The sequence below is a fragment of the Saimiri boliviensis genome, chromosome 10, assembly GCF_048565385.1.
Source record: "Saimiri boliviensis isolate mSaiBol1 chromosome 10, mSaiBol1.pri, whole genome shotgun sequence".
Lineage (NCBI taxonomy): Eukaryota > Metazoa > Chordata > Mammalia > Primates > Cebidae > Saimiri > Saimiri boliviensis.
The window spans coordinates 3,902,407-3,973,513 of NC_133458.1; the positions used below are offsets into that span (position 1 = coordinate 3,902,407).

A 71,107-nucleotide genomic window follows, 5' to 3' on the forward strand; every position below is an offset into this window, starting at 1 on the left:
TCTCCGCCGGCCAGTGCGGGACCTCTTCCCTGCAGCTTTGTCCTCTCTTGGCGTCTGTGATGCCGAGTTTTCCTGTACCTCTCCCTGCCTGTTACCTTCCGTCTCCTCGGAACACACCTTTGCCTGCTGCCTCCGTCTGCCAGCGTCTTCTCCAATGCCTGGCTTCCTTCCTTCCCGTGTTCTCACTCTGTCAGGGGCCCCAGGCGGGTGTGGGTTGTGCCTGCGGCTTCCTGGGAGGATCTAGACCAGGCGTCCCCAAACTGCGGCCCCCCTGAGGCCATTTATCCGGCCCCCCGCTGCACTTCAGGAAGGGGCACCTCTTTCATTGGTGGTCAGTGAGAGGAGCACAGTATGTGGCGGCCCTCCAACGGTCTGAGGGACAGTGAACTGGCGCCCTGTGTAAAAAGTTTGGGGACGCCTGATCCAGGATGTCCTATCCTCCTCCCGTCCTCAACTCCTCTGCCACTGAGCTCCTGTTCCCATTATGAAGCCAGGATTTCCATCAGAGCATCCCTTTTCTTCCTGCCTTCTGGGCGGGCCGTCCAGAAATTTCACGTGCAGATCAACGGGAGACAGAAAGCCCCCAGTACACGTGTGCTGAATAAATGAATAAATGCAGCCGCAGCCAAGAGGGACGTGTGCGTCGTGCACACGTTAGATCTGTTCTTGCAGCGACTGCATTTGCCGTCCTCTGAAGCCTTGCACCTCCGCCTGGAGCCTGCGCCCGCCATCGCCATTCGTTACCAGATCTGTTGGGTAGCCAGGCGTCTTGGTTCCTAGCAGCAGACATCACTCTGCTCTCAGCTTCAGCAGAGAACAGAGGCACCGGAAGGGCGTGGGGCCGGGAGGACGTGGGAACCGAGGGTGCCAGGGTTGGATTCCAGACGGATATGGAAGGTCCAGATGCAGGCACAGCGTTTGTTCCCAGGGCCGTGCCACGCGCACTGCGCAGCCCGGCTCCCTCCTGCCCGCTCCCCGGCGGGTACGAGCCGAAGCCAGCCCTGCCTGCTGCTGAGGTCGTCGCTCCTCACTCTGGTCTGCGTCTCTTCCTTTTCTATTTCCCATTGCACCTTGTCTGTTTCTTAAGACAGGCCTTACGCTTTTTAGGCGCCCCCCACCCGCCAAGCTGGGCAGACGCTCCTGCTGCGTCGCTCTCCAAGGTCTTCACTGACCGACGGCACTGTGGACCTGTCCCTAGGTGAGGCCATGTGGCTAACCACCCACCAGTGTTCCCCTTTCCTTCCTCCACGCAGCAGAAATGGAGCCGGGGCTGGGGGCCTCCCTTGTAGCTGGTTGTGACATGTGGCTGTTATCCTGAGGGCAGTGTCACTAGAAGTCTCTCTGATTCTCAGGGCTTCTGCAGCAAAGCTGCACGGCCTGCAGGCTTAAACAACAGAAACGCCTGCTCTCCCCGCTCTGGAGGCTGGAAGCCTGAGACCACGGTGTCTACAGGGCTGGTTCCACTCCTCCCTTCCAGGCAGCGCTTTCCCTGTGTCCTCACGGGGTCGCCCCACTCTGTATCTATGTCCTAATCTCCTCTCCTCATGAGGACATGAGTCGCAGGGTCAGAGATTAATCAGTTGTACTGGCTTAGGGTCCACTCCTATGGCCTCATTTAACTTAATCGCCTCTTCAAAGGCCTCATCTGCAAATACAGTCCCATTCTGAGGTCCTGGGTGAGGATTCAATGTGCGAATCTTGGGCGGGGGCAAAGCCTGAACAAAGCACTCTGCGCGGTTTCTGTATTGCTGGCCTGAGAGGTCTCCTGCCTGGGTTCCAGCTGCAGCCCTTCCTCCTGCCTGGAAGGGCATCCACTGGGGTAGCCTCAGAAGCCGTGGGGTCAAGATGGCAGAGGCTCTGTCCACTGAGCTCTGTCCCCTACCCCCCAGCAAGGATGCTCACCTCTGCCCGTCACTTGAGTGGGAAGTATCTTCTTTGTTCCTTGAGCTGTGCTTTCGTAAAGGGGTCTCTTGTTGAGGGGCTCCTCCTAGCCTAATGAAAACACCAGGTGCAAATCGAATAGGGACATGTTCACAGGAGGAGTGCAGCTCAGGGTAGCTGAATTCATTACCTGCTATTCTCTGAGTACGCTGGGCAAGGTAGATGACATTGTAATGGCAATGATGCCCCCAAGCCATCTGGGTCTCCAATGAATCCTGGAAATAAATTGAACTGGCGGGAGAACGTCAGATGGAAGGAAGCTCTCGACAGGAGCGATCACGGGTCTGTCGAAGCTTCCTGGAAATGTGCTGAGCGTGAAGTTTTGTTTTCTCTTTTTCCCATTCTCTTTTTAAATATGATGTTAAAATATTTCGATACATAAAAATATATGTAACGTGTAAGTTCCAAACCACATTTATCTAACAAACCCCTGGGAAGCAACTTCTCAACTAAGGACTGAAATGTAGCCAGTAGCTTGCATGTACCTAGGAGTCCATCCCTGTACCCCGCCAAAGGTGATCAGGATGACCGTGGTGGCACGATTGTGTCCGTTGTGTGTCTGGACTAGTGAGTGTTTGCTGCTCCTGAAAGACCATCAATATAACAAAGTTAACTTACAGTAAGAGGAACCTAAGGTGAGTGGTGTGGCTGTTGGAAACACCGAGAGAAGACTTTGATGAGAGCTGTGCAATGGCAGGGATGCACAGGGGCTTTGGAATAAGAAGTTTGTGTGTTTTTATTGATACGCTTTTGGCTTCTAGAAAAGTTTATTCATTGTGCCTACCTTGCTTCCCCAGCACGTTTCTGTTCCTGCTCTGATCAGAGCTGCTGATACTTTCTTTCCTTTTTTGGTGCCTCTTTCAAGATGAGAGGCTCTCGCCTCCACCTTACGACTCAGTTAATGATGACAATTAGAAATTGTAGAGATGTGAAGGAAATGGGTAAGTCTATTGTCATCTTTGAAATTTCATGTTAACTCTTGGGAAAGTGGAATTCTCCTGAGACTTAGCTTCTCTCCCCTGATGGTTTGTTGATTCATATTTGCAAATGCTTCATGGTTTGTAACACCATTTCGAATCCATCACCTTAATGAACAGACGTTTTGCAAATAAAGCAATAATCTCGAGAAATTACATGACAGGCCCTAATGTAGTGAGAGTCAGGGATTGGACCCAAAATCAAACGCACTCACCTCCATGGTTTTTCCCCACAGATGGTGGCCCCCAGGTGGAGTGCTTGGCCGGCAGGAAGCATTCTGATGTTCTGGAGGCTGGAGTTACCAGGGTCTTGTCGCTGCTGAAGAAATTGCTATAAATCAACAGGAGTTACTCTCTCAGTCTAGAGGCTGGAAGTCGAAATCGTATCCAGAGTAGAACTGGGGGTGTCAGCAGCGCCCTGCTCCCTTGGGGGCTCCAGGAGAGAATCCATTCCCTGTGTCTTCAGCTTCTGGTAGCTGCCGGCATTGCTGGGCTTGTGGCCACATTGCTCCAGTGTTCAAGGCCTGGATCTTCACATCTCTCTCTGCCCCATCTTCACATAGTCTTCTTCTCTGTGTGGATCTGTATCAAATTGCCCTCTGCCTCCCTCTTAGAAAGACCCAAGTAATTGCATTTCAGGCCCACCCAGATAACCCTACACCTGAGGATCCCTACTTTAATCATAGTCTGCAAAGCCCCTATTTACCACATAAGGTAACACTCACAGGGTCCAGAGATTAGGATATGGGTGTTTTTTCGGGGAGAGGGAGAGCCACCACACATAGTGAATCAATTTTTAAAAAAGCAAATTATACATCTGTCATCACAACAGTAGTCCTTAACAGCTATTTTGAAAGCTGGGACTATTTTAAAAGTTACTTTTCATTTGGAAGTGACATTCGAATACTTTAGATTAGAAAGCAACCAAGGGCAAGAAGACTGGAAAAAAGTAACTCTGGATTCAGCTTTGAAAGCCTTGGGAGTCCAGGTTCGATGGTGCCATCCTGCGGCTGCTCACCTGGCCAAGGGCCACAAACCTTCCAGGTGCCAGATGTGCCCAGGACACCCTGCTCCCCTAGTGGGCTCGCCTCCCATCTAGACACATGCCCAGGGGTAGCCTGAGCTGGGGTCTGCTTGGCCTGAGCTCATCCGCAGTGCCCACCCTGTCTCTCAGAAGGGAACTGGGGAGGCTTAGCGCAGGGTACCCAGTGATCCTCTGTGCGACGCTGTGACCCATCCTGTCCTCCCAGGGCAGAGGACGTTGGCCTGTGGGCTTTGCACCCAAGGCTTTGGAGGGGGAGGGAATCAGAGGCGTGCTTAGGGATCCCATAGCGGGAGGGGCTGCAGGATGGGGGTAGGTGTGATTGGGATCAGAGCTCTGAGAGCGGCTGGGAGGCGTGCTTAGGGATCCCATAGCTGAAGGGGCTAGGTGTGATTGGCATCAGAGCTCTGAGAGTGGCTGGGAGGTGTGCTTAGGGTGGGTCTGGTAGGCAGGGCTACAAGGTTTTGGGGGCAGGGCCCAGAGGGGCTGTGCACATGGCCAGGCTGTGCACAAGGAGCCAGGGTGCCAGGGTGTGGTTAGGGTGCAGGTTGGGAGGATGTGATTTGGTTATGGGACTGGGAGGGGGATTCAGGTCTAGGTCTGGTTGGAGGTCAGAGGTGGGGTGGAGGTTTGAGTCATGGGTGGAGCTGGTGCAGCTGGTGTGGTATGGGAGGGATCAGGGCTGGGGGAGAGAGGGGGCGCTGGGGAATCTCCCAGTTAACTTCCCTCGGTAGTACAGATTGTCTTTGTTGTCATTACCAGTCTTCAGGAGCCCCCGTCACTTGCTCCCACCATGGTGAGATGACTGCCCTGACACATGAGTCCCGAGGCCGCCCCTGACCTGAGGTGACCTGGGCCAACTTTCAGCTTTCTGTCTCAGTGAAGTGGGGAGGAAGGACTCTCAGACTGTCACTCTATGCAGTAAAGTGATGTATTTATATGTAGAAATGATATATTCTGTGGATGCATAAACCTGTGTGATGAAGACTCCAGAAACAGCAAGGACTCATGGCCCTAAGGACATGCTTTTAGAAACATTGAATGCACATGCTTTCTACCTTCCCTGCGGTGTTGCAGGCCTGGCATTCTGGTGGCCAATATGCCTGCTTTCCTGGGGGTCCCTGCTGTCTTGGGGGTGCCTGCTGTCTTGGGGACACCTGTTGTCTTGGGGACACCTGCTATCTTGGGGGCATCTGCTCTCTTGGAGGCACCTGCTGTCTTGGGTGCCCTGTTGTCTTGGGGGCACCTGCTGTGTTGGGGGAATCTTCTGTCTTGGGGGCGCCTGCTGTCTTGGGGGCATCTGCTCTTTTGGGGGCACCTGCTGTCTTGGGGCCCCTGTTTTCTTGGGGGTACCTGCTGTCCTGGGGCACCTGCTCTCTTGGGGGCACCTGCTGTTTTGGGTGCCTTGCTGTCTTGGGTACCCTGCTGTCTTTGGGGAATCTGCTGTCTTGGGGGCGCCTGCTGTCTTAGGTGTACCTGCTGTCTTAGGTGCAGTGGCTGTCTTGGGTGCATCTGCTTTCTTGGGACCCCAGCCATGAGAGAAAGTATAGCATCTCTCTGAAAGGACCCAGAGCCCTGCACATGGGGCCTCTGCTGCTTAGGTGAGCAGGGCAGGGGCCCCACATGGCTGCCCCCTAGGAGGGCACAGCTGCTGGGGGGTCTCCTCTCACCTCCTGCCATGTCTTCAGATGTTTAATGGCTGTCCACTCCAAGCACAACAGAAAAAGGAGGCTTCTCTTGGGGGAGTGTTTTGGGGGGCTGGGCAGAGTTTAAATGCCTGAGGGTCCAGTCTTCCTGGCCCTCTCCTCATGTTTGTTTCTGCAGCCACCACCGACTGTGGAGCAAGAGTGGGTGGGCACAGACCAGAGCAGGACGCCCATTCATCAGGGAATTCCCTGGACTGGCTGCCTGTCTGCTTCCAGGGGTTGACAGATTTATCCAAGTAACTGCTAAGATCTATGCTGGGGTCTGAATGTGTCCCTCAGATTTCACGTACCGAAACTTAATTGCCACTGTGGTGATATTTATTAGGAGGTGGGCCTGTAGGAAATTAGGTCAGGAGAGCTCTGCCCTGGTGAGTGGGATTTGTGTCTGGTAAAGGAAGCTTCACAAACGGTTCACCCCTTCGCCCTTCTGCTTTCACCACGAGAGGACACAGCGTCCCAGCTGCCATCTTGAAAGCAGAGACTGGGCCCTCTCCAGGCATTCAACCTGTGAGAAAGAGATTTCTGTTATTACAACATACCCAGGTGGTGGTATTTTGTTACAGCAGCAGCAGCAGCAGGCTAAGATAAGAGAAATAGCTCAAAGAGACCTCCTTGAAAAACTGTCCTCAATAGAGCACAGTCTTGAATTTGTTTCCTAATTGCCTTGGGTCTAATGGTCCACGGGCCTGAGCCTGGCCAAGCTCCACGGCTCCACAGGGTACTTGGAGCCAGCACCAGTGCCTGGTGGAGTGAGGCTCCGTTGTGATCTGGGATTGCGTCTGCAAAGCTCCAGCCACCACTTGGCTCCCCATCTCAGATCCTGGCAACGTGACCTTCGGGGTTTTCAAAGCAAGGACAGAACTTGCGATGATGTGCCTCTGTTCTTTTTTGTTTGTTTGTTTTAGAGACAGGGTCTCACTCCATAACCCAGGCTAGAGTGCAGTGGCAAGAACACGGCTCACTGCAACGGCCACCTCCTGGGATCACGTGATCCTCCCATCTCAGCCTCCTAAGTAGCTGCTCCTAGGGTACAGTGCCCTAGTTGAGCGCCACCACACCTGGCTAACTTGTATTTTGGGGAGAGATGGGTTTTCACCATGTTAGCCAGGCTGATCTTGAACTCCTGAGCTCAAACAATCTGCCTGCCTCTACCTCCCAAACACTGGGATTACAGGCGTGAGCCACCATGCTCAGCTGATGAAGGACCTTTGACCAAAAAGCACCTCTGGGTAGAATTCTGAGTGAGTCAGGGGTTATGAGTTGATTTTAATTCATCGATAGTAGTCAGGTAGCTGGAAAATTACTTGGGCTCTGTGGCCAGAGGGCTCAACTCTAGCCCAGGTGATGGATGGATGTCTGTTCCAGCTTTTCATGTGTCGTTTTTCCATTAATAGAAGCAGTGGGAAGTCAACCAGACAATCAGTCTAGATTCCTTTACTTGAGATGTTCTAGATTCTGGAAGTCCATTTTTAAATTTAAGCTTACAGAAAATGGCCAGGCGTGGTGGCTCACGAGCCTGTAATCCCAGCACTTTGGGAGGCTGAGACAGACAGATCATGAGGTCAGATCGAGACCATACTGGCTAATATAGTGAAAACTCGTCTCTACTAAAAATACAAAAAATTAGCCAAGTATGGTGGCATGCGCCTGTAGTCCTAGCTACTCTGGAGGCTGAGGCAGGAGAATCACTTGAACTCAGGAGACAGAAGTTGCAGTGAGCCGAGATCATGCCACTGCACTCCAGCCTGGGTGACAGAGCATGACTCCATCTGAAAATATGTATGTGTGTGTGTGTGTGTGTGTGTGTGTGTGTGTGTGTGTATGTGTGTGTGTATGTGTATATATATATATATATATATATATATATATGAGAGAGAGAGAGAGAGAGAGAGAGAGAGAGAGAAAATACAGCCCCTGGACGCCTTTCCACCAAACTGGAATATGAGTCCATCCTCTGTAGCTTTTAATCCAGGCACTTCTTTGATCTCTGCTCAGTTTGTTCCATAGGGTTGCCAAATTGTTATCGATGTTAAAAAATCTGTAGAGGCAAGTAACTAATCTTTAATCCGACCTGTGTTCAAGCCTCAGACTGCCTGAACTTTGACCCCAACTCTGCCACTTGCTGACTGCATGACCTTGGGCAAATTACTCAACCTCTCTGTGCCCTGTTTTCTCGTCTTAAAACGGGAGTAATTCTGCTGCGTAGGTTATGATGAGGATTAAACGAGATCACATAAATAAAGGGCTAGAAAAGTGCCTGACACCCATCGAGCCCCAGTGAAGGATTATTGTCACCATGTTCCATGTTGTACAGGATGCCTTGGCAGTTCCAGCCTCCACAGGAGCCACCTTAGAAATGACTGCGTGACCCATGGTCATCACCACTACCTGCGGCACGCTTAGCCTTTAGCTTCCAGAACAAACACCGGTATTGCTTGGGGCACCCAGCAGTGGCGGAGATGCCCTGGCCATCCACTTAGAGCCCTTTCCATCTGCTGACATCTTCTCAGCGTCTTCTGACACTGCTGGTCACACAACAGAGTACGTAGTTGAGGTTACCATGTGTGCCATAGCATACGAGTCTTCAGAATCACTGGAAGAGGGGTAGAAGCACCGGGAGGGGAGATCAGCTGGTGTTTTGTTCTGCTTAATTCCAAGGTCTTGGTTCAGATCCAATTTTTCTTTGTTTCCACCGTTTACCTTCAGCTAAGAACCTAATCCAACAGAAACATCCTCATTTCTGGTTCCTCGTGGATTTGCTCATCCATTCAGCAAAAACGTGTTGATTATCTCTGCTAAGTAAAGCAATAATGCATTGTGTTTATGCAGCTGAAAGATCTATCCTGGTGATTTTGTTTTTAAGCTTAGAACAGTCCGCTCTAAAGGGGAATTGAAGTGTTTATCTCCAGAGACAGACGGCTTCGTGCAACTCTGGGGCAGTTGATTCTGTGTTATCTTCATCATATTTGGCCTTTGTAAATAAAGGAAACCCAGGTGCCGTCGAGGAAGAGAGAGGAGACAGAACAGGCTGTGATGTTAGGTATTTGTTATTTATCGCTCCAACCCAGACACTTGAGAGTGAAGAGGGGGCAGCTAGTCATGACGCCAAGACAGAAGGCACAAGCTGGGCTGGTCCCAGGCACACCAGGGTATATGGTCGCCCTGTACATAAAAGACAAAGGGTTTATATCCCTAATATACAAATAGGCCCTGGAAGTTAGAAATAGCAACAATTAGGAATAAACAACTGTGTAGAAAAATAGATCAGCAACCAGCACCCCCATCAGTCAGCAGCTGTCAACTTTGGGAGGCCAAGGCAGAAGGATCGCTTGAGCCCAGGAGTTAGAAACCAGCCTCAGCAACGTGACAAAATCCTGTCTCTATTTAAAAAAAAAAAAAAATCAAAACATTAGCTGAGCATAGGGGTATGTGCCTGTGGTCCCAGCTACTTTGGAGGCTGACTTGGGAGGATTACCAGAGCCCAGCCAGAACAGTGCTTGAGGCTGTTATCACAGTTCAATCACAGTTCAGTGCCTGAGGCTATTCAATCCCAGTTCACTGAGGCTGCAGTGAACTGCGATTATACCACTACACCCCAGCCTGAACCATAGAGTGAGGTCCCATCTCAACTCACCAGTAGATCATAAGTGCCTAGAACAGTTCCTGGAACACAGTAGGCACTTGCTGAATACTCATGAATACAGATGAATGAATCTGTATGTTTGACTCATAATGATACATTGTTGAGTAAAAAGCATCATTTTCAACATCCTTTGATCATGGATTGGAGGACTTAATTAAGTCTTTAAGTTAGGATGTCAATACTACCTATGGATTCAACGTAGTCTCTGTTCAAAATTCCAGTGGTATTTTTGCAGAAATTGAAAAAGTCATCCTAAGATGTATATGGAATCTCAAGTGACCCCAAATAGCCACACACACAAAATTAAAAAGAACAAAGTTGGCCGGGCGCGGTGGCTCACGCCTGTAGTCCCAACACTTTGGGAGGCTGAGGCGGGTAGATCATGAGGTCAAGAGATCGAGACCATCCTGGTCAATATGGTGAAACCCCGTCTCTACTAAAAATACAAAAAAATCAGCTGGGCATGGTGGTGCGTGCCTGTAGTCCCAGCTACTCAGGAGGCTGAGGCAGGAGAATTGCCTGAACCCAGGAGGCGGAGGTTGCAGTGAGCCGAGTTCGCGCCATTGCACTCCAGCCTGGGTAACAAGAGCGAAACTCTGTCTCAAAACAAACAAACAAACAAACAAAGTTGGAGGAATTACACTTGCTGATTTCAAAGCATATTAAAAAGCTATAGTATTGTAATCCCGGCACTTTGGGAGGCTGAGGTGGGCAGATCACCTGAGGTCAGGAGTTTGAGAACAGCCTGGCTAACATGATGGAACCCCATCTCTACTAAAAATACAAAATTAGCTGAGCATGGTGGTGCACACCTGTAATCCCAGCTACTTGAGAGGCTGAGGCAGGAGAATCACTTGAACCTGGGAGGCAGAGGTTATAGTGAGCCAAGATCGTGCCACTGCATTCCCATCTCGGTGACAGAGTGAGACTCCATCTCGGGGGGGGGGGTGGGAAGCTGTAGTAATAAAAACAGCATAATACCCCAACATAAAGACAGATGTACAGACCAATGGAATAAAAGAGAAAGCCCAGAAAACTCTAATATATATGGTCAAAATGATGATCTTTGACCTTTGACAAGGATGTCAAGACCATTCAATGAGAAAATGACAGTTTCTTCAACAAATGGTGCTAGAAAAACTGGATATTCACAAGCAAAAGAATGAATTTGGACCCTAACCTTATACCACATACAAAAATGAAACCAAAAGGGCTAAAGATGTAATCATAAGACCCAAAACTGAAAAAGCCTTGGAAGACAACATAGGAGAAAATGTCATGACACTGGACTTGGCAGTGATTTCTTCAGTGCATCAAAAGCACAGGCAAGAAGAAAGCACAAACATACAAATAAAACTACATCAACTTAAGAAACTTTTATGTGTGAAAGGATACAATCAACAAAGTGAAAAAGCAACCTTTGGATGGGAGAAAATATTTGTGAATTATATACCTGATAAAGGGTTAATATCCAAGTATATAAAGAACTCCTTCAATTCAACGATAAAAAATTAAGTAACCTGATATAAAAATGGGCAAAGGACTTGAATAGACATTTCTATAAAGATGATATACAAATGATCAATGAGCATATAAAAAGAGGCTCAATGTCACTAATAATCAGAGAAATGTAAATCAAAACCATAATGAGCTATCACTTCACACTCATTAGGATGGTTACTGTCAAAAAACAAAAAAAAAAGACAAGTGTTGGTGAGGATGTGCAGAAGTGGGACCCTTGTACACTCTTGCAGGAATGAAAAGTGATGCCATCGATATGGAAAACCGTATGACAGCTCCTCCAAAAATTAAAAATAGAACTGCTATATGATTCAGCAATCCCACTCATGGGTATACGTCCAAAAGAATTGGAAGCAGGGTCTCAAAAAAGATATTTGCACACCTATATTCATAGCAGCATTATTCACAATAACCCAGTAGTAGAAGCAAATCAAGTATCTGTTGGTGGTTAACTGGTTAAATACAATGTGGCATATACATGCAATGAAATACTATACAGCCTTAAAAAGGAAGCAATCCTGACATGCTGCACCTGGATGAACCTTGAGGATGTGGTGTCATGTGAAATAAGCCAGTCACAGAAGGACAAATACAGTATGATTATATATGATATCTAGATGAGTCAGATTCATAGATAGAGAAACAGAATGGTAGTTACCAGGGATCAGTGGAAGGTGGCAAAGAGGAGTTGTTATTTAATGAGTCTACACTTTCAGATTTGTAAGACAAAAAAGTTCTGGAGATCTGTTTCACAACACTGTAAATATACTTAACAATACTGGTCTGTATACTTGAAAATTGTTAAAATAGTAAAGTTTATGACAGGTGCTTTTTACTACAACAAAACCAGCACAGTTTTCAATTTTTCTTATACCATTATAGTGCATCCACTATTCTGATTTTTTGTGTGTATTGATGAAGACCTGGAAGAATACACACTATGTTGTAAATAGTATTTACCCCTGACAAGTGGGAGGAGAGAATTTCAATTTTTACTTTATCCATTTTGATATTATTTGACATTTCCAGAAGAAAAGTACATTATTATTGCAGTTTTAATAACCATAAACATAAGGTTAACTATTTGAACAGTTTAAATAGGTAGAGAGATAGATTGTAGTTGGTTAGGTAACTAAAGATAAATGCATGCCTACAAGTGCTGAAGCTCAATTCATTTTTCCATCTTAAGAAGAATTGTTATTTTTCACTTCCAGCACCCAATCTGAGCCCTTAGGGTTCAAGGTTATAATTCCAGAAATAAGAATTAGGGTTCTGTAAATGTAAGCTATACAATTCTCCTGATGCACTCCTCTGTGGATTGACATAGACACAAAGCAAAGTAGGGCTGAGCGAATAATAAGAATAAAGAGATGATGATGATGATGATGATGATAGTGATAATTATAATGATGGAGATTATGATGACATGATGATGTGATGATTGATGATGGTGATAGTGATGATGATACTGAGGAGGATGCTGGTGATGATGATGATGATAGTGATGATGATAGTTGATGATGATAGTGATAACAATGATGATGACAGTGATAGTGATGGTAATGATGATAGTGGTAATGATGACAGTGGTGATGATGATGATGATGGTGATAATAGTGATATTGATGATGATGATAGTGATGGCATTGATTATGATGATAATGAAAGGGATGGTGATGATGGTGGTGGTAATAGTGATGATGGTGATGGTGGTGACTGTAATGATAGTGACGGTGATGATTGTGATGATAGTGACGGTGATGATTGTAATGATGATAGAGAGGGTGATGATGATGGTGGTGATAGTGATGGTGATGATAGTGATGATGATGGTGACAGTGATGGTGATGATGATGGTGATAGTGATGGTGATGAGAGGATGATGATGATGGTGATATTGATGGTGATGATGGTGATAGTGATGGTGATGATGGTGGTGATAGTGATGGTGATGATAGTGATGGTGATGACGGTGATAGTGATGGTGATGATAGTGATGATGATGGTGGTGATAGTGATGGTGATGATGGTGATAGTGATGGTGATGATGATGGTGATAGTGATGGTGATGATGGTGATAGTGATGATGATAATGATGATGATGGTAATGATGATAGTGATGGTGATGATGGTGATAGTGATGGTGATGATGATGGTGATAGTGATGGTAGTGATGATAGTGATGATGATGGTGATAGTGATGATGATGGTGATGATGGTGATGGTGATAGTGATGATGATGATGATGGCAATAGTGATGGTGATGATGATGGTGATGGTGATGATAATGATGGTGATAGTGATGGTGATGATGGTGATAGTGATGGTGATGATGATGGTGATAGTGATGGTGATGATGATAGTGATGGTGATGATGGTGATAGTGATGGTGATGATGATGGTGATAGTGATGGTAGTGATGATAGTGATGATGATGGTGATAGTGATGATGATGGTGGTGATGGTGATGGTGGTGATGGTGATGGTGATGATAGTGATGATGATGATGGCAATAGTGATGGTGATGATGATGGTGATAGTGATGATAATGGTGATAGTGATGGTGATGAAGATGGTGATAGTGATGGTGATGATGGTGATAGTGATGGTGACGATGATGGTGATAGTGATGGTGATGTTGATGGTGATAGTGATGGTGATGATGGTGATAGTGATGGTGATGATGATGGTGATAGTGATGATGATGATGGTGATTATGGTAATGATAGTGATGGTGATGGTGATAGTGATGGTGATGATGATGGTGATAGTGATAGTGATGGTGAGGATGATAGTGATGGTGATGATGGTGATAGAGATGGTGATGGTGATAGTGATGATGATGATGGTGCTGAAGATAATGATAGTGATGATGATGGTGATAGTGATGGTGATGATGATGGTGGTGATAGTGATGGTGATGATGATGGTGATAGTGATGGTGATGATGATGGTAATGATAGTGATGGTGATGATGACAGTGATGACAATGGTCGTAATATTTGTTAAGCTTATATTCTTGTCAGGCAATCACAGCCCTATGAGTAGGTACTATGATTATTCCCATCTCACAGAAAACAAAAATGGGATACTGAGAGGTCATGATTCCAAGCTCAGGTAGCTACGAAGAGATGAAGACCTAGACTTGAGCCTGGTCTCAGGAAGGATGTACCAGCTCTCTCTTTCCTTGTCTCCACTGTAGGACTGACCTGAGGCTTGCAGAGGCACTGAGGAGGCCTCCTCCACTGAGAGAGGGAAAGGGTCAGCTAGGCAAAATGCAGCAGAGTCTGGGACTAGGATACCTTCAAACAGAGGGAGCAGGCCTCATGGGCCTGTGCCAAGGGTCTATTCATAGCACCCCAGAGCTCTGGGGAGACACCCTCAGAATGCTGGGGGGTCATCTGTGGTACCAGCCCTCCAGGCCATGGGGCTTCAGTTATCAGGAAGGTCTGGGGAGTCCGGCAGGGCTCCACTGCAAAAGGGCCCCAGCCTACAGGGACAGGCATCAGGGCCAGTGCACTGCGGGGTCTAATGATGTGAACTGGACACACGGGGCTCACAGTGAGAGCACAACAGGGGCAGGACCCCCTTATGAAAAGATCACAATGGGTGCCCTTGTGCAGGGCATGGAAGGCAATAGGGGGTCTGAGGCACAGTGGCTGGGAGCAGGCAGGGCCAGGGCACCGGAGCTTCTGGGCTGTGAAGTGGAGCGGGGGAAAGGGTGCAGTGGACACGGCCAAAGACATTCTGGTCTGTGACGTGATCGCATTCCAAATAACAGAGGGGATTCCAGCCGCGGAGTCCACAGTGGGAGCGCCCTTTGGGCCCCCAGGAAGGAAAGCTGCTGGCCCACAGGGGAGGCCCGGCTGCCAGCCTTGCTTGAGTCTGAGTGTGGTGCCCCCGCTGCCCATGTGCGTCTGCTTTCAGTTCTTCCTATTTTGTTTGTTTTCTTCAGTCCGTTGCCTAGGGGCTGGCTACTGAAAGGAGACTGATCTGCGGGGAGGGGGGAGTGACGGCGAATTTGACGCTGGGTGTTGAAATTCTGCTGCTTTGTGCTGATTTTCATCTGAGCCAAGTATGTTTACACAGGACTAGCAAACTTTCCCCTGCTTGCTAAGGAGAGCCCTTCAGCACCCGTCTTCCATGGCCCTGGCCTCGGAGTCCTGGTGTCCTCACCCTACTGGAAATAAGGGGCTCCACATGAGGACATTTTCCAAATAACAGAAGCTTTTGCTTCAAATAGTGGACTCGTGTATTGAACCATTTTCAGTGGAAATACTTCTGAAGTGCTTTGCATCTTTCTCCTACCTAACATACAACACCCTGATGATGAGAGTCCCCTGAGGTCGTCAGGAGTCTCTGCCTCCCACGCTCTGCCCCCTGGGCCCTTGCTCAGGCCTCAGCAGGCTTCGCCTACACCCGCGGGAGCTGTGCATTCAGGCCGGGGCTGGGGCATTCCTCTCCGCCTCCCGCGTTGCCTGCACAGTTTGCCGAGGGAGGTTCTGGGTGCAGAGCTGCCTCTTGAGGCTCCTCCAGACAATTGTCTCAGAACCTGTCATTGCCGCCACACTCCTCGGGAAGCGGGGGCATTGCAGCTGCCCTTCCTACCTTCCTGTTTGAAGCTGGAGACCCAGGCGGGCTTGATGCCTCCTCAGCACGCATGGTCTTCAAGCTGGGACTAATGTCGTGGCGTATGCTTAGTCCCCTGGGGCTGCCCCAGCAAAGCACCACAGACCCCGTGGCTTAAACAGCAGACATTTGTTGTTACACAGCTCTGGGAACCTGAGGTCCGAGATGGAGGTGTGGGCTGCACTGGCTGCCTCCGAAGGCGCAGGGAACTGTGCGTCCCTCTCCCGGTCTGTGGCAATGGCAGGTGTTCTCCGGCCGGCAGATGCACCCCTCCGTCCTCTGTCTTCCTGTGGCTTTCTCTCTGTGTCTCTTTGTGCCATCTGCTTCCAGGCATGCCCATCCAAGTTTCCCCCTTCTAGAAGGACCCTAATGACTTCATCTTAAATTAGTTCATTCTGCAAAGACTCGATCTCCAAATAACAGCACATGCATTGATGTTGGAGGTTGGCACTCGGGCAGATCTTCATGTGGGGGAGGACATGATTTAGCCCATAACAGAGCGAAGAACAAAAGATCCCAGAGAAATATGGCCCAGGATGGACCAAGTCCCAGCCTGTGGCTCCAGCACAGGCACGCCAGCACTGACAGGCGACGCTTCTCCCAGCTCAACTTCCTTCCCACTGCCAGAGCGCCAAGGGCATGCTAGGTTGCGTCTGAATTTGGTAGGTGATTATAGGCTTTTTTAAGTTAAAGCTTGGTTTTATAATGCCCAGCACCTAAACGTTAGACAGCCAGCCTCCCTCTCTCTCTCCCCATCTTCCTTTTTTTTCTTTCTTTTCTTCATTTATAAATTTCTTTTGAATGTCTAGTATGGGGGGAAATGGGGGTTACTAAGATGAAACAGTGTCCCGAAGGCATATTACGTCTCCAGAAGTGTGAGCTGGATGTCTGGTGAACGGGTAGATTTCTGAAGCTCCCGTTTGGGTAGGAATCTGCTTTGCACATCGCCAGGGTCCCAATGCATAGCGTGATTTCTGGCACACAGTAGGTGTTTAAGAGCATTTTCCCCATGGTTTCGAAGAACAATCAAATAATTGCAAATACCTGTATGCAGAACTTAGGAAATGCAACCATTTCATTCAAGAGAGACCTAGGAAAGGGCTTTGCCATGTGCCCACCTTAATAAAAGGACTTATGATTTATTTCCAGTCCTGGCAAGATTAATAAGGTGCAGACTCTCCCTCCTGATGGATGCGTGAAACTCTGAAACGGTCTTCCACGTGATCTGTTGGTGTGCTGACCTTTCTTCAGGCGGCTCCTACAGTTGCCTGGGTGTTTGAGGAAGACATGAAGAGTGATGTGTGATGAGAGGAGGGCAGGAAGCCCAGAACTGGCCCAGCAAGTCGGGCTTGTGGAGAGGCTCGCCTACCACTCCTGGGCTGGCAGGGACAGGGAACAGGCGGTAGGAAGCGGCTCTTTAGGAGCAAGGCTGGTGAGGGTCCGTAACACTGCTGCCCTCCTGGCCCTCGATCTTTCTCTTGCAGTGATCTGCTCACACTCACCCTGCCCTAGCTGGGTCTTTGCAACTAATGTGTTTGACGTGGAATGAGGAGAAAAGGGGATGCCAAACATGCGTCTTGGCCTGGGTCCGTAGGCCCCTGGGTATGACAGAAAATCGGGCTGGGTTTGAAAGCACTTAATGGCAAATCAGAACAAATTTGAAGGGCAGGGACAGATATCACAGGTCAAAGCAAGCAGCCTTCCTCCTTGCAAAGATGGAATTCTTGGGGAATCAGCTTGTACCCAGGAAGGGCTGGCTGGCAGGTGAGACTGGGCGAAGGCTGTGAGGGCGCTCATGGGCTTTGCACGGCGGCTGCCTGCGGGCGCTACCTCCTGGGCCTGTGGGCGTCACACTGGCCACCTGCTGGTGGATGCTGGGCACCAGGGCCACAGGGCAGGAGGCTGTGGATGGGTCAGCAGTCTTCCAACGCCATTCCTGGGAAAAAGAATCCCGAATCCTGTAAGAGCTCACGTCAGTGTTAAAGCCTGCCACCGAAACTCATCCACTCCACTCGGAGGAATCCTCCCTGGATCTTGACTCAGATTTTACTTGTATGATTGACTCTAACAGCTTTATTTATCTCTTCCCCTGCAGATTGGAGATCACAAATCGGAAGGGGACTCGAGGGCTGTTGGCAACAGGATGGGACCGTGGACAGCCCGTGTGCCTGCCTCTGTCATGACAGGCACCCAGGAACATTTGCTGGATGGTTGATGACCAAGTGGGGGAAGTCATCTCGTCGCCACCTTGCAGCATGCATGCACGTGTTGTGAAGCAGGATCCAGGCCACGGCGAGGCACCAGGACAGGACAAGCGAGGAGGTGGCTCCGCCCTCCCAGGGATCTGGCCTGCGGGAGGAAAGCAGCCTGACAGCCCCGACTCAGGAGGACTCCAGTGGCCGCCAAGAACAAGTGCTCTGAGCCTGGAGGAACTCCGGGAGGTTTGATGCGAAGAGAACAGCCGGGGGTGACCCTTCAGTGAGGTCTGAGGATGAACAGGAAGACACTCATGATTTTAATGAAAAACCTGCCTGAGAGAAGACACAGAAAAAAACACGAAGAGCTAGGTTCCGAGGAGGAAATGACGTCGGTGGACCCAGTGCTTTTGACCTCATCTTCCGTCTTCCTTCTGTTCCTGAACTTGGGAATGTGGAGAACATTGAGGAGAAGGGGTGTCAAACACTCAGAAAAATGAAGTGCTGAAAACGCGGAAATAGAAGAAAATAACGCCTTTCATGTTATGTGACCCTTCTTTGGTCTTGAAAGTTACAAACCTAGACTGGCAGTAGTATACCTAGGGCACGATCTCAGCACATTTATTCTTCCCTGAGAAAACCAGGGAAAGAAGGGAAAGGAGCATATGGAGAGCTTACCTCGTACCAGGCACTGTTAGGTGTTTTTGTAAGTGCTCAGGGAAGCGATTGGTCAGGTGTGAATCTTACCAAGATTTATAAAGTCCACTGGGCCCCATGTTTGGGTACTAGGAATTGGTTTATTTCATGCACCTTTTTCTTACCTTTCTTTGCAAATTTTGACTACATTTACGGATCAGTATGAAATCCCTCCTGTGGCTAATTTATTGCTTACAAGCTCACCTCACTCTAAGAGTAAGCAAAGTGGTAGATTAGCGAGGACTAGACCAGCTTCTTATTGCATAGTAACGTGTTAAGGCCGAATTTTAATCTCTTTATTAACATTTATAACATTAATACTCTTCAAAGAGAATATTCCTACAAGGGCTTATATGCTAAAGTTACATTATTACAAAGAGATAATCTGAAACTCTCAGAAAGTGAACATTCTTAGTAAAAAGGTCTGTTTTAACAGGTAAAGTAGAAAAGGCAAGTTTAGATTTAGAATCGTTTCCTTCTCTCATTTCTTTTTACCACCAGAATAAAGGAAATGTCTATTTCAAGGGTGGGGAGAATGCCAGGTCACCAAATGATTAGATCTAATTCAATTAAACAAATCTGCCAGAAATGTTCCTTATGTCAAGGTCACAGGTGGCTTTTAAAACTAACTCAACAAAGCATCCTTGAATCTATCTTGAGTTCCTATTTACTCAGCCTTGCTCATTCAGTTGAAAAGAAGTGAACAAAGAAATCTTTTGTAAATGACACACCTTACCCTTAATGAAATGGTATAATTCTTATCACTTGCTCAATAGACCAGGAAAATTCCAGGAAAGGTTTAACTTCCAAAACTTACTGTAAAACATGAATTTCGACTAGTTCAGTAGGTATTCCTACACTAGAGCCCCATGAACTCGGTTAATCTCAGGCAAATATCAAATCTCTGTAATGAGGGAAATGTTTTCATCATAAGCTCTACCAGTTTTTCCATACACGCATCTTTTATGTTTTAAATGTAGTAAAAACCTATTGTTTTGGATCTGTATTATAAAATGTATTGGGACGTATCAGATAAGGCCTTTCTCTGCTGGTAGAAATGCGATTTCACAACTCCAAGTCATGTTGAGCCTGCACAGCTTTAATGTTCTGGGTGCTGAACACAGATCTTCAGTTCTCATCCCATGGTGATGGCCTGTGAGAGCAAATAACTCCAGCCACACCAGGTGGCAGCAGGGGAGCTGCAGCCGTGATGAGGCAGGCAAGCCTGTTCCTCCTCCTGCTTGAAGATGGGGTGCCTGTGGTGAGGAGGGTACGTTGGCAGGTTCCATTTAGCCTGCGCTGCATTTAACTTTGCGCCATAAGGAAAACGCATGCTGTCGATCCTTAAGCAACACAGGCTTTAAACCCGGGTCCACTTACACTCGGAGTTTTTCCAACCAAACATGGTTTATCTGCTGAATGTGAAACCCATCTATACGGAGGGCTGACTTTTTGGGTATGCAGGTTCTGTAGGGCCAAATGCCAGACTTGAGTATGCAGATTCTGGTATACATGGGGCATCCTGGAACCAATCCCCTGCAGGTACTGAGGGATGATTCAAATGACACTTCCCAAGAGGTTGTGTTAAAATTCAGTAAAATTTGAAGAACGGTAAAATATTTTTCCATTACAGATTCTAACGTCCTGCACAGAGAATACCATCCCACCTTTTTTTTTTTTTTTTTTAAAAAGCAAACAAACATAAATACAACACTTGGTTTTGAACCTTTAATAAAAGTAAAAAACGAATGCAAAAAGAACACAATGTTGAAAACTTAGTATGAATGTGCATCTCACTAGATGTTCAAATCTGGTATAGTGCAAATTCTGTTCATACTATTTTACATTTTTACAAGCTCAAATCACTTTGGTTCATAGATTTGCTATAAACTACTGGCAAAAAAAATCTTCAGATTTACATTTTTTGGGCTACATTATTTCTAACAGATACAGATTGACTTCCAGTTTAGGAAAGACTTACTGTTTGTACATGATCAAGTCTGTTGTAAAGATTCACTCACTGCTTTCATCTAATAACTTCTGGTTTATTCATAAACGCCAACATCTTCATTGTAAATTTTTTTCACGGAAATAATTGTTTTCACGTTCAGAAAATTTGTAAGGGATCATTCCAAAGTTCCGAATGGTCCTGGTTTTTAAACAATCCTCCTCTAAAACAAATTAGCTTCAGGAACTTAAAATTTACTCCAAGACGTTTCCCTTGAAACAAAGCAAGAAAAAAAAACCCCAGCAAAGATCATCACATACACAAAACCAAACACAAAGACCAGTGCTCACAGGAGGGCTCCTCTAAGCTTCCATTCTGCTGACTGGGGGCTACCATTTAAAAGGAGTCTTTTAATCAAGCCCCTTTCACAGAATTTAAAACAACCCAAACACATGTAAATCGCAAAATACAAAAAGGTAAATTTGTAAGTAAAAATTACTAAACCCACAAAACTGGAGTATTTCAAAGGTCGAGGGTTCGTGGAAGGTGTAACACGAAAGGAACTTCACAACTGAAAGAAATCAGTTTCCTCCATGCAGCACTGAAATGGAGAACCCTTCTCTCGACATCTCTACGTTAAAAAAAATAAATATTTAAGAGATACAAGGCTCAGATTGGTTTTCATATACATTGCACTTGAAGTTTAAGACCCAATACTTGCAAATTAGGTCTGGTATGGTCTATGCCATTCATGAATACATTGTGCTCACCAATATCATGGAATATTTAGGAACACCACATGTTCAATGCGGTGACATACGCACTCTCCTTTTTACAAGGCAATCACAGATTGCAAATTCCATAGGGCTGTGGAAAAAGACCAGTCACCTCTATTCTGTAGTAACAACTAAAAAATTTGGCTCACTAAGATTGAAATACATGGCGGACAGGTATTCACTCTTAGATGATCATAGATTTCGAAATAAACTTCATAAACTGAGGTGAAAATTCCAATATATCGCTGTGTGGAACCATGACTTTTCACTGCCTTTTGCTCAGCAAGATTGTCTACACAAACTTCCACGGTGGCATGGAAAGCGCAGCCGACTCACTGCCGATACACGCACGTGTGAGTGAAAACACGCCACTGCAGGATGAACGTGCGTGACTGTGAGGTGTGGCCACACCGCGACCCCACTCAGAGCACGCCTCTCCATTATCACTGCTGCTGCTTTTCTTCTTTTTAAAACACAACCCTATTTTTAAGAATCTTTTGGATAAATATGATTCCTATTACACCATACTTCATGTTTGTTGAGCACCATCAGCCTACCTCCTCTGGGCACTGACACAAAACTGAGAGTTGGTGAGTGAGTCTTCGTTCAAGGCTTTGAAACATGGCAACTTGTCTGAATCACATGAATGAAATCTAATACTCGGGAAACTGCCACCTGCCGAGCCACGCAGCCCAGGCAGAACGCTCCGGGGCCGACAGGCGCCAGTGCGGCCAGGCACGGCAGGACCCCAGGCTGCGTCGTCATCTCTCCACTTCCCTATTCCAGGCTAGGGGAACACTGTTTTCCAGGAGTCATTTGTACAGTCAGCCCCATTTAAGTAGATTAAGAAAAAAGATAATCTTTGTCATAATTCACAATCAGATTTTCTTCCAAAATCTTCCTCGCTCTCCGAATCGGTGGTTTTGAAGACTCAATCACTATGGGGCTTTTCAGGAACACCCTATGTGTAGAAAGAGAAAAAAAAGAGAAAGTTAGCACTAAATGTATAAATATTTTAATTATCAATTAAGTAGGTTGAACATGGGAAAGATTAAAAATTTCTTCGATGGAAGAAACAGGATTGAGACGTGGAAATGAGGAGAGACCTCGAGCCCAAGGCCGCTCTGGCAGCCCTCCCGGCTCCCGCGCCATCACCTGCAAAGTTACGAGAATTCTCTGCCTGAACTGAAATCACACTGCTTAGGCCCTACACAAAGCCTATGATAAGTGTAAGTTATTGGTGAAATCATGATTAAATTAATATCTATAGAAAGGAAACACCCAATTTTATCAAAGCATGGCGATGCTTATGGTATGACAGGTGTTCCTGAAAGTTCCAATTGCATTTAAGGGAGTGAGCCTTTATCTGAAGGGAGGTTTCTGCCACAGACCTTTATTAGTATCTGAGGCCTGTGTTATAACCCACCTTAGCAGCAGTTTGTTGAAACATGTTGGAAGTAGGTCACGCTTTGTAATACTGAATAACTGTAACTCTGCCCTCGGTTCACACAGAGCTTCGCAGTTTGGGAATCCTTTCTACATGTTCTTTCTCCTTTGACCCTCGCAGAGCTTCTGAGAGGTAGCCACTACAGTTACTACTATGATCAGGCACTGCAGGGCAGATTCTCAATAGACCACAGTGTCTCACTGATAAAGCAGCAGACCCAAAGAGATTATGTGACCTTCCTGAGGCCGCAGAGCTGCTGCTAGAGGGCAAGGAGAAACCTCTGTACACATTTTTTCCCCTCAGAATCGTGCCTTCCCCTGTTACTTAATTGTCCTCTGTTCACTTTAAAGGGAGCTGAGCTCATCACCTTCAGCAACAAAGGAGATTACTCATCCAGAAAACCCTGAGATCCTCTCATCTGAACAGACAGGTAAAGTCACGAGTCTGGGTCAAGTCACCCAGGGGCTTTGGTATGCCAGTGACTACCCTGGACACACAGTAAGACCTTGTAGCAAACACATATGCTTCCAGGAACTGGCGCGTGAAAGCACTGCCAATAGTTAAATATGAACACTGGAAGGGTTCTATACAAACTTCAACGAGAAGACAAAAGAGCAAACTCTTGCCAGCAACTTGGAAATAAAATCGGTCACGGTGTTTTACTACCTGTTCACAAATGTGCAGACAAACAAACGGGGACTAGACTTTTAGAATCCACGGTCTACGGAGGCCAGTGAGGCCTGGCCTTAGCTAAGAACACACAGACGCCAGAGGGGAATGGCACCCAGCCCAGGGGGACCTGAAGGGCGGCATGGGGACTTCCAGCAGCACTGCCTAACAGGGACATATTTTCAATGGCAACCCAGACGCCAACGCAGGCTGCTGTGAGCCTACATGCAGCTGAAGGCAGGTGCTAGCCATGTGTTGAAAGGGCAGTGTGGTATACTCATGAGAAGCAGGCTGCCAGGTTCACCTCCACCACCCACCTGGCCAAGTTGTTTAATCTTCCTAAGCTGCAATTTCCCCATTTAAAAACGGGCTAATGATAGTTTCTACTTCAAAGAGTTGTGTTATGAGGACTACCCTGGCCAATGGTGGAAATGTTTAGCACAGTGCCTCCTGTGCAGCAGTAACAGCCCATCAATGGAAGCCCTCAGTAACAGTAACAGTATCATTATCATGAGCAGCTGAGTCAGGCCAATCTAACACAGAACAGCAAATTAAATCCCAAGCTAACACTCAGGTGGGCGGGACTCTACTTCCAGGTGTCCCAGTGGGGCCGAGAGTGGAAGCCTACTCTTAAGACTTGAAGCTACAAACAGCAACAACTGCAAGTTCCGTAATTGATGGCTACAGACTCATTATTTTATTTTAAACATACAGGCTGGGCCGGGTGAGGTGGCTCACGCCTGTGATCCCAGCACTTTGGGAGGCCGAGATGGGCAGATCACCTGAAGTCAGGAGTTCAAGACCAGCCTGGCCAACATGGCAAAGCCCCATCTCTACTAAAAACACAAAATTAGCTGGGCATGGTGGTGGGTGCCTGTAATCGCAGCTACTCGGGAGGCTGAGGCAGGATAATCACTTGAACCCAGGAGGCAGAGGTTGCAGTGAGCCAAGATTGTTCTACTACATTTCGGCCTGGGTGACAGGGCAAGACTCTGTCTCAAAAACAAACAGAAACCACTGAGGTGGGTGGATCACGAGGTCAGATGACCGAGACCATCTGGCTAACACAGTGAAACCCCAGCTCTACTAAAAATATACATACACACACACAAATTAGCCAGGCGTGGCGGCATGTGCCTGTAGTCCCAGCTACTCGGGAGGCTGAGGCAGGAAAACTGCTTGAACCTGGGAGGTGAAGGTTGTAGTGAGCCAAGACCACACCACTGCACTCCAGCCTGGGACAGGACGAGATTTCGTCTCAAAAACAAACAAAAAACAAAACAACAACAACAACAAAAATATGGGCTGATAACAAACGTTTCTGCTGTATTTTCGGACACAAAGGACAATGGCATGTGGGGGAGAAGTACCACATAGAAAGAGCTAGGAAACCATAGAACTTTAAGCAAAGCCAACTTGTAACTTTTGAGCATGGTTATTCTTGCAAGTAACTGTTTCTTTTTAAGGGAGGGAACATAAGTTAGAACAAAGGCATTTTGGAGAACTGAGACAGCTAAGAATGAGAGGATGTCAAGTGCACTGAGCAAAACCATCAGCACCAAACACAGACCCTGCAGTTACACTGGATCTGGGCGAGGATCTGGGCGAGGCTGGCCGCAGTGCTGAACTGAGCCTCTGAATCTCACCTGCAGACTGCCATCAACTTCACTCTCGAAATCTCCCTTCACAAAGCCTGACCTAGTGTAGGTTTTGATCTTAAACCAGTAGCTCTTAGATACGGTCCCTAGAATATCCAGCCACTTCCATTTTGTGGGTAACAGTGGAATGTGGGGAAGGCTGCCCTGGGGGAAAATACTCACCATGAATGCGAATGTCAAGGGGCACAGCCTAAGGAAAGGACGCAGCGCCAGGGAGAGGGCCGCAGTGTGAAGACCCTGAGCCACGTCCTGGGAAGGGACGCAGCGCCAGGGAGAGGGCCGCAGTGTGAAGACCCTGAGTCACGTCCTGGGAAGGGACGCAGCGCCAGGGAGAGGGCCGCAGTGTGAAGACCCTGAGCCACGTCCTGGGAAGGGACGCAGCGCCAGGGAGAGGGCCGCAGTGTGAAGACCCTGAGTCACGTCCTGGGAAGGGACGCAGCGCCAGGGAGAGGGCCGCAGTGTGAAGACCCTGAGCCACGCCCTGGGTTTGATGGATGGAAATTAGTTTTCTAATGTTGAAGAGAAAAAAGAAGAATAGTTGGGATCCAGAGGTAAGGGTAAGTTTTTTATGAATAAAAACAGCAGGAGGCGGGGTTGGGCTTAGAGCCCTGAGAGTTCAGTTTCATGTGCCTGCCCAGGAGCGAAGGAGATCAGGGTGGCGACCTCTCTCCTGCAGGTTTTAAGAAACAGCAAGAACAACCAAACATTTCCCCCTAAGTTTAAAGAATAAAAAGGATAAAAGAAATCTGAAGTTGGGAGCATTATAACTATACCACTATCCTATTTTGAGTTACCTAACATTTTTTTCTGTAAGGATCCAAGGAGCACAGCAGGAATTACTTAATGAAACTATCTTCAAAACTGAAAATGTCTCCTCCAACTATTTCTAGATGTTTAGAACTTATGAATGTTGTGAAATTTCTTCCTCCACCAAAATAATGCTTGTTTCTTAAAACTAATTTAAAAAGCCTTGACATATAACAGCATCAATCTACTGTACAGAAATAACCAACTCTTTAAATGTCATTCAAGTTTTAATTATAATGTATAAATAGTCAATCTGGTTGAGGGCAGTTTTATTCTAAAAAACCTTAGGAATTCTCTCCCAAAGAGTACTGAAACAAAAACTGAAAGTAAGAAAGCAGTGATGGACTTGCCTAGCTCTCCTCTGAAGACTTAACAGTGATGAAGGTGAATCCGCAGGAGCAATGCGCTATTTTCATGTGGGACCATCCAACCAGATTTTTAATATTGAAAAAAGCAAGGCCAGGCTCACACCTATAATCCCACTGCTTTAGGCGGCCAAGGTGGGAGGATCACCAGAGCCCTCGAGTTCAGGCCCAGCCTGGACAACACAGGGAGATACCATCTCTACAAAAAATAAAAAAATTAGCCAGGCATGGTGGCATATGCCTGTAATTCCAGCTACTCAGAAGGCTGAGACGGGAGGACTGCTTGAGCCCAGGAGTTCAAGGTTACAGTGAGCTGTGATGGTACCAGTCTGGGTGACGCAGTGAGCTCTGTCTCAAAAAAAAGGACAAGCAGAGTCATTTCTTCTCCATCATGAGAAATCTGGCAGTAGAGACTCAGTAACCAGTGGAATGCCACAAATTCCACTTGCAATTACTTCTGCTTTTGTGAAACAGCCAAGTGGCCTTCAATTTCAACTCCTCACAGAAGGGTATCAGCTGGGAAAAATAAATGTGCCGTTTTAAAAATAGCATGAGGTACCAAGGGAAGTTTTCCGAGACAGTCCCAGAGCTTATCTCCAAGAGCAAGAGCTCTAGATTTTTTTTTTTTAATTCACTTTATTTCAGCCTGCCAAAGTCAACTCAAAATAACATATAAAAGTCCACCTCTATTTTTTTTAGATTAAAGTGCTCAGATGCCAATTTTTAACTAACGAAAACTGCTGACGCCATCCTGGAGTTCATCTGCCTTTCCAGCTCCCTCAGCGGGGCTGTGAGAGCAGCTTTTCAGGGCAGGGCTGCTTTCTCCTGCAGCAAGCACAGGTGCAAGGCGCAGGCAGGACGTCCGTCTACGTGGTGACCCAGCCACGTGCAGCAGTGTTCTCGTCACCGCTTCTCCATGCCCAGGGCCACCTGCCCCACAGAAGGGTGCTGCCTGCCTGAACCAGGCCCTGCCCTGGCCTGAGAAAGAGTCTGAAGCCTCAGCTCCATTTGCTTGGCTGTGGACTAAGAGGTCAGCACCATCTGCATCCACTCTGATTTTATGAAAAGAAACATTTGGGGACAGGTGCTTAGGGAGCAAAGTGTCACTGCATGAGGACATCCAGATCTGCTTCCGATGGTGACGGAGGAGGGGACACTCATACGCCATTCACTGGAGCCACCAGTCACTTTCTGTACTGCTTACTACAGAAGTTACGAAAATTCAGAACAGTGAACACACCTGCAGTTCAAAGGGGCAGTGCGAGAGCTCTGGTTCCTCTCTAGATAAAATAGGATGAGTTTACGTATCTATGAACCTTTACCTGGGTATCATTACCTATGTTTTTAAATACACGCTTTCCTCAGTTATTGTCACTTGAATCTGAACTAGAATATATAAACACAGATTTGAATGTATCATGTCAAATAATTCTATCAAGGTAAAAAGCCGGAAGTTTGAGAAGATGATATGATCGTTTCACTTACCATAGCTAACTGTCGTCCTATGTTGCCCACTGTGACGCCGCCTGAGAAAAATATACAGGGGAGCCAGGAACGAATATAGAGGAAGTCTGGGGACGTGTACCTGGAGCAAGAGAAGAAACTGTGCCTTAGCAGTCCATTTCACCTGGCTCAATTCTGCATCAAAGGTCCTCTGTAATGGGGATATGCAGAATGTATCAGCAACGACATGTTACCAATGTTAATATTCGAATGGATTGTTGTAACTGCTACTACTTGGTTTTCCTTTGCATTAAGTTATGAAGAGAAGCATTTTTGAGAATTTCATGCCTAACTCTATATCATTCCATATAAAAACCAAATAAAATATAAAAATATCTAAGCTTTATGGATGTTTTTATGAAAGTTAAGTGTTTTCCAAAGACAATATTTGAAAAAACACACTTACTGATAGACACCATTATACACGAGAAACTGAGTGATCAGAGTAGCTAGAAAAGCTATAGTGATCCCAAGCCCAAGGCCACTTCTGGAACGATCAAACGTCCACCAAAGACCCAAAGACAGAGCTGCTAAAGTCAAGGACAGCTGGACATTATTGGCAAAATCCAATTTCTGGTGATGCAAAAGTTAAGGAAAAGTTCAATGATTCTTGGTAAGATCAAAAACACTTACACACACACACACACACACACACACACACACACAAGGGTTAAAAACATGGTTTTAAAAAAAATTATTGTATCACAAATAATTAACTGCCCATAAAAACCGTGTAGTGAGCTAAAGAAAGGATTTGTTGGATAAGAGGTTATAGTAATCATTAAGATCACCTGAAATCTCCCTGGCATCACTGAGTCACAAACTTAACCGTAAGAATGAACTTGCTGAAAGCTATATATAAAATTCTGTCATCATTTTGACCATAAAACAAAATATTTAACGACGAAGTCATCTATAGCCCCCGTTCTTCTTTCTCTTTTTAGTAATCTGAAATGGGCAGGTGCCACCGTCATGGTTGCATTATGACATGGGGTCATTTGAATATACTGTATGAATATGAAATACTCATTAAAAATGACAAAACAAACGCTTCAATATATAACCTAAAAAGATACTCTAGACAGCACAGAAACTGAAGGATACAGCACTGGCGTGGTTAATGCCAACAAAAACAGCTATGCAGCGCATGACACTGGCCCATTCTCTCTTAAACTTGTGGGGTTCTCCAAGGTGACTGTCGATACAGGGGTACAGTAGGCCAACAACAGCTGTTTAAAAAAAGATGACAGTTAGAACACAGCAGGCTTAAGTTCCAGAATTTCAACGTGCTCATTAGTAACACAGCACATCACTCAAACCAGTCCTTCTCCCAGAAAATACTATCAGCTACAACTTCATGACTAAGATTGACTTTATATTCCTGTTCTCTGAGTACCACCCCCACGAAACTGTACTGTTTTGAAAAGTTTTTTAAAATCACTATTATTTAGTGTAGCTGAATATCTCTTAGCAAACAAAGAAATGAATCAAGCAGAGGCTATTCATATGAATATGAGCAATATGTAACCTTATATTTAATAGCCACATTTGCCTAAAGCACACAGAACTTAAATGACCATGTAGTTCACTATGTCTTTTCATGCAGTGTGATTTCTACGTTACAATGAAAAGGCTGGCATCTGTCCACTCCCTGCACAGCACAGCTGACACTCCTGCCACCACCCCACACTGGGACTGGGCATGTGATGAGATACGCATTTGCTGATGCAACTTTGACGGTCTGGGTCACATGCCCCTAGAGTGGCCCTGGAGTCGATTTTCGGGGTTCTAGCATGTACTGTACAAGACACTGAGCACCTACTGTGCGTACACGCTCGTGGGCAAGGATGGAGAGAGATAGCCCCACACGGGCTTCTCTCCTCTCTATCTGATTCCTGCCCAGTCAAGCCCCACGCTGCGGAAAGAGCACCAGACCAAGAAGAGAAAAGTCGGCCTCTAAGCCCGACCTGCCCTCTGATGGGACATGGCCCTGCGTGTTTGTGTTCTCATGTGTAAAATTATGAGGGTTACGTAACTGGGACACAGAGAAGAGATCACTGCGGTCTGGAACAGTTAGGAAGTTCTTCATAGACATGAACTTGGAATGCGGACAGGTGGGAAGGAATGGGATTCCAGAGAGAAGGCATATGGCAATGATGAAGGTGGGAATGAATGTCTGTGGTGGGGGGTGGGGATGCCGGCCTGCTGGGGCTGGATTCGGGGACACAAGGGTCGCTGGAAGCCGTAGCCAAGGACCAAGAGCCCTGCCATTGTTTCCCCCCGAGTCTAGTGTGAGAAATACACATTGCAGATTCAACTGAGAAACAAGAAACACAGTTTAGTCAAACATCCAGATAAAAAATGTTCAGTTTTCAAGTTATTATACTTAATTATGTTCTAATTTCAGAGTTTTGAAAAACAAACCCCTCCCAAATTAATTTTACTTCACTCACTATAGCTTAATCTTACCTTTTAAGGTTAAAAACTAAATAGGTAAAATATATATATATACTATGAAATATTTTACTTATGCTCTTGGCTGATAGTTTAAAAAAGAAAATCGAGTATGAGAAATTGTCCAGATATTCCTAGAAATCCCTGAGGCTTCAGTTGCAAACTATTTCATTTCTAAGATCAAGTTTTTGGTTCAAGGAAAGAAACGATTCTGCCAAATGTATATGAAACACAGAATTTTAGATCTAGATATACTTCTCAAAAAATGTTCAATCAGCACAGCCACATACGAGTGTTTCAGAAAACAAAAGTGGGTCCCATCTCTCTGAGAACAAAGACAAAAACATTCTACCCACTACTTAATGACCACAGACGCACGTCCTAGTTCTGGAACACACAGCCCTCTCTTACAAAACTCTTCGCTGCTCGCTGTCTCCAGTGGGTCAACTGAGGCAATGTGTTTCCACAGCGCAGGAGACACGCCTGCTGAGGCAGCATGAACAGCTGGCAACAATGGCTGGGCCACTTCCTACCTGTGCATCCTTGGATGGGACTTAACCTGTGACTCAGTTTCCACATCTATAAATGAAGCTCCACAGCGCACTGCTGTAAGGAAAGAACACAGCAAAGCGCAGGAAGCCTCTGGTCAACAGTCAGCTGACATGTGTCAGCTACAAAGCCAGCAGGATGCTCCCTGCACTGTGGTCACTTACGCACTCGTTTGTTTTCCCTACCAGACTCTAAGCGGCTTAAGGACAGGGGCCTGCGGTGCTCACTTTTGTATTACTATTTCAACAGCTTGTAGAGTTTTTGAGGCTGCAGAAAGCAGCCGACAAAAGTTTGTTAAATAATCAAATGCTGTGTGACTACAGAAGCAGTAAGTGACCTGCTGGGCCAAGATCAACTCAATACTGCTGTTAAAGCGGTTCAATGACAGCCAAGAAATTCTGCTAAAGATAGCCAGCATCCCCGGTCCCCGGTACGCAGTTCAGACTGACCTTGTGTTGCGTTGTACAGCATCTATGCTACCGCTCGGGTGTATGAAAATCTAAACGCCCTAAAGGGGTTACTCTTCTCCTTAAGAATGTAATCTCAGAGCTCTAACAGTTCAGGGGGTAAACAGTTTGCTTCAGACCACAGTTTACTCAGCGACCGGGCAAAAGGAAGTGCTGAGAAGTTGCTCCCCTGGCAACCGCCTCCTGAACACATGTGACGGGTTTGTTTTCAGTTATGCAGCCGGGTAGCATGTTTGCTGCCGCGACCAATGGCCATTCAGTCCCGCTGCTCACCAGTTCCCCAGGCGGCCAATCCGGGGCGGCTGGCGCGGGATGACAGCTGGGGCTGTACCCGGACACCAGGAGGGAAGGGCCCGCAGTCGGCTTGGCACAGCATCTGCTGGAACAGCCCATTATCTCCCCGCCTCATCTCCATCCCTGTGCCTCCTCAAACTTCAGACAGTGGTGGCCCGAACCCGCCCTCGGGGTGCTGTCCTCTCCCCCTCTCCTTCCTTTCTCTAAATCCAGGGCTGGATATGCACACTTTCGATCTGTGGGTAGTTCCAGTTTCCAATACAGGTTTCCTACAGGCTGAAAAGACAGCCTTTTTACCTGCAGCAGAACCAGGAGGGGTACTCACCAGCTGCCGTCCCGCAGCAGGGAGGGACCCACCAGGCGGAGGAGAAGATGGTGGCGATCACCTCCTCGGGGAAGAGGGTGACATTCCTCTGGATCTGCAGCAGGTTGAGCACCAGGGCTAGGACCACCCCGACCGAGAAGAGCACGAGGCTCCTCTGCACCAGGCGATGATGCCAGGTGTTGGGGCGGGGGCCTCCGGGCTCGGGTCCGCTCAGCGCAGCGCCGCGGGCCCCGGGCGCGGGGTCGGCGTCCGAGGCACCGCGGGCCGCCAGCCGGGAGGGCCCGGACACGGAGGCGTTGATCATCTCCCCCACTCTGGCCGCCAGCCCCGCGGCGCTGGCTCGCGGGGGGCCTCGGCGCCTCCCGCCGTGCGCACAGGAGCAGCTCCAGAAGTGGTCGTGCAGCCTGGGCATCGGTCACCCGCGTCCGAGAGGCGCTTCCTGGAAGAAGGGGGTCATCAAGTTCACTCGGAAGGCCCCGCCGGCCGCGGACCCCGGCACCCGGGGTCAGGCACCCGCGCGCCCGCCCAGGGCCGGCTGCGGACGGGCCCCGCGCTCACGGCGAGCGGCGCCCCCGGCCCGCGGGCGCCCACCTCCGGGGAGGACCGGCTGCGGCGAGGCCAAACCCCGCCCGCGACCCCCGCCCCGGCCCGCCGCGTACCTGGCTGAGGGGCGCCCGCCCGCGGCGCTCCGAGCGGAGGCGGGGCAGCGGGGAAGGAGGAGTCGCGGCCCGGGACGGCCCCAACTGCGGCCGCGGCGCCTGGCGGGGCGCGCGGGCTTATATGGCGGGACCCGGAGCCCGCGTCACGTGACGCCGCCCGGCCTACCCGCCGCCCGCGCGCGCCGCCCAGGGGCGTGGCCAGAGCTCGCCCCGCCCCGCCCGCGCGCCCGTCCACACGCGGTCTGGTGAGGCGGCCGCAGCCAATGGGAGGCGGGCGGCCCATATGACGTGCCCACACGCCACCGCCGGCCCGCGCGCGCTCGGGCGGGAGGCTCGGCTGTGCCGGTGGGGCGCGCGGCGGCCGCGGGGCACGCGGGCCCGAGCGGGACGAGCCGGCGGCGGCGGGGCTGCCGGGGAGCGGGGGCGTGGGCGGGGCGGTCCGGCCGGGCGGGGGCGGGGCTTCGGGCCGGCGCCGCGGCTCCCCGCTCCCCGCCCCCCTCGCCGGGTGTTCCGGGCCGCGCCTGGCGGCGGCGGGTCTCCCGCGCGCGGGCATCCCGGGCGGCGCCGGCCCCTGCGCGGCTCCAGGGCGGGCTCGCGGCGGCGGGGGCTCTCCTCGGCCCCTCGTGGGCTTTGCTCAGCCTGGAGAGCAAACCACCCGCGCCCCCCAGGAGCAGATAAAATCGCGGCCACGTGTCAGAAGGGCCCCGCCTCCGTCGTGGTCGCCCCTCGGGTCGCCGACTGAGGGCGGGCCCGTGCCGGCTCCGAGCCCAAATCCGGGCCGTGTGGAGCGCTGGCGGCGGGAAGGCTGCGGCTCTGCCCCGTGCGGATGCGCAGGGGCCGCGGGGGAAGCTGTGCTCTCGGCCGCGCCGCCCGGGGACCCTGCAGGCTCGGAAACTTGAGTCACGCCGTGGATGTGGCATCCTCAGCCTGGGGCTGTGGCTCTGAGCCAGAAGGTTAAACGAAAGACGTCTTCCTGAGCTGGGACTGCTCTGAGTCCCTTTGGGGGCGACATTGGCGGGCATCCGATCGCACTTCCTGAGGATGACACCGAAGTGGGGGTGTGGTCCTCGGCGGTCCCTCTGCACAGCAGAGTCGCGTTCTCACCCTCCAAGCGGACGCCTCTCGAGCCCCGTTAACCATTGTACACGTTCCCGAGGACTCCAGGCAGGTCTGACTTCATGGAACATGGCAGTTTGCACTGTTGTGACTGTTCGCACTCCCCCTTGCCTAAGTGCTGGAGGATCACACACCCAGATAGGTGTATCAGCGCAGTCACCTAGAAGACTTGTCTGTAATCAGAAAAATAAGGCGCCCACTGTCGCGCGCTAGGAGCCTGGTGAGCTGAAGGGTGACCATCTGTACAGTGGGGTGCTGCCTCATGGACAGGGCACCCTTCAGAAGCCTGTACTGTCAGCTGTCCCGCACACTAAATGAAGCTGCTGACCTCACCCAGACGCGTCTGCATGGCAGCCCCGGCCCTGAGATGCAGGCGAGCCACCCATTCAATTAGGAAACACCAGCACGTGCCGAAAGCCTCCCTTTAGCAGGTCAGCTTTCAATGACTGGTTTATCCAGGTGTGTGAGACCCAGTAAGCAGAAGTGAAAGCTCTTAGCGACCTGTCCAGCTGCTCTACGCTGGGCTCTTGACATCACGGAAATCAGTACGTCTGTCTTCTGGGGTCCAAGACGTGTTTGGATTTCTCTGGCTTTTTTTTCCTGCCATTCTGCCTGGCCCTGCAGACTACCCCGGTATTTCCAACGCTATACCCCTGTGTGCAGGTGCCTGCCTCACAACAGTGTTTAATATTAATAGATTTCTGTGTTGTCTCCAGAATGGAAAGGGGCTATCTATTCCTGTAGCTAGTTGGTTTGTTAAAGACTATTGGCTTCATCTTCTTTTCTTGTCTGCCTAATAAGCCAGTGTTACTTCAACCCAGCCTCTCTGACTCTGTCCGCTCCTCTCATCTGTACTGGGACCTTATGAACTATGGGAGCTCCTGGACTCATAGAGGCAGCTTGTGGCTGTGTGGCCGCTGCAGACGCACCCACCAAGGTGTCCTGTGGGCGTGTGGGAAGGATGCCCGTGGGGACCTGCCGAGGGCCATCAGCATGGCCTCTGAGTCCTAGGTAGAGATTGTCACTGCATTCCCAATGTGTGTTTACCCAGGTGCCCATGGAGTCTGGCCCCATGAGGGAATGCAGCCCGGGGTAAAGATAGCGGGAGACTTTGCGTTTACCCCCTTGAAGAAGAGCCTCCATGTCAGTAACCACATTCAAAGATTATCAGGGTTTGAAATGTGCTTATCCTCAAGCAAAGCTGTTACTGATTTCGTTTCCCTGTGAATTGTGGGTTGTGTGTTGAAGGTAATGGGGTTCGTTCTCTTCAGCCCCTGTCAGCTACTCTGAGTTAAGCATTTAGGGAAACGTGCTTGTGATGGCCCCGTTTAGTTCTTAATTGCCCCACTATAAGGGAATCATCACAGATGTGGCCTTACTCCAGAAAGGTTGACAGTTGTTGAGCTAAACACCTGGCCCTGCCTTCTCAAATCCCTAACCCTCAGTGGTGGCCTCTGTGCCAAACGGTCTGGTGAAAGGGACAGCAGGAGTGCTGCAGCTCTTTTGGATGTGGAAGAGTCATGCGCTCGTGGGGGGCCTGGGGACTTGGAGGTGTCGCGTGGTGAGCAATCTTGCCTTTAGTCTGTTCTTGCTGATTTTTTATTCTAATAATAATCATTTGTAAGAAATACTCAAGGTAAAGTGGATTACCAAATATATATATATATATTTATATAAAAGTGTCCCATGGTCATTGTAAAACATTGTGGAAAAATATATTTTAAAGAAATCATCTTCCGGGTGAGGTGGCTCACACCTGTAATCCCAACACTTTGGAAGGCCAAGGTGGGTGGATCATGAGGTTAGGAGTTCAAGACCAGCCTGGCCAATATGGCGAAACCTGGTCTTTACTAAAAATACAAAAATTAGCTGGATGTGTGGCGTGTGCCTGTCATCCCAGCTACTCCGGAGGCTGAGGCAGGAGAATCGCTTGAACCCAGAAGGAGGAGGTTGCAGTGAGCTACGATGGCACCATTGCACTCCAGCCTGGGTGACAGAGCGAGACTCCAACTCAAAAAAAAAAAAAAAGAAAAGAAAAGAAAAAGAAATTATTTATAATCCTACCACCTAGAGATGACCACTGTTAATGTTTTGGGGTGTGCATTTCCACATATTTTTCCTATGCATACATGTGTCTATTTAAAAGAACAAAAATAGGTTCAGACTTCACATTAGTGGATCCCGTTCTTAAGTGGTCATGAACATCTTTCAAAGGCAATCAATATGGACTACGCCATTGTTTAACAGCGTTAGTGAGCGCCAATTCCTGCGTTGTGCAATTCACCCATTTAAACTGCGAATTCAGTGGTTTTCAGTCTATCCACAGAGTTGCACATCACTGCAGTTCGCTTTAGAACATCTTCACCACCCCAGAAAAGACCTTCATATGCCTTAGTTACTGCTCCCTTACCCCCAGCCTTTGGCATCCCCTGATCTATTCCTGTCTCTGCGGCTTTCCTGTTCTGGACTTTTATATGAATGAAATTGCATAATATGACATAATGTTCTCCAGTTTCATCGATGTCATAGCATATGTCAGCACTTCATCCTTTTTGATGGTTGAGTAGTACTCCATTGTATGGATAGACCACATTTTGTTTATCCATTCACCAGCTGATGGACATTTGGGTTGTTTTCACTGTTTGGCTATTATGAATAATGTTGCTATAAATGTGTACAAATTCCATGTGGATGTATCTCTTCATTTTTCTTGGGTACTATTACTAGGAGTGCCATTGCTGGGTCACACAGTGGCTCTGTGTTTAATCATTTGAGGAACTGCTGGACTCTTTCCAGAGCAGCAGCATGATTCTCAACCTCCATCAGCAGGGCATGGGGATTCTGGTTTCTCCACATCCTCAGCAACGCTTATTGCCACTGACTTTTGATTCTACCCATCTCAGTGGATGTGAAGGGGTATGTCATCATTTTCAAAAGCGGAATAGTGTTTGTCTACGATGGGAGGTGCTTTAGCGTACTTGCCAAGTGAGTGCGGTTCCCCAAGAGTGAGAGAAAGAGCCGAGTGAGGCAGTGAAGGAAAAGGCATGGTGAAGATCACCTCACCGAGCTGACCATGGCTGCTCTGTAACATCTGGTTGCTGGTCACACAGGGTACCTTCCATACAGGCTGTGGAGACCTATCATGGCTTGCCAGAACAGTCCTTTGGGGGAAAAGGAAAGAAATGTATCTGCTAGCTCTCTCTTTTCTGTCTCTTATTGGCCCCAATTTACCCCTCCTTCATGAACTCCTGCAGTTTTCCTGATGTTTGTGCAGTCACACGCTGCATCGTGACGTTTCCATCCACGAGAGACAGCACATTCGATGGCCGTCCCGTGTAACACCGCATTCTTACGGAACCTCTTCTGCGTCTGGCTGTGTTTAGATGCACACGTCCTTATCACGGTGTTCTACCTGCCTCGGTATGCAGTGCAGTCACAGGCTGCACAGCTGTACTAGGTGCGCCCTCCAGCCCAGGTGTGCAGTGGGCTCTACTGTCCAGAGTTATGTAAACGCACTCAATGGTGTCCATACGACAAACTCTCCAAACGATGCGTTTCTCAGAAAGTACGCCGTTGTTAACGCGGCACATGACTGAGCTCAGCCTCTCACTGCAGCTGATGGGACAGCCAGACTGCACAGTCCACAGTGGGCTTCTCGTCAGAGCCCTAAGTGGTGAGAAGAGCCCAGAGCTGCTTCTGCAAGTCCAGTTGGTCAGACTGTCTGTGCCTATATTGATCGCTGGAAAGGGGAGTGGAGGAGTTGTGACTGGCAGAGAGACTCCCTTCCAGTGTGAAGAGCTGTTGGCGACTCCATCTCAGAGACCACTGCAGACGGTGATTCTGCACTGGAGTGGAGGGTGAGCCAAGGCAGACGGTGGGGGGAGAAGTCGGTGAGCCTCGCACAGCCCTGAGGCTGGAGCAGAGGAAAGGGGCTGCCAGGGGCACTGGCGGAAGGTCCGGTAAGATAGGAAGAAAGTGTGTGGCCAAGAAATCCAGGGAGGGATGTTCGGGAAAGGAGAAAGCATCACCCAGGGCATGCAAGACCCAGACCCAATCATGTCCGGGCGTCCTGTGATGTGGTCGGCAGGAAGCTCGGTGAGAGTGGCCTGAATCACAGGGGAAGGTGGGCTTCCCTGAGATAAGGAAAATGAGGCTGCCAGTGGAGATCCCTGTGGAAGCGGTCTGGCGGTGAGAAGGAGGGGAGAGGTGATGGAAGCTGGAGGAGAGAGATGGGAAAGGAGTTTTGTTTGTTTGTTTGTTTGTTTGTTTGTAGACAGAGTCTCACTGTCACCCAGGCTGGAGTGCAGTGGCATGATCTTAGCTCACTGCAACCTCCACCTCCTGAGTTCAAGTGATTCTCCCTCCTCACCCTCCCACTTGGGATGACAGGTGCCTGCCACCACGCCTGGCCAAGTTTTGTATTTTTGTAGAGACGGGATTTTGCCATGTTGGTCAGGCTGGTCTTGTGCTCTTGTTCCCACGCGATCCATCCGCCTCGGCCTCCCAAAATGCTGGCATTACAGGAGTGAGCCACCGTGCCCAGCCTGTTTTGTTTTAAAAGTGAGAGAGATGTGAACAAATATAAACGCTGATGGATCCAGTAGGAAGATTGAGGAAGAGGGAGTGAGAGGGGGCAGTGGAGAGTGAGTTCCCTGAGGAGTACATTGGGTGCAGGGAGGGTGTCTAGGACCACAGCCTGGGCGGGGCTCCCAGGCAGGCACAGCGTCTACTGAGGAAGCAGGTGGGAGAGATGGGTGGGCATGGGGGGTGGGTGCAGCGTCTACCCCTCAGGGGGTTTCTTTTGTTTCGGAAGGAGGAGAGCTCCTGAGTTAAGAGGGAGACAGGAGTGATGGGAAACTGGGAGTGTGCACCCCTTGGTGTGGAGTGCCTGGTGGAGGTCTGTGACGGCGACGTCACGGGGCCCAATCTGCAGGGTGGCCTGGCAGTTCTTCTCTGTGGCTCTCCAGGCTGGGTGGCAATGGCAGAACATTCAAGGGGCATCTGGAATTGGGTTTTTCCTGGTGGTGCCAAGGAGGGACAGTGGAGCTGCAGAATGCAGGTTGGTGGCAGGCAGCTGGTGGCGTCATGGACTCTGGGTTAGGTGAAATGGAGGTGAAAGGCGTATGCCAAGACGAAGAGGGCCCCACAGGAGAAGGGCCGGTGTGCAGAGATTGCACTGTGTGGGCACTGGATGTTAGCCCCACAGGGGCAGAGATGTTTGTTGCCTGATAAAACGCAATTCCCACAGATTCATTACTGGATGGGGGATCTGGAGGCAAGAGCCTGGGCAGGAGGAGGCGATGTGGGCACATGGCTTCAGGGGAGAGCCACTGCTGGTGGCGGCAGTCCCCATGAGGAGCCTGGGATTGGGTGGCTGGAGTGGTGTGGAGTGAGTCACCAGGGCCGAGGAGGTCAGGGAACCCAGAGGCCAGGCCTGGGATGAGTCATGCTTGGGTAGACATATGTCTTCAGGCCAGTGACAGGTTTGGGATGTGGAGACGCACTATGTGTCAGTTGTCTGAGTCCCTGGGGAGTGAGGGCAGCAGATAGCAGTGGCAGAGGGGGTACGCTGGGTGTCCCCCCAAATTCCTGTCCTTCCGGGAACTCCGAATGTGAGCTCATTTGGAAATAGACTCATTGGAGGTGTGATGAGTTAAGACGAGGGCCCGCTGGGGGAGGGTGGGCACTGCATCCCTCCTGACTGTTTCCGTCTTAGACGAGGAGGTAAACCCCGGAGAGAGACAAGCAGGAAAAGCCGGGTGAGGACAGAGGCGGAGGCGTGGCACGGTTTGCCGGGAGCCACCAGAGGCCAGAAGGAGTAAGGAAGGATCGTCCCCTGGGGCCCTCACAGAGAGCGGGGCCCTGGAAACGCCTTGCTTTCGGCCTTCCACCCTCCAGAACTGGGAGGGAGCATGGAGCACGGAGCAGGAAGGAGCGAGGGGTGGCGGGGCCAGGGGCCTGCCACCTGTGTGGCCGTGTCATGCCTCAGCCGCATCGTCCCTGGCTACCACCCAAAGTATAGACACCCTATATGATCTGTGTTACTCAACATCACAGCACCAGAAAGAAGAGAGTTATCTCTATCTGGCGAAGAATGTGAAGAAATGGAGTTCCGAAGCCAGCAGTGTGCCCAAAGCTGTGACAATGCTGAAGGCAGAGCAGGGATTCGGATCCAGCCTCCTGAGTCCACAGCCCGGCTCCCTGCAGCCCTGCTGCTCTCATCCCTGGAGCTCCTCCTGTGCTCCGGGCACTGTGCTAGAGACGCTGAATAGGTCTAGGTGCCGCCTGGTCTCTCTGATATAACCACTCAATATAACCACTGTGAGGACAGAATCTTCCCCTTCTAATTTCACAAAAACCTGGTTGAAAGCAGAAACTTCAGGCCAGGCACAGTGGCGTATGCCTGTTAATCCCAGCACTCTGGGAGGCTGAGGCTGGTGGATCACTTGAGGTCAGGAGTTGGAGACCAACCTGGCCAACATGGTGAAACCCCGTCTCTACTAAAAATAGCTGGGCATAGTGGCATGCCTATAATCCCAGCTACTCGGGAGGGTGAGGCATCAGAATCACCTGAACCCAGGAGACAGAGGTTGCAGTGAGCTGAGATTGTGCCACTGCACTCCAGCCTGAGTGACAGAGCAAGACTCTGTCTCAAATAAAACAAAACCTTCTCAACAACATTTTTACTGGCTATATAGGGGTGTGTGTGTGTGTGTGTGTGTGTGTGTGTGTGTGTGACAGATTTCTTACCTATCTGATATCATTGGGCATTTCTAGACCATTTCATACTTGTCAGTATCCTAAACAAAGCTGCAACAAATATGTGTGCTAAGTGTGCACACACCTTTCCCTTAGGATCCATTCCAGCACTGTCTTCTGATAAAATAACCCAGTTGCACACTCAGCTAAGTATGGTGAAATTCTCATGCGTGATCCTCCAGCCTGGCTTCTCTCTCTGGATCAGATGCCCTGGGGGTGCTGCCTCTGGACAGACTCCTCCACTTCCTCCCATGGGCACAGGGTGCCATCATTCATCAGGGCATCACCAGCCCCCGTCCGTGGCTTGTGGGACGAATGGCTCTTGTCCTGCTTTCTGTTCACAATGATTTCCTGTTTCCCTATTTTATTTTAATCAAAGCTCACATAAAACATCTTAAGCTGTGCTTTAACAAGAAACCCTTAAACTGTTTGTGCTTTTAAGTATTCAGTAGCAGTCTTTTTCCTTAGTGTGTTACTCTTACTAGAACGTCCCATATGTACATAATTAAGGAAGTGTGTGTACGACAGAGCTAAGAGAACTCAGCAAATCTGAGCAAAATCACCACCCCTCCCCACCCCATGCCATTGCGATCCAGAAGCAAAGAATGGCAGGTAGGTGAACAGCAGCAAGCCTGGTTGTAAGGTTTATGATGTGAATTTTCCCACTGCACTGCTGCTGAGTGGGTCACATTGGAGGCTGATACATGGCTCCAGGTAAAACAGGTTACACTGGAGGTTGTCTCCTCTCGCTTAGAGGTAGAGGTCATCTGTTCCTGCAAAGAAGTCACATGGTACCCACACACCTCACCTCCTGATGATTCTCTCCCTTTGGGTGTGACCCTCTGCCCAGAGAACAACAATGCTCCAGTGTGTAGGGAAGGATGAGCCTGGCCCAGCACTCCTGTATCTGATGAGGAAATCAGTCCAATACTTAATTATAACAGCCTAGTTAGCAATTTGAAAGATTTTACTTAGTGCAAAAAAGGAAAGAAGAATTTCATTGGCTAGATTCAACTGTTATTTAGCAAAGCTGAATACCCTGCAAAAGCAAGGTAAATCCAGCTCCAGTGAACTGACCTATCCTGTTTATTGAGAGCACTGTCTTATTTTAAAACTGCTAGTAACAAAAGCAAGCTGAGCTGATTTTGTGTTGACACACTTTGTTATAACCAGTGCTGTGTATGGAGGTCACAGTGACGGCTGCAACAAATGTGGTGGTGAAATGTTGTCCCATTCACACTGAGTCTACAAGTCAGAATCCAAGAATAAGAAGCACCTCGAAAATTCTGTGTTCTCGAAAGTGGACGGGGGCATGGTTTAGTGTGCCAGACACCAGAAGCCTGCCTGGGGCCTGCTCCGAATGTGGTCCTGGTCTAAAGGTCCACACCCTGTGGGATCACTGAGAAAGCAGAGCCTGGGGCCCCACGCAGACCCCAGCACTGGAACCCGAATGGCGAGTAGCCCCCTGGTGATTTGTGTGTACATTAACCGTTGGGAGTTCTTTTTAGATGGAACTTGATAAATATTCCTTGAAAATGCTGAATTTACCACTCTTTGTCTTTTTTAGGCAATGAAGAGCAGTGCTGTCAAAGGAGTCTTCTTATCCTCAACAATACTGAACAATTACTACATGTTTTTGGTAAATATGATGTTGTAGTAGGCACTTTTGAAAAAAAAGAGAAACACATTTTTTTCCTTCCCAAATAGGCTGAGTTAAAATAATTAACTGGTTTCTTATACATGGGAGGGAGATTTCGAAACCGCTCTTCAAGAAAGAAGCCTTCATCTAATTCCTCTAAGCTAAAGAAAGTCAGAAAGTTTGGAACCAGCAGAAAGAGGTTTTTCAAGGTGCAAAAAAGAGAGGATTACTGAGAGAACGCGGTATCTTAGGACAGGGGGTACAGAGTCACAGGCCTCTTCAGACCGGAAAGTAAAATAAAATAAAATAAAATAAGCCTGCAGCATAAGATGGGGTATAGAAGACAGGAGCAGCAAAGTAAGCAGTGGAGGAAATCCTTTGTCAGATGACCGAGTCAGGGGTGAGAGCATTTGTCGAGGAAAAGGGAAGTGGCTGCTGTGATTAATTCAACAGGTGCCACCAGCAATGGGGCTGGAGGTGGAGACGGATGCCGCCCCATGTGGGGGAGACCCTGAGGTGAGCACAGGCTTCTCTCCAGCTGTGCACAGGTCCCTGGAGATAAGAGTGGAGAAAGCTAATGTCTCTGCAATAGATACACATTCTTGTCATGCAGACTCACAGGCAGCCCTGCTGGGCACCCAGTGTCCCCTGCCGGGACGACCACACTCACTCCACAGTGTACACATCTACATGGTGAGACCTCACTTGGTGTTGTCTATTGGTTCTTTAAGTGAAACGATGCATATCAAAAATCAATTTCTCCATAGGCTAATGATATAAACAAGAGTTACATCCCTACGGTATCGTTCTGGCCACAAAAACATCACCAGACTTCTAAATAAAGACCAGAGCTCTTCTAATATGAAACACTGAAATATATGTGAGCTCTAGGTGCGTTTAAGAAAGTAAGATCGGCCCGGGACCGTGTCTCCTGCCTGTAATCCCAGCATTTTGGGAGGCCGAGGCCAGCAGATCACAAGGCCAAAAGATAGAGACCATCCTGGCCAACATGGTGAAACCCCATCTCTACTAAAAATACAAAAATTCACTGGGAATGGTGGTGGGCACTTGTATTCCCAGCTACTCGGGAGGCTGAGGCAGGAGAATCGCTTGAACAAGGGAGGGGGCAGTTGCAGTGAGCCAAGATTGTGCCAACGCACTCCAGCCTGGTGACAGAGTGAGACTCCATCTCAGGAAAAAGAACGAACGAACAGCACATGAACAAATGAAAGAGAGAGAGAGAGAAAGAAAGGAAAGAAAGAAAAAGAGAGAGAGGAAGGAAGGAAGGGAAAGAAAGATCATGACCTGATTTCTGGTGAATCGGTGAGTGACGGGGTCGTGGAGGCGCTGCATTAGATTCAAGGTTAACGTTGGCCAGGCCAAAGCTCTGAAGTGCCTCCTCCTGCCATGCAGTTTCAAAACAAACTAGAGCCAATTCTCAGGTCTCTGGACACTTTCTTACCACATCAGGTATTGTCCTACATCTCTGTGTGATCACCGCAGGCTTTACGAATTTTGGTTTGACAATAATTTGTATGCTTCCGTTCATTTTCCAACCTGCTTATTCCAGTTCGGAGAGGCAGGGGCTGAGCCCATCCAGGCAGCTCAGGACCAAGGCTGACAACAGTCCTGGAGAGGAGGGCATCTCATGGCAGGGCACGCTCACTCATGCCCTCAGACAGGGACAGGCCAGTGAGCCTCACGTGCATGGCTTTGGGATGTGGGAGGAACCCGGGATACCTGGAGAAAACCCACAGCACGCGGAGAGAACGTGCAAATTCCACACAGACAGTGGCCCCTGCCTGGAACTATTTTTTTCTCATCCACATTATAACTTCTTATTATAATTATTTTACTTATATAATATAATAATTATACTTATTATTATAATTATGTTATAAGTAAATGCTGTTGAATGAAAAGACTTAGTGCTGTAGCCCATCTGTGACGTTGCCCTGGCTTTCCCAGGGGCTTATTGATTAATCTGCTTTCTCTGGTCATTTCATCTTTCGGTGTGCAGGCAGGTTGCTTATTTTCGTTTTCTGAAATAACTTCTAGAATCACAGTGAGGTCCTTAGAACCTTGCTGGTGCACCAAAGCCCTGTGTCCCCCTGGCTTCAGAATAAAATGTATTGACTGCAAGAATGTAAGATCATTCTCTGGCTTTATAAATAATATTCTGTTTCAAATGTTTCTCTTACTGCACATGAACTTCAGAACCAGCTTGGGATCAACCACGTCAGTTTCAGAGACAAGCTTCCCAAATGCTGCACGATGGGGAGGCTGACCACCCTTTGGAACCACTCTTGACTGACAGCCGCTGGCGGGGCTCACTGTGGGTGCTGTGAAAACCGCAGCCTGGACCATGGCTTCCGGAGCTTTAGCTGCAAAGTGCTAGGAAGACTCGAAGGGTCTAGAGTCCCCCCGAGAGGCAGCAGCGAAAGCCCGTGGGAGGGCTCTGTGGGTGCTTACCTACCTTCGCTTCCTCTTAATTTATCTAGAACCCCGTGGCTGTTTATATAACAACTGTAACACTTCATGTGGTTTATATGTCTGTGGAGGTAACATATCTGCCACTAGCAAGTGGGTGGTAGATGGACCTTTTCTCGTTGCAAAGTTCTTAGGGTTATGTGAAGTGAAGCCATATGAACTAACTAGACGAGGGCCAGCTAAGGATACATATTGCATCGGCTAAAGCAACCACTGAAACAAAGGTGCCAAAAGGATGGAGATTATGATGGCGTGGTGTAAACGTTCGGACACACGTGGTGGTGGTGGCTGCACAACGTTGTGAGTGCATGTAGTGCGACTGAATTCCACACTTTACACACGGTTTGAACCATTTGGCAAATTTTATGTCATGTGTGTTTTGCCATGGTAAAAGAAAAATTACAAAATATGCCTTAAAAAGCCAATAAATAAAAAGCCCATAGGTAAATAAAAATGGGATTGTAAAAAAAGTCAATCAACTCAAAAGAAGGCAAAAGAAGAAAAGAGCAGCAACAAGGGAACCAAGGGACAAACAGAAGCCAAATAGCCACATGGAAGACCCCGAGCCGTAGGAAGGTCACATTATGTGCGGTGGATTACACTTTCCAAAGAGAAGGCAGAGATACTCAGAGTGGATAAAAATGCAAGACGCAGTGCTAGGCAGAGAAGCTGAAAGAAAAGATGGAAAAGGCAGACTGTGCAAATAGCAGTGGGAAGAAGGCCGGAGGAGCTTTGTGAATATCAGATAAGATCCCTGAAGACGGAGCCTTCCCGGAGACAGCGACAGGTGTTTCGTAATGAAAGGGTGTATTTATCAGGAAGACATAGCAGACGTCACAACCGTAATTTATATAAGCCTAATAACAGGGTTTCCAAATCATGAAGCAAGGCTCAACAGCATTGAGGGAGAAGCAGGTGGACCCTGGGCCGACTTCTTTGGAGGGCTGCGGGGTACACGGGGCTGGGCTGTTAGCACAGCGGTCTCTATCAATGTCTGGCTGTATGGGCTCTGTAGAACTGTCCACACACCAGGAGAAAACGCCTTCTCCCTGTGGTCATCAGAGACCCTGACTTGACTTCTTGCTGCAGTGTGTGTGGCAGGGTGTGGCCCTTGAGTCAGGGATTCTGAGTTCTGGTTGTGACTTGGCCACTCAACTCGTGACTGGAAGAGGTCATATGCTTCTTTGAACTACAAGTTCCTTAAACATAAGTAAACAACTTAAGAAGTCATCAGATAGCCCGGGAGCAGTGGCTCACGCCTGTAATCTCAGCTCTTTGGGAGGCCAAAGCAGGCAGATCACCTGAGATCAGGAGTTCAAGACCAGTGTGGCCAACATGGTGAAACCCTATCTCTACTAAAAATACAAAAAATCAGCTGGGTGTGGTGGGGCATGCCTGTAATCCCAGCTACTCGGGAGGCTGAGGCAGGAGAATTGCTTGAACCTGGGAGGCGGAGGTTGCAGTGAACCAAGATCGAGCCACTGCACTCCAGCCTGGGTGACAGAGCGAAAATGTCTCAAAAAAAAAAAAAAAAAAAAAAAAAGTCATGAGATAATGTTTAGGACCATTTCTCCCTCCAGGAATCAGATACTCATTGTTGGCTTTGGATATTTTAACCATTTTTACAAAAAGGTGTAAGGTATATACATTTTTATTGCATTAAGTCTTTAAAGAATTATCTAAATAAAACTATTTCCCTTGAAAGCATATTGAGGAAATTTAAATAAGGCTGGAAATATTTTCATAGCTTGTGCTTGCGTAGTAAGCATACTAAGTTCTTCTGTGCTGAACTGAACATCTGCGGCAGCTGGATTCCCTCACCAGCTCACCCGATCCCCACCATCTTCATGGAATTGTTGTACGGTAGAAAGCATGTGCCTTTGGAAAGCGCTTTCATCTCCAGTGCCTCGGTGCTCCCATGATTGAGCAAAAGGAGAAAAGAGTCCCCAGCTCGCAGACCGGTCCTGCGGCCCGGCCGGGAAGGCAGTGCGTGCAGAGAGCCTGGAGACCCTGGAACCTGCTCGCCCCCCCACCCCCCCACCCCCCCACCCCCCCACCCCCCCGTGTCACAAATGACACAGCTTGCCTCGTGTGTTTTCTTTTGTCTCTCCTGAGAACGTGAGCATTATTTAGGAATTTTATTTATTTTAATAAGGATTTTATTTTGATTTATTTTATTTTAGTATTTTATTTGGATTTGTTTTATTTATTTATTTTAGTAAGTATTTAGTTTTAACCTTGATCGAGGAAAAAAAACTTTCTAGACTTCTACAGAAAAACATTCATCAGAAACATACATCAAGGTGTCTTCTCTCCGTCTCATCTCCCTTTTCCCTGGCTCTCTTTCCTTCAGACCTTGGTAGGCCCGTTCGGGAGAGGATTTTGAAAATCCTCATCTGCAGTGTATTTCCTTGTGAACTGGGAAATCAGGGGAGCCCGTGAACCATGGAGCATCTGAATCACCTGACATGCTTGTGTATTGAAGATAATGGAACACTCCATCAGCACACGACTGGCTGCGACCTTGAGGCTGGATGCTTCGTCAGGTGCTCAGGTGCAGAGATGCCGTCTCAGTTTCTGCTCTCAGGGAGCTGGCTTAGAGGAATGACGTCGGGGAATGCTTAGTGATCATAAGGCATTACGTGGTAGGATAGGTGTGTGTCCATTTTCCTATATATTGTGATATATTACTATGCAAAAATTAGATTTAATTAACATTTATTAATTTAAAATTGTGTTGCTAGAAATGAGGCTCATGAGAACTGTGACATTATCCAAGGTACAGCTCAACTGCCTTACCTTGGTCCCCTTGGAAGGAGACGGCTTTTCCCACTCATGATTGCTGCCACACTTTTTTTTTTTCAAGACAGGGTCTTACTCTGTCGCCTGGGCTGTAGTGCAATGGCGCAATTTCAACTCACTGCAACGCAATCTCCCAGGCTCAGGTGATTCTCCCACCTCAGCCTCCTGAGTAGCTGGAATCACAGACACGTGCCGCCATACCTGGCTAATTTTTGTGTCTTTTATAGTGACGGGGTTTTGCCAGTGTGCCCAGGCTGTCCTCAAACTTCTGGGCTCAAGCAATTTGCCTGCCTCGGCCTCCCAAAATACTTGGATTACAGGTGTGCGCCACTGCACCTGGCCTGCTACCATGCTTCCTTTGATTCTTATGAACTCATTAACTGGTATTAGGAATATTTGTCTCCTGCTGAACTGTAAATCCTCTTAAAGCAGGATTTATGTCCTAGTCATCTTTGGGTTCCCACAACACCTGGCACAAAGAGGTGCTCAGAATTTCTCCTGGAATGATGCTCAGTGCTCCCTGGAGCTTGGAGTTGCTTTGCTCCAAACCAATGTTAGGTGGGGTCAACTGGACCAAAGAGTGGGGGAAAGACAGGATTCCTCTTTCCCTTTCCACAGTCCTTCAGGCCCAGGATTTGAGGCCTGACAGTGTGTTCATAGGTCGATAACCCAAATGCGAATGCTGTCTCAGGGGAGAGGTCTTTGACATGGTGGTGTGTTGCAGGCAGGAAGCATTGGTCGGCATAGATGGAGGTACGTGCGACTCCAGGCATGGGGTCTGATGTCAACGACACAGTGGTGTTTGTTGTCAATGACTGGGTTGCAACACAGATGTTACTGACATTTTAACAAAATGTACTCTCTGTTCAACCTCAATTGAGAAAAGCAAACTACTGATTTATTTTCAAGAGCGTTGAGTGTTCCAGAGCTGGCATGGGATCAACTTCTGTAGTCTTGATTCCATATTGAGTGCCCTACATTTAAAAGCTTGTTTCCACATAGAAGAAGGCAGGGAAAGACCAAATGGAAAAACTCACTGTTCAACCAGAAATGTTCCGTTTGGGAGGGAAAGCAGCAAATCAGTTTCTCGAACTTTCTGGCACCTTTAGCTCTCAAAAATATTTTTGTTTCCTCCTTCCAGTGAGCTTGGGATTCTCTCCAGGGCTGAATCTATTCATGGGCTTTAAGAAAGAATCTTAGCATGGTTTACGTGTTTAAAAAGTAAATCTAGGAAACCTCTTTCTAATGAAATGCTGACACCTGTTTCATAAATGATCCACATACCCTAAAGCTCTCCAGCCCTCCTACCTGCCACCATTTTATTAATTTATATTTTATAGAGGCAGGGTCTTGCTGTGTTGCCCAGGCTGATCTCAAACTCCTGTGCTCAAGCGATCCTTCCACCTCAGCCTCCCAAAGTGCTGGGATTACAGGTGTGAGCCACCCTGCCCGGCCGATCATCTTCTCAACTTGCCAAATAACCTAATCCAGACCTTCTTTCATGAATAAGGGAGGTGCAGCATTTGACCAGGGTTCCTTCTGCAAATCTTTCTGCCCATTCTCAGGGAAGCCACCCCTGTCCCAGGACCCCTCCCCACTGCCAGCTGTGCTTGTCCCCCTCGAAATGCCTCTTACCCCACATCTCAGCAAGCTCACCCGTCTTCATTCCTGAAAACACAACACACTCAGATTCTCACAGATAAGTTACTTATTTATTTATTTAGAAACAGGGTCTCACTCTGTTGCCAGGCTGGAATGCAATGGGGCAATCTCAACTCACTGCAACCTCTGACTCCTAGTTCAAGTAATTCTCCTGCCTCAGCCTCCCGAGTAGCTGAAACTACAGGTGCCTGCTACCACACCCAGCTATTTTCTATCTTTAGTAGAGACTAAAGATAGACTTTAGGATTTCACCATGTTGGCCAGGATGGTCTCGATCTCCTGACCTTGTGATCCACCCGCCTTGACCTCCCAAAGTGCTGGGATTACAGGCTTGAGCCACCGCGCCTAGCCAGATAAGACATTTTTACTGAGGGTTTATAGGAAATTGATGAGAATTACATTGTAAAAAAGAAAACATACACTGAGGGGCAGAAAAAAAGCAAGACAGGTGGACCTTTGGGCATTCTCCCCCGCTCACCTGGCCGCTCTCCCCAGTCAATATCACACTGTGCTATGGTTTGAATGTGTCTCTCAAAGCTCGTATGTTGGAAACCTAAGCCCCATGGCAGCAATGTTGAGAGGCGGGACATTTAAGAGGTGATTAGCTTATAAGACGTCACCCTTGAGAATAGATTAATGTCCTCATCAAGAGAATGGATTAATCCCTGGGGGATTGTGCCTGTTAGTGTGGGAGTGACTTCATTATAAAAGCCGGTTCAGCTTCCCCTGTTCTGTCTCTCTCTCATGCTCTCTTGTCTTCTGTCTTCTGCTCATGGGATGATGCAGCATGAAGGCCCCCAAAAGTCACAAGACCCTCAGCCTTGGCCTTCCCAGCCCTTAGAGCTGGTTTCTTACAAAACCAATCTCTGTTCTTTATAAATTACCCAGTCCCAGACATTCTGTTAGAGCAGCACAAAACAAACTATGGCGTGCAGTCAGGGTGGGGCAGCTTTCTCCATCCTCAGGCAGAGCGGATCGGACCCAGAGCCTCCGCCTCTCCATCAGCGCTGAGTAACCCAGGGGCCATGCAAGGCCCTCCCCACTCCACCCCGTCCCTTCCCCACAAAGGAAACAGACTTTTTGCAGTAGGAATTCTGCTTTTACTGTGATACCAGCTGAACCAGAAGCCAATGGCAACTTGAAACAGCAGCTTGCTCCTGTATCCGGGCACTCTGTGGTCCCAAATCAGCACCTGCCACTTGTAGAGCTGAGCTAGGAGAGCGCTGCTCCAGTCAGAGGGGTGGGGTGACCAGATGTGTGCCACCCCGGCCTCCTCCCAGATACCCCAAGGGCCTCGGCCCCTCCCTCGCGGCAGGGAGCAACCCCTCCTCTTTGGGTGACCAGGTGCTGGTTTATATCATGTTTAACAACCGCCATCAATTGGCCTCTGTTATTTTTCACAGCCAAACTTCCACCGCTTGCCAGGACTCTGTGCCTCACCACCCACTTTGGGTTGTTTCTTATCTTGGTCAAATGCGTTCTGTGTTATTTCAGAGAGCAGCCATAGCTGATAAACCCTCAAGGGTTTTCAAACATCTGAAAATCTTTTTAGTCTCACCCTCACATGCGTGCGAATTCGGCCGGATGCAACGCTGGGGGCTGGCAGCTACTTCCCTCACACCTTTGAATATGTTATTTTGTCATCGTTTTGTTCCTATGGGTGGGAATTCGGTCTCATTTTGTTCCTTTGTAGTAATCTACTTGTCTTCCTCTGGTAGCTTTTAAAAAGTCTCTTCATTTTGAGATAACTTTAGATTTATAGAAAAGTTGAAAAGATACATCTTCAGTTTCCCCTGATGTTACTTTATTTTATTTTTTTTTTTTGAGATAAGGTCTAGCTCTATCACTCTATCACCCAAGCTGGAGGGCAGTAGTATGATCACAGCTCACTAACGCCTCACCCTCCCAGACTCAGGTGATCCTCCTACCTCAGCCTCCCAAGCAGCTGAGACTACAGGCACATGCCACCACACTCAGCTAATTTTTAAAAGATATTTTGTAGAGATGAGGTCTCACTATATTGCCCAGACTGGTCTCGAGCTCCTAGGCTCATGTGATCCTCCTGCCTCGTCCTTCCAAAGTGCTGTGGTGACAGGCATGACCCACTGTGCTGTAGGACATTTGTCAAAACTACGAAGCCAGTACTGGTGCAGGCGGTCATCTGCACTCTGGCCTCTGTTTGGGTTGCCTGGGTTCTTCTGTTCCGGGGTTCCATCCAGGAGGAGTTCTGTGTCCCCCTGGCCACCTCTGCTCTGGGGTGGGTACTTGGCTTTCCCTTCTCAGGACCTTGGCAGTTTTCAGGGGGACTGGGCGGGTGTGTCACAGAATGTCCCACAGCTGTGTGTGTCTGACATATCTCTCACCATTAGACTGGGCTTGTGGGACTTTTGGAAACTACAAAGGTGAGGGTCCCTCTCATCCCCTGGTATCCAGGGGTCCTGACCCCTACAGGATCAATCCCCGCCGAACTCGGCCTTTACCACTTGGGAAGGTAGTGTCTGGTTGTGAACTGTAAAGTCACTATTGGCTCCTCCTGGACTCCATGATGTAGAAGGGACCCTCAGTGATGTCCACACCCAAAATCGGGGCTCGCCTTGGCCTCCTGAAAGTGCCGGGATTACAGGTGTGAGCCACCACACCCTGTCAACCTTTTCATTTGAATGAAGTATAGCTTTATCATTTCCTTTGAGAGTGGAATTGATTGTTAACTCATTTTTCCTTTAAGACAGGAATATATTCAATCTTAAAAAAGGTTTTAGGCCTCTTTACAGTAAAATGTTTACATTTTTTAATTTGTTACATAAAGTAAGAAAAATAAGTTCATTCAAGAAAGGTTTAAGTAAATCCATGTCTTATAGAAAACTGAGTATCTGGAGTAGCGCCTTGGCCATAGTAATTACAGCATACTCTTCTACCAAATATCCCTCGGGACTCCTGTCAAAAACAGAATGATGGTTTTGACCCAGTGTGACATTTGTTTTATTTTGTCCTTTTGCTTTCTGAGAATATAAATACATTCATAATCAATTGAAGGATAAGAACATTTATATACTTTGCTGAAAAAATAAGTATCTTAAAATTGCCTTAAAATTATTTCTCTAATTGGTCTCTTCTATGATGATAATCGAAGATCAATCCTGTTCCTATAAAGACTCTCCTGATACATTATTCTTCATTTGCATATTGGGATTGAAAATCAGTGAGATCAAAAGCCAGGCCTATCAGTGGAAGGGGCTGGTAAGAAACCGTGGCTTCCTAGACTCCTTAGCACCCTCTGCTTTTCTGGCGTTACCTTTACACCAAATCGCGCAGGTGGAAATCTTTTCTGTGGCTGGGAAATACGTTAAGTTGCTACGATTCAAGAAGTTTCTTTTGGGTTTGTCAGAACAGATGTTTTGCGATGACAAGAGAAGAGTTTTTCTCACCTGAATGATGAGTGGGAAATAGTGGCTGTTGATGTGACTCTGCCTGGTGGAACTCGGCATTCTGTTTATTTTATTTTATGTTATTTTATTTGAGGCGGAGTTGTGCTCCTGTCATTCAGACGAGAGTGCAACGTCGCGATCTTGGCTCACTGCAACCTCCACCTCCCGGGTTCAAGTGACTCTCCTGCCTCAGCCTCCTGAGTAGCTGGGATTACAGGGTTTCGCCATGTTGGCCAGGCTGCTGGCAAACTCTCAGGCAATCAGCCCACCTCAGCCTCCCAAAGTGCTGGGGTTACAGGCATGAGCCACCACTCCCGGCCTATGTTTAATTTCTATAAATGTGACACATTTGGGTGCCAATAGTCCCACCTGCAGATCAGGGGACATTTGCATCTGCTGCCACCCCCGCTGTGAAATGACCTCTGCTTTTGTTTCCCTGCCCTGCCCTTCACTCCTGGTGCCAGCACGTGGAGGTCTTTGGAGAGGGAGGCTGGGAGTCTGCCATCCGCACGCATTCTGCCTTGAAGCCGTGGAGCAGAGTCCCTGCGTATTTCAACCCGTGCATCGCTGTTTGTTCACTGTCATAAAAGCAACACGTTCCGAATGCACTGTCATGGCTTATAAGGAAAGTAATAAAGAAAACAAACCGCATATGAAATTGCATAATCTCTACAGTGTCTACGGTGCATTTTCCTCTGCCTTAGAAAACCAACCAGACAAAAGCGACCTACTTGAGACCATGCAATGAAGCAGAGGCTTGACGCTCAGCTCCCAGCCCTGACCCCCCTGCTGGCCTGGCAAGGTGAATCTTGGGGAGGTGCAGACCTCCCAGCTGCCCTGGGCATGTGCACAGCACCCAGACTCAGCCAACAGCACACAGGGCCAGCTCTGAAGGGGAAGCTGGGGGCACAAGGCAAACCGCCAGTGTCCTTGGCTTTGGAGGTGGCGTCGTCCCCTCTCCGAGAGCAGTAGGTCAGTGGCACCAGAGCCGTGCCCAGGCCTGACGCGTGCTGGCCCTGGAGCGGCACTATTGCTGCCCCCAGGCCCCTGGCTGGGCTCCAGGTGCTGCCGTTGCTTGGCCTCTCCCTCGTTTCTGGAGTTTTCCGGCAGCTGTGTGAGTCACACGCTAACCTTTCAGTTAGGCTCATATTGGCTTAAATCAGCTGTTTCTGTGGCTTGCACCTAAGAACCTGCCTGACGTACACGACGGAGACAGTTTCCGGACCCGAACTTCTCATCTAACCACACGTCTTCATTAGCTTGGATGTTTCTGTCGTCAGAGCTGCCTCGGGGGCACTCATGGGTTCATTCTTTTTTACTATTTTTAATGGCAAGCACATGGATGGGCCTTGCTCTGTGCCGGGGATGACCCTAAATTCTTGGCGTATGTCAGCTCCACTCTGCACAACAACCCAACCAAGTGGATTCTGTTATCATCCCCACTTTACAGACCATGAAGCCGAGATGCATTGTTAAAAGGGGCCTGCTCGGAAAGGGGCGAGCAGAAAAACAACAGCTCCCTCCCCATTCCCTAACCCCGCCTTTGTATCAAGCCTAGAGTAGACAAAACTTTACAACAGCCTCTTCCAGCAGGAAATAGAATGGACCCACTTCAGGCTTCCACCGCTGAGTGCAAACCCAGCACTTTGGGTTGAAACTCTTCTGGATGTAAAGTTTTGATTTCTTCATAGGAAAGTTATGAATGAGGGTTTGTTTTCAGGATGAGGTCACAAATGAAGCCAGCTCCAGTGTCTACCACAGCTCCTGCCCCAGTTTCTGTTGGTGGAAGCTGTGATCTCAGCCTGGGTAGAAGATAAGAGGCCGGGGTGGGGAGGGGAGTGGGGATGTCCCCGGAGGAGGTGTCAGGAGACCAGGCTGGGTCCTCCTCTGCTATCCTTTGCTGTGTGACTATGGAGAGGCCCTTTCCCCCACTGGCCTAGGTGCCTGGATTAGTGTGTTCTCATGCTGTTCATAAAGACATACCCAAGCCTGGGTAATTTATAAAGGAAAGAGGTTTAATTGACATGGCTGCGGGGGCCTCACAATCGTGTCAGACGACAAAGGAGGAGCAAAGTCACATCTTACATGGCAGCAGGCAAGAGAGCGCATGGAGGGGAACTCCTTTTTATAAAACCATCAGCTCTCACGAGACTTATTCCCTACCATGATTACAGTATGAGGGAACCCACCCCTTGATTCAATTATCTCCTCCTGGCCCCACCCCTGATGTGGGGGTGATTACAATTCAAGGTGAGATTTGGGTGGGGACACAGCTAACCCATATCAGTGCCTTCTTTCTAAAACAAAGAATCTGGACATGGCTTATTCCCACACTTGTTCCGGAGCAGACACGGCTTGAGCAGTTGCTGTATGCCAGGAGCTCTGCGGGTCCCGGTAACAGCTGCAGGGCCACATGCTCCCAGGGCTTTCCCTGCAGATGCCAACACAATGCCCCCCCCCCCCCAACACACACACAGTCCTTAGGATCAGCAGCATCCAGTCCTGTGAGCAACCAGGAGCCACCGGAAAGGGGTGGTGCTTCCTGGAGAGGCTGGCTCGGCCAGGGAGGGAGCTGGACGCCAGGCTCGGGCTTCTCCAGCCTCCTGCCGCACCTCCCAACTTCTGCTGTGACTGAACCCACCTGGAGGCCAGAGTATTGGGAAGCCTGTGGATGCCAGCCATGGAGGCCAGGGTCTTGGGGCACAGAGCCAGTGGAGGTGAGTGGACGGCGGAGCCGGAGGGCAGCGGAGTGCACACAGCGTCCGCCGTCACTAGTGAGTTTGCCTTCCTCCTGACCCCTGCCAGTCACCTCACAGTTTCAACAGGGCTGCTGAACTCCAGGCATCAAACACATGTTCCAGCCAGTGACAGGAGGGGAAGGCAAGAGACAAGGGCCGCCAGCAGACCTCCATTTCCCACCCACGAGCCGGAAATGGGTCCATAGTTTTCCACTTAGGAAGAGAGCATCAATTCCCGGGATGCTCCTAATGTTAAGCCATCCACCAAGGGCCTGAGAAGTGAATCAATCCCGCTCAGAGAAAGTGGGTAATAAATACACAATAAAGAAGAGCCTAGGCACAGGAACCTGTGTTTGTGTTACTATAGACACCGCATACTTTGCAAAGTGAAACAGACAGTTTATGATCTTCAACTGCAATCTGAACTGGATTTTACAATGAGGAAGTTGTGCTAAGTGTCGGTAGGGAGACCATTTGCAATCAGAATCTGTCAAAGGACCATTTCTGAAGAACTTTAAGCAGCATCACTAGCAGGTCTCATACAACACAGAAGTCCTGGGGTGAAGGCCTGAGCACAGTCTCTGCTCTCTGTGAATTCAGTCATGGAGACTTCAGCTGCTGTTGCCGGAGCCTCGGGGAGGTGCAGTGGAGGGGTCTGTGGGAACTCACAACCAGGTTTTGCACACTCAGATCATCCAGGGTGAAGGGCGGGGTGTGAGCAGTAGGAGGAACACGCTGAGGCTGCAGGAGGGAGAAAAAGAGGGCAGTCACTGCAAGGGCCACGGAGCTGTGCCCCAAGGTCCCGTCAGATCTGAGTGCAGGCGCTGCCGGCAGCCGGGAGCTCACACAGCCCTGGAGCACAGGGGCATGCCAGCGATGGGACCGCCTGGCAGGGATGGGACCACCCGACAGGTGCCTTTGGTGGAGACGGGTGCCCTCATCTCAGTCATCAAGACTTCTTTATTCACGATCTCCAAATAAGATTTTCTGGCTGGCCACAGCTCCTGGTCAGACTAGGGGTCCTCAGATTTCTTTTGCCTTGTTTCCCTACACGGTGATACTCCCCGAGTCAACAATCTCTCTTCAGACTCTGCAGTGGGTTCCAGGAGCATATATGTATGTGTGTGTGTATATGTGTGCATAAGTGTATGTGTGTATATTTGTGTGCTCACACATGTGTGCATGCACATTTGGGGATGTCCATATGTGTGTACATGTGGGGTGTGCATATACATATGTGTGCACACATGGGGAGTGTGTGTGCATGTGTGAATGGATGTGTTCTGGACTGAGACAATTACTGTGTTTAGGTGACTGTACCTGAGCAGAGTGACTAGAATTGGGAGAGCTCTGTAATCCCAATTGCACTCTGACTTGTGATTCTAATACTAACTCCCGTCCAGGGGAGCTGGAAAGGAAAGTTTAAAGTCAGTTGCACACCTAACCTTGCCCTGCCCTGTGCCCCAACATCACTGCTGCGTTCAAGGCTCCCTCTCCATCTTCCCAGCCTGCACAGCCTTCCTGATTCTTACCTGTGAAACTGCTGTTTCTCTCTGCTTGAAAAGTCCCCCAAGGGCCACACAGAATGCAGCTCTCTTTATGCGGTGTGAGGTTCTTGAATAGCCGAAGTGCCCCAAGCATGATGCAAAGCCTTTTTAAGAGTGATTTATTCTTAAACCGCACACTGACCTTAAGAGATGGCAAGACATGTTTGAGGATACAGGCTCAGAAAGGTGAGGTCATTTGCCCAAGGCCACATGAAGGACTTGAATGAAGATTTTCTGGCTCTAAATTCAGAGCGTTCTGTCACACTCTCCTAGTTTTATGGATCATGGTACTGTGCAAGGCTTTTCAGGAGAGATTGGTCGTCTCCTATGATGCCAGCTCCAGAAGATTAGGAGTGGACCCCTGTGCAAACGGGAGGTTGTCCCGGGGTCTGCTGGAGGCGGGGGTCACACTTCCCAACACGTGCAGCCGACGCTGGTGCAAATAGGACAAAGGAGCGGCTCTCACCCCAAACATTCCAGTCAGGAGAGAGACCTTGGTGTAAGTGAGGGGGTGTGGGGGCAGCAGGGAGCCCAACCTTGCCAGGAGAGCTCAGAAGAGGCTTCATGGTGTGTGTGTGTGTGTGTGTGTGTGTGTGTGTGTGTGTGTGTGAAAGCGGCTGAAGAATGAAAATGCATAATTGCTTAAGGTAGCAGAACTGATAGGTGAGCTGTGCTATTATTTACTCCCCTCTGGGAAAGTATTTTGGTCCTAGCCCATGCCTCTTCCCAGCATGCACACACTCACGCTCATACACTTGCACACTAACAGATACATGCACTCAGACACACTCACACTCGGACATATACTAATGCTCAGACACCCACTCACACTCAGACTCCCACACACTAACACTGAGACACAAACTAACCCTCAGACACACTAACCCTCAGACACACACTCAGACACGCACTAACATGCAGACACCCGCTCACACTCAAACACACTCCCACACAGTAACACTGAGAAACACACTAACCCTCAGACACACAGACACACACTATCATGCAGACACACACAAACACTCAGACACATATACACACTCAGTCACACATACTCAGACACACAAATACATACTTACAGTCAGACACACATACCCTAACACTCAGACACACATACACACTCAGTCACATATACTCATCCTCAGACACACACACACTCACAGACACACATACACAATCACACATGCTAATGCTCACACACTCAGACACACAATCACATATACTCACACTCAGACACACACTAACACTTAGTCACACTCCCATACACTCACACACATGCTCACTTGTACCCACTCCCTCCCCAGCCTTGCCTGCCTCGCTGAGAAGCACACAGCCACGTGAGACCGCACCATTCCACCGTGGGGTGCCAGGCACCAGGTCAGCTGTCCGAGGCCCAACTAGGGTCCTTCTTCTCCCCTCGGGATTTTTGGTTTGTGTCCTAGAAATGTTTAGGGGGGTCATGGGACCATCCTGTACCCTCCTCCTGGTCTGTTGACCAAGCTCAAGAGGGAAGACAAGTGACCAGAACTCAGCAGACAGTGGGCAAGTGATCCCTTGACCAACAGGGGCCGGGAAAGGACGCACCAGGAAGGGTGTGGTGAAGAAGGAGCAGTGAGTAGGGAGGCCACACACGCCCCACAGGGCGCACCCGGAGGGAAGGGCGCACTCTGAGGGAAGGGCGCACCCGCTCTCCCCGAGGGACGGACCGGTTTGTGTGGTCCAGTTACCACTTTGATGAGAGGCCCCTCATCTGGACCTCTGCAGAGAAGGGAGGCCAACAGTAAGCATTTTATTTCACGTTTGATTTTTGTTTGTTTTGAGACAGCCTTCTCTCTTGCCCAGGCTGGAGTGCAGTGGTGCAATCTTGGTTCACTGCAGCTTCAAACTCCCAGGTTCAAGTGATCCTCCCACCTAGGCCTCCCAAGTAGCTGGGACCACAGGTGCATGCCACCACTGCAGCTTTTTTTTTTTTTTAATTTTTGTAGAGACAGGGTTTCACCACGTTATTCAGGCTGGTTTAGAACTCCTCACCTCGAGCCGTCTGCCTGTCTCAGCTTCCCAAAGTGCTGGGATTACAGGCGTGAGCCACCACACCCAGATAAATTGTAAGCATTTCAAGTGTGAAGGGATTAGTTTAGATTCAAGATTTTCCTACGGTTGGAGATTTTGGAGGGTGATTTGGTCTAAGGCTCATGGGAAGGAGAGGGCAGTGAAGGTGGCACCCCCATTGACAGATAGTGTTGGCAGGCTGGTCTGTGGGTCTTTCCATCTCTGTCAAACACCCACAGACAAGACAGAGCAGCATGGAGAGGTCCAGACCCACACGGAGATGCATTTATCTCACATTTTATCCTTAAGCAGAAAAGATGAGCTTGAGAAGAAACCCAGCACAACATTGACCTTAAAATTCCATCATTGCAACTGATCACATGTCAGCTGATCACTAGGCAGCTCTGCTTTCATCACCGACTGTGTGAGGCCAGGAAACCCACACGTGCCCTCTTTTAGATCACACAGAAAAACGTCTGTCAACATTTTCATGTCAAACAGGAGCATGTACTGATGGAGGAAAGATCCACTTAAGGTTCTCAGTGGGAGGCGACAGAACTCGGCTCAGGGTAATTGAAGCAGAGAAGGAATTGTTAAAGGAACATTTAAATATTCCTTTAAATTATTAAAGGAATTATGGAAAGAATTATTTATTGTCTAGCTCCAGGAATGGAGGCTGTGTGGGAAGTCGGAGTTTCCTAGGCTACCTGGGTGGGAATGGTGCTGGGAAAAAGACACTGGGACCGGCTCAGGGGAGTCCCCACCACCAGCAGCGCCACTGGCTGTACACACAGATATGCCCTCAGGCTGGAGGCTGGAGGCTGGAGGCTGCCGCTGGACCTGCTCACACCTCTGCCCCTGGGAACGGAGTGGCGGTCCAGTGGTGTCCGAGCCATCTGTGTTCTGGGAGTCACTAGCTTCCAGGCAGGGTGGGCTTGCAGCTGGGCTCACCCATGGGTGTGAGTGTCCCAGTGGGTAAAATGAGTTGGCCTCTGTACTTTCTGTAGTTAGATTCAGATCCTGTGTCATGAGTTGGGGGATTCCCCAAACACTGGGAAGCATTTCAGAGGCCTGGTGGCCAAAAAAACAATGGCAACGTCCACTGTGGCAAGAAAGTGCTCTGAAAGTCCAGGAACCCTGCGGAAATGCGGCCGCTTAGGAGCTGGGTCGGCGCAATAGGAGGGCGTGCGGCTGCAGTGCTAGGAGCTGAGTCAGTGCAGGAATGGGAGGGCGTGCGGCTGCAGTGCTAGGAGCTGGGTCAGCGCAGGAATGGGAGGGTGTGTGGCTGCAGTGCTAGGAGCTGGGTCAGCGCAGGAATGGGAGGGTGTGTGGCTGCAGTGCTAGGAGCTGAGTCAGCACAATAGGAGGGTGTGTGGCTGCAGTGCTAGGAGCTGAGTCAGTGCAGGAATGGGAGGGTGTGTGGCTGCAGTGCTAGGAGCTGAGTCAGCACAATAGGAGGGTGTGTGGCTGCAGTGCTAGGAGCTGGGTCAGCGCAGGAATGGGAGGGCGTGCAGCTGCAGTGCTAGTAGCTGGGTCAGTGCAATAGGAGGGTGTGTGGCTGCAGTGCTAGTAGCTGGGTCAGTGCAATGGGAGGGTGTGTGGCTGCAGTGCTAGGAGCTGGGTCAGCACAATAGGAGGGTGTGCGGCTGCAGTGCTAGTAGCTGGGTCAGTGCAATAGGAGGGTGTGCGGCTGCAGTGCTAGTAGCTGGGTCAGTGCAATAGGAGGGTGTGTGGCTGCAGTGCTAGTAGCTAGGTCAGCGCAATAGGAGGGTGTGCGGCTGCAGTGCTAGGAGCTGGGTCAGCGCAATAGGAGGGTGTGTGGCTGCAGTGCTAGGAGCTGGGTCAGTGCAGGAATGGGAGGGTGTGTGGCTGCAGGTGGTGCATTCGGGGTGCAGCCAGGGAACACAGTTTAGCCAGATCAAATGGCCTGACCCAGAGCACCGTGATTTTTACTATGGAACTGTGCTTGTGAAGTGGGGTTCTAGACCGTGTTGAGGATGTGCACTGAACACAGAAGAATGTACTAAACGGAAATGCTGCGGGCTACTCTGACAAACCGCCACGTTGCATTCGGGAATGCGCAGACTGTACAGAACTTGAGACGTTAAAATGACGGCGATTGACTCTCTCATCGTCCTGTAAGCCAGCAGTCTGAAGTCAAGGTGCCGGCGGCTCCCTGGAGGCTGGGAGAGTCTATTCCAGGCCTCCCTCCTGGCATCCGGCAGTGGCTGGCGTCCTTGGTGTCCCTTGGCTGTGGTTGCTTCACCCCAAGCCCTGCCTCGGTCCCCTGGGGTCTTCTCCCTGAGGGTCTGTGTCTTCACAAGGTTTGGTATCCTCTGTCTGGAAAACAGGTCATCTGCTTCCCAAATGCAACAGTGGGACAGGCAGAGGAAAGCCAATCCCCGGAGGGGAGACACTCACAGATCCTAAGCATCCCCCAGCCCACAGAGCAGGTTCCATGGGTTCAAGGCCTGCGGTGACTGTGTGGTGTGTGCTCTGTGCCCTGCGCCTGTGCCCCTGTGCCAGGCTGGAGTCGAGGCTGAGATTTGCAGCAGGGCACAGCCTGAAGGAGCCACTGAGCCTTCTGTGAGGACCCAATCGTAAACAGAGGAACGGTCTGGGCCCCCCTCTGATGAACAAAGATGGCAGCCTCCAGCCAGGAAGCAGGAGACTTGTTAATTTTGACTCCAGCCACCACGTCCAGGGAAAAGGAGGCCAGCAGAAAGATTTCATCCTGATATTCTACAATCAAACATCCGGAGCGCCGATGCACGGAGACACTGATGACCCTTGTGGTCTGCACTGTGGCCGAGAGCACGCAGGTCCTCACGGTTTAGGGGAGAGGACAGCAGGGACAGCAGAGGCGTGTCCTGAGCACCGAGCATCGGTCAGGATAGAGCTAAGTTACCGAAACCTGGAAATATGGGTGCTCTCTCTGACATGACAGCTCCCGGGGGCCGGCCTGGGGCAGGGGTGCGGGCCCAGGCTGCCATCCAGACACCCAGGTCCTCCCAGCCTGGGATCTGCCACTTTCAGGGCAGAGTCCTCCTTGTGACCCATCGTGGCTCCTGCGGGCTGGAGGGGGAGAGTGGAAGTGGGTGCTAACTGTGTGGAGGCTGCCCCAACCCCATTCCCACGGGAGAGGACAGGAGTCTGGGTGGAGAGCTCGCAGCCACTGTCACACAGACCCTGCTGGCTGCAGTGCGGGTCACAGAGCAGGTGTTTGGTGAACAAATGATTGCTCATAAATCAAAGCACAGCAGAGGCCAGCCCTCAGCACCGGGGAGTGCGGGGCCTCCTCCAGCCCACGCTCCACTTACTGCCTCTGGGAAGCTCTGTCCCGTGTTCCCATGGAGCAGCAGTCAGCAGCTTAGCACTCCTGCTCTGGGCTTGCTGGACAAACGTCCCAAAAGCAAAGGCCTGAGGGCACGAGCAGGAAGGACATTGAGGAGAATGCAAGGGACCCAAGAACAGGCTGGGGACACGGGTTACTGGGTGATTGTATTACCTGGAACCTAGTCCAGTGAAGCCTCCTTTAGGTCAGAGAAGGGTCCCCAGGACCAGGGAGAGTGTACAAGAAAACTCCCTTGGCAGTGAGCTCGTACTATAATTTGCGGATCTGATTTTGGCACAGCGAACCCAGGGGCACAGTGAACGCAAAGCTCTGGGCAGACGGGGATGGGGCAGGGCCCCTCTGTTCGCCTGACAGTTCAGATGAGCTCCTTGGCCATCATCCTGTAAGATTGATGGCATGAAAACAGATGGTGTTTATCACTGAGAAAAGATTAGGATAATTTTACGAGGACCCAGGTCCTTACGTGTCACCACTGGAGAGACCTGCTGACAGCCCTCAGAAAAGAGCAGGGTGACCGTCCCCACCCGTCCTCACCCATCTCTCGGCCTCCACACAGCCCAGGTGTGACACCCTGAGTTTGCAACGAAACAAGCAAAGGAAAATCAAGCAGTGACCTGGACACTCAGTCCTTGGAAGATTGTCCTTACGGTAGTTATACCTGCACATGCATGTGCGGCATGCACTCCAGAGCTCTGCTGTGTGAGCGCACACATGGACACACACATGCAGAAAAGAGAGAGGACAGAGGAGAAGAGGAGAGGAAGAAGAAGGAGGAGGAGGAGGAGAACGAGAAGAAGAGAGAAGGAGGAGAGGGAGAGGAGGGGGAGGGGGAGGAGGGGGAGAGAGGGGAGGAGGGGGAGAGAGGGGAGGAGGAGAGGGGGAGGAGGGGGGGAGGAGGGGGAGAGGGGAGAAGGGGGAGACAGGGGAGGAGGGGGAGAGAGGGGAGGAGGGGGAGATGGGAGGAGGGGGAGGGGAGGAGGGAGAGGGGGAGGAGGGGGAAAGGGGTGAGGAGGAGGAGAGAGGGGAGGAGGGGGAGAGGGAGGAGGGGGAGAGGGGAGAAGGGGGAGAGAGGGGAGGAGGGGGAGAGGGAGGAGGGGGAGACGGGAGGAGGGGAAGACAGGGGAGGAGGGAGACAGGGGAGGAGGGGGAGACGAGAGGAGGGGGAGGGGAGGAGGGAGAGGGGGAGGAGGGGGAAAGGGGTGAGGAGGAGGAGAGAGGGGAGGAGGGGAAGGAGGAGAAGCCCAGAAGCATATTGATGTAAATTTAGGCTGTCTTTCTTCCTAGAGGTCTATGGAATGAACACTTCTACACAAAATTATATACATAAAACAAGTGCTTTAATCTCTTACAGTGCCATTGCATTACTTTTGTAATCAGAAAAAATATATAATTGTGGTATAAGTCAAAGTTTGAGTTGAAATATTCATGCCATTGGGATCATTTTCCAGCTTTAATGTATCCGAATTATTTCCTCCACTGGATCTTCACTCTGGGCATGGCCAGTGTTACTCATGCCTGCGGTTGGAAGGAGCCCAAGGAATGTGCCTGCTCTGAAGTAGTTGCTACCACCAGGCCTGGTAGGGAGCTGACGTTAACAGCCTTAGGGACTGTCTTTGAGATTAGGGCAAAGTGCCTCTCTCCGAGATCACGACTCAAAAGCAAAACCATGCAGGAGTGCTCCCTGCGGAGGCCTTGTGGGGACAGTAGGATGGAGACAGAGCTGGGAGTGGCCTGAGGAGGGCAGGGGCTCGAGCCAGCGGGAGACTGTGGGCGTGGGTAGGAGGCAAACCGGGACAGCCAGGGACAGCCAGGAAAGTGGTGAGATGGCCTCAAGTGCTCAGGCCAAGTGAGGACACATGGGGAGCCAGGATCCGAGCAGGGCTTCATAGGACAAGCTTTCTGTGTGTGGCTGGGTGTGGACAGCCCAGTCCCTTGGTCACCAGCCATGTGTCGGATCAGCGCTGCCGGCCACTGGGTCGTGTCTATGTATCTCAGCGGATCATTGCTGGGAGCTTTTGGGAGAGGCAGCGGGGCTTTTCCCGGATGCTGCCACCAGATTCCCCTACCACCACGAGTCGTCCTTCCAGCCCCACCCCAGCCTGGTGGCGGGGTCCATGCTTGTGGCTAAGCCTCTGGGCAGCTCCCCTGGATTGCTTTCAAGTCTGAGCGGCCGCTCCTCGCCTCTGAGTCTGTGAACTTCTCAGGGGACCTTCCACGGAGTTCATAATATTGTTCCTCCTCTAGGCTTAACTCTGGTCGACTTTCCTCAAATCAGCGTGTGCCCGTTTCACCCTGAAGTTGCCAGAAGCTGGGAAGTGCTGTCAGCGTGTGAGAAGGACGCCTGCCTGTGGTGGATTCAGCTCCCCCGCCGCCTTGCCAATGCTGCGGGTCGAGTTCTCCGTCTGTCGTGCCAAGGAAAATACAGGCTCTGGAGGGAGAGGTTGTAGACTGTGCTCAGTCCCAGGCTTCTTTTTACTCAGGATGTTTCCTGGTACTTTGACCTTGCCAGGCGTTTCAAATTATTCTGTTTAATCGTTTTCTTCTATTTTTCTGGGTCTAGGAGCTTGGGACTTCTTTGACGTGGCTGAACCCGGTCTGTCGGAGCCACTGGTGCAATGGCTAATGATGGTTATCTGAGGCAAGCGTTTTCTAAATTCTCTGGGTTTCCTTTTTCACACGTAAAATTCTGACCTTGAGGAAGTTGGGGACTTTTCTGTCATTTAGGCCAACACCGAGCAATTAACTTTTTGACGATCCCAGGGCTTCGCATCTTTGGTTTTTCACTTTGATTCTTTCGTGTCTAACAGTGGGAAAAGGTAGCATCCGGAACAAATTAATATGTGGCCCAGGGGCAATTCAAAATGATTTGGGCAAAAGTAAAATTATATTCACAGCAACATCAAAAGCCGGAATGACCCTTGACTGTGGCCACAATTCCTGATTGTGCCGGGAGAGGCCTTTCGAAAAAAACCTAGGTTGGGGTCGTCTAGGTTTTCCAGAGTAGGTAACAGTCGAAATGGGTTCTTTCTACCCTGGCCCAGCGAATTCCATTTCCCTCTGCAGTCCTTAGCGCTCGTCTCTATCTCTTGACTACCCAGGTGCTTTTCTGTGCTCTCTCATCATTTTCCATGCAAACAGAACGTGGGTAAAGTAGTAACGCAGGCATAAACCAGAGTTATCGTCTCGTCCCCATGAAGCCTTGTGAACTCAGGGACTGTGCACACTTAATTCTCTACACACAGCACCAAGCATGACAGCTCACTCACCAACCCCGTGATGCTGGGTATGGGGTCTGCTCAGGCGTCCGGGCTTCTCCTCCTCCTCTCTCTTGCCCTGGGCCCGCTAGGGACAGTTTTGCTGGCTCATCTGCAGGCTCTCTTCATACAGAGGTAGCGTCTTAGCTCAGGCTGTCACGGTGAAATATCACAGACTGGGGGTTTCCACAACACACAGTCTTGTGCCCCAGTTCTGTAGGCTAGAGTCTGAGATTGAGGTGCCAGCAGGTCAGAGTCTTCCTGAACAGCAGATGGCCACCCTCTCGCTGTGCCCTCACATGGCAGGAGAGGAAGTCGTCTGGCCTCTTCTTATGAGAGCACTCATCCCAGCATGTGGGCCTCGGCCGCGGGATCACACCGAACCCTGATGACCTCCCAACATCCCCATGCCCAAGCCCATCACATGGTGCTAGGACTTCACCATGCAAACTTGCTGGGGAGGGGCATGAACTCTGAACTCATGACAGCCCATAGAATGGACTGGAGTTGTGGGGCCTCTGTGTAGTCCTCAGCCACATGTGGCTTCTGGGCACTTTGAATGTAGCCAGTCCAAACTGAGGTGTGCTGTCGGGTGGAAGAGGCACCCTGCATTTCAAAGTCTTCACAGGAAAAAAAAATATATAATGTACCTTTTAAGTGATTCATTGATATTTTGGATATACTGGGTGAAAGCATAATATTAAAGTAAATTTCATCCTTCTTTTACTTTTAAAAAATGTTTCCATGAGATCATTTTAACTCATACATGTGGCTGGTGATGCATTTCTTTTTTAACAAATGTGTATGTTTAAGGCAGGCACGTCGTTTTTAGCATTTATGATCTGCGCATTTTGATATCCATAGACATGGTGATTACAACAGTCAGGCCAGTTCTCATATCCATCACCTCATGTCTTCCTCCTCCTCCTCCTCCTCCTCCTCCAGCTCCTCCTCCTCCAACTCCTTCTCCTCCTCCTCCTCCTCCTCCAGCTCCTCAAGCTCCTCCTCCTCCTCCTCCTCCTCCTCCTCCTCTTCCTCCTCCTCCTCGGCCTTCCCAGCACCCTATGCCCACAGCAGCCCTGCTTGAGCCAGTCGTAAGCAGGAATCCCAGCTCCTCCCCGCCCCTGGTAACCCCCATTCTGCTCCTATATAGCTGGTGATGTTTTCCACTGGACAGGGAAATAGAGGAGCCCAGGGGACGGGGCTGGGAAGAGCTGGGATTCCTGCTTACGGCTGGCTCAAGCAGGGCCACTGTGGGCATAGGGCGCTAGGGAGGCCAAGGCAGAGCTCATGGAGAAACGCAGCTCCTGGTCAGAAGCACCAGAGGTTAGGATTCCTTTTTAATGGTGTTTGGTTTCTGGACTTGGAGTCTCTGAATGTGGCCTCAAGTAGAGAACCGGCCACAAGAAGCCACTTTGACTTGGCTCCCACGTGGTATTGGTGAAGATCTTCACGGCACCCCTGCAGGAACAGGAACACACAGCTACTGCAAAGGTGAAGAAACAGTGGCACTGAGGGTTCATGGAGTCCTTGCCGGCACAGCACTCGCTCAGTTCATCGAAGCTTCCTGAAGATTGTGTTATGGAATAGAGGAGAGGAAGTGAAAACGAGACGCGACCTCCTGGGTCCCACGTCGGCCTGCGGAGGCCCAGCTCTTGTGTGGGTCTGAGCGCTGGCTGGGGTTGGGGAAACCTCAGACCCGCCGCATTTTTCAGCCTGGGGCTGTGAAAAGGGATAGGAATCATCCCGTCTCAGCCTGCTCCATCGTCTTGCCCTTTGCACTGGAGCAGGTGCGAAGCATTTCAGAGCCGTCTCTAGCTCGCTACTCTTCTCTTTTCTCTCCGTTTCTTTCCCCCCAAGGCAAGATGAGAAAACTAAAGGAAAGGGCTGGGGCCAGGGAGTTCCGAATGGAAATGCGAGGGCGGGGACTGCATTCTTGCAACCTGACTGCACCAGAAACCGGGTTCCAGCTCAGGGTGTCAGGCCAACATGCGCGCCAAGGTGCTGTTTCTAACAGACTAAGGAACCCTGCAATCAGCAACAGTTTTTCCTCGGGTGCTGGTGGAGAGCACAGGGGCGCCCTGTCTTTTCGGAGGCACAGCATGGATTGAAAGGGCTGAACCCAGGCCGCGGCGGGAAGGGCGGCCAGCAGGTGAGCTCCTGACTCTTGCAGGAACCCCGAGGAGAAGCAGCATGGTCCTCGCGTTCCCGGTACAGAGACAGTGAAGAGACGCAGTCACCTCCCCAGGCCACCCTGCTGCTTGGCGGTGAGGACAGGCTGGGGCCTCCCTCCTCTGGCAGGTGTGGTCAGCCTTGCCAGGTCATTACACTGTTTCTAAGACATTGCAACATCGTGGCTACCAAGTAATAATGAGATAAAGAAGACAGCATGCAAGCTACCTCTAGCCAGAGGCTGAATTCCTTCTATTTATTTATTGTTTTTTGAGTCAGTTGCTTGGGCTAGAGTGCAATGACATCATCTTGGCTGACTGCAACCTCCGCCTCCCGGGTTCCAGCAATTCTCCTGCCTCAGCCTCCTGAGTAGCTGGGATTACAGGCACCTGCCACCACGCCAGGCTAATTTTTGTACTTTTAGTAGAGACGGGATTTCACCATGTTGGCCAGGCTGATCTTGAACTCCTGACCTCAGGTGATCCACCTGTCTCAGCCTCCCAAAGTGCCGGGATTACAGGAGTGAGCCACCTCACCCAGCCAGGTTCTTTCTAAATGATGGGAGAGTGAGAAGCTTGTGGGCCATGCAGCTCTGGGAAGCTTCCAGAATGCAAGGCTTGAGATGGGTATCCAACAGCGTTGAGTGGGTGGGAGGAACCACTGGGAATGGCACAGGCAAGGTCCAGGGAGCGAGGGGAGGCACAGGTGTGTTTGAGCGCTGAGGTTCTGTTCACGTGCTAGAGACATTGGTGGGGGCGGTGTGGCTGGAAAGTGAGGAGCCAGAGGCTTAGTGTGGCAGGAGAGAGTTTTCGGTAAGCAGTGGGGAGGGAACCAGCAAAGGTTTCGGAAGGGCGGTGACTAGGAACACACCAGGCACTCTCCACAGTCCAGTCAGGAAGTGCAGACTGGGGGCTCCAGGGATGCCCTACCACGCCCTCAGCCTCCGAGGAGGACGGAGCGGGAGAGGAGGGATGCCCCACCAGGTAGCACAGCCAGGGAGATGCTGTGGGTCCCACACTCCGTTCAGCTCCATGCAGGCCACTAGCCCTGCATGCTCTTTCCATTTACATTAATTAAAATGAAAATGAAATTGTCAGTTTCTCAGGGGCCCTGGGCCACATTCACGTGTTCCACTGCCACATGTGCCCGTGACTACTATTGGGACGTACCAGGCCTAGGACATTCCCACCATTGCTTCTCCTACGGCTGCTTCTGCCACATGGCCTTGAAGGAAACCAGTGCTCCAGGGCAGCTGGGCATCGCCTGCCCCAGGACCCCCGCCAGATCCCCCCGGTGGCTGCCTGGGCCTCAGCCATGGCCTCAGAGCAGCTTCCAGCATCGCGAAGGCTCTGCCCCAGGTCCGAGGCCGTTTCAAGGTTGCTCCCTGCTGCCTGTCCCTCCGCTCCCTGCTCCTTGCTTGTGCCCTTGGCAATGCCCCAGCCCAGTTCCTGCCCCAGAGACGCTGGCCAGAAATCGCTGAGTCTTGCAGTGGGAGGAAGTGGGCCTGGACTGATGAGGTGGCACCACTTTGGCCTGGAATGTCCCGCCCCTTGGCCTGGGGCCCGCTTGGGAAACAGGCCAGGTTTGAAAGGTGAGCTTTTGGAATTGTCCGATGGCAAGCTGTGACGGTTGTGTGTGTCCTGGAGCTCATCCCACCGTGGAAACCTCCGGAATGTCTGTCTGCGCCATCCTCGGCGAGCGGCCTCCATCGTGGCCATGTTTCAAGCTTCTGGAATATTGTTTTGGGGAAATAAAATGACTCCTGCTCATTGGCTGTGCCAAGTCATTTGTTTGTCTTATTCTTTTTGCTCAGTAGGTGGCATTTTTGTTCATTGATTTTATTTGTATCTGCCTGTGTTCATCCACTATGACATATTAATCATGCAAATGAGGATATTATTAATGAAGGAAAAATTAATTCCGCCACTGCGTCTGGGTCTGCTGTGACAGCTCAGTTAATGCCCTCATTCTCTGATGCTATCAGCAACTTCTCCAGGGCTGCTGCAGATTCACACATTAATGTTCAGGGTAAAGGTTAGGGACTGAAGCCCAGAGAGACTTTCCTCTCCAGGGCTGGTGTTGCAAGCACATATTTACTTGAAAGTGCACATTTTTGAGACAGTTTATTGCAAAACCCCGTCCTCCTTCCCACTGTGTTAACAGTTTGTAGGAGGGCGTTTGCTCTGCCTCTCAGTGTCTTCTAGAGTGAAGCCCACTGCGTCCACGCAAGCTCCCCCGCCACGGCGGTCTCCTGCCACTTCCAAGGGTCTTGCTTCTTGTTTCCTGGATGCTATTTGCAGACAATGCGGTGACCCATTCGTCCTCGGCAAGGGCTCCTTCTCAGGACTCTGCTCTGGAACATGAGCTAGGGCTGCAGTAAGTTTCTCTTCCTGATACAGAGCCCTGCAGAGAATTAAATGAGCTCCCCACATGGTGTTCCCCCATTGCCCTCTGGTTAATCCTCATTTCCGCCCCGCACCCTGAGCTGCGCCGAGGTCTGCTCACTCCTATCTGCTTTCACTCATGTGCTCCGGTGAGCCAGGTCTACACACAGAATGTTTTTTTGGAACTTGAATAACCTTGCCCTGTGCACCGTGGGAACACCCCCTGGGAGAGATTGTGCCATTCTGGAGACTTCCTAGGTCACACCAACTCTGTCACGGGACTTGGCTGAACCTGAGAAGCGAGTGGGCAGCCCAGCTCTCCCAGCAGTGAATGTAGGGCACTGGGCACCCCTCAGGGAGGGGACCAGGAAGGCATCCGGCCACCAGAGACCTTGGACTTGCAGGCTATGTTCACCCTGGGTTGACTGTGGATCGGAGCCCGTCCAGGGATTGCGATTTCCCTCTGCCCCACCCTTAGGCCACAGAAGGGAGAGGCACAAGGCCGGCACTGAGAGTTTGCGCAGCCACCTGCCTTCTGGAGCCTCTGCACCCTTCCTTTGTTTGTTTTGTTTTTGTTTTGAGATGGAGTCTCGATTTGTCACTCAGGCTGGAGGGCAGTGGCGTGATCTCAGCTCACTGCAACCTCCGCCTCCCGGTTTCAAGCGATTCTCTGCCTCAGCCTCCTGAGTAGCTGGGACTACCGGCATGTGTCACCACGCCCAGCTAGTTTTTGTATTTTTAGTAGAAATGAGGTTTTACCATGTTGGCCAGGCTGGTCTTAAACTCCTGACCTCAAGTGATCTACCCACCTTAGCATCCCAAAACGCTGGGATTACAGGTATGAACTGCCGTACCCGACATCTTCACCCTCCTGTTGCTATTTTTGTGAGTTCTATTGCTGAGATGTCCCGAACCTGGGTCCCCACCTTGAGACCTCCCTCCTGTATAGACTCTCCTAACTCTTTCTTTCCCACGGGCATCCCATCCCTTCCCTCCCGTGCCTATTTATCCTGTGCCGCCTGTCTTCAGGTGTCCCGGGGCAGGTGGTGGAGAGAGACAAGATTGCAAGCAAGAGACCTGACCCCAGACTGGTGGAGAGGGAGAGGATGCTGGGAGCTTGTGGGAGCTGCAAAGCACCACAGAGCAGCAGGTTAAACAACAGAAAGGGCGCGCCGCGGTTCTGGAGGCTGGAAGTCTGAGACCAGGTCAAGATCCATAGCGCTGGCTCCCTGGGAGGCGGCGACGGGGAGCTGACCCCAGGCCTCTCTTCCTGGCAGGCTGCTGGGCATCTTTGGACCCTTGGCTCAGTGATGGCCTGTCCCGTGTCTGGTTCTTGTTCTTCCCTCCATATGTACCCCTTTCCCTCCACACGGTATTCTTTTCACAAGGACCAGTCAGATTAGGGGATGTATTCCTCCAGGATGACCTTTTCTTAGCTAATTAC

General features: G+C 49.8%; 1 protein-coding gene across 2 annotated transcripts; it reads right to left on the bottom strand.

The window, feature by feature from the left end:
- Nucleotides 1–20,064: 20,064 nt before the first annotated feature.
- On the bottom strand, nt 20,065–32,390 carry INSIG1 (insulin induced gene 1). 2 transcript variants are annotated; one of them, XM_039472703.2, is made up of 7 exons: nt 32,272–32,390; nt 31,613–32,051; nt 28,628–28,752; nt 27,930–28,096; nt 27,506–27,605; nt 26,466–26,536; nt 20,065–22,035 (listed from the first exon to the last, which is right to left on the bottom strand). In XM_039472703.2, the coding sequence occupies exons 2-7, from the start codon at nt 32,022–32,024 to the stop codon at nt 21,918–21,920; spliced, it is 993 nt and encodes a 330-aa protein (XP_039328637.1). In that variant the 5' UTR covers nt 32,025–32,051; nt 32,272–32,390; the 3' UTR covers nt 20,065–21,917. The 2 variants fall into 2 exon arrangements, with proteins under 2 accessions (XP_039328637.1, XP_039328636.1); XM_039472702.2 differs by lacking the exon at nt 26,466–26,536 and having other exon boundaries at nt 32,272–32,386.
- Between the last annotated feature and the right edge of the window lie 38,717 nt (nt 32,391–71,107).

Bases quoted from the DNA above. Each gene is read 5' to 3' on its own strand.
- INSIG1 (XM_039472703.2), bottom strand. From the start codon at position 32,024: ATGCCCAGGCTGCACGACCACTTCTGGAGCTGCTCCTGTGCGCACGGC. The intron at 27,606-27,929 runs GTAAGTGTGTTT...CTCTTGCTCCAG, and splicing joins GTGTATAATGGTGTCTATCA to GTACACGTCCCCAGACTTCC. The intron at 22,036-26,465 runs GTGGAATTTGTG...TTCTACACATAG, and splicing joins AAAAGCAGAAGTAATTGCAA to GGTGTTCCTGAAAAGCCCCA.